A 72,089-nucleotide genomic window follows, 5' to 3' on the forward strand; every position below is an offset into this window, starting at 1 on the left:
AATACTTTATAATTCCTTCTTTTACTATTTTTCGCTATCCTCAACATTATTTCACAGAAATATAAGCTTATTAGAGATGAGCATTAATTATCTTCATTTACTTGAAATTTTTCTGTCAATGAATATCTATGTTTGTTGATTAGTTCTTTACTATATTTAGTAAATGATTTTGATATCCGATTGGTCTTATAATTATTTATTTTTATTGTCATTAACAATCAGTGACATAAAATTTCTTGGCAAACGCTACAGTAAACAATAAACGTCATTATTAAAGTTGTGGCATATCGTTTAGTGCGGTGTTTATCGTTTATTGCTGGCTGCATCTATCTTGCTAATTGATTATATTAGAAGAGTATATTAATGATTTACGATAGAAATAAGGTAAGATGATAGATTGGGGCATTAATCATATACGAAATGGAATAGGCATCAACAAAATTATGTTAACATGATTTGTTGCAGTAGGCATTAACTTGTATGTTTGTCTTCCAACCCATTTCTTTGAATCATGATTGATTTTTTATTATTTTACCATTAACTTCGAAAAATATATAGAGCCTAAATTTAATTGTTAAATGCAATTAAAGAAAACAAAAACGTAATAATAGGAGAGAGAACACACACGAACAAGAAAAAGAAATCTAAAACGTACTCGCAACCAAGAGAAAGCAATTTTGCAATGCAAGCCGAAAATCGTTGTGATCGTCAAGAAAGAGCCGTTGGTGCTTCTCCAAGCAAATATGCCGAATTTTTTAGTGTTAGTCCTGGAGAGAGTGATAGTGATAATATCAATTACATTCCAACTACTCTTGGCAAAAATCGATGCTGGTTAAGAGATGATCCTGGTCACGACAGTAGCCGACGAATACAAATGTTTAAAATATGTATATTGATTTTGATACCATGTATTGGCCTTGCTGTTAGCACGATTATTACCTTACTTGCCGATGCCACTGAATATAGAAAGACTACCGAACTGAGTAATGAAATTATTGCTAGTATCAAATTAGGAAATTTAATTCACTACTTACAGATCGAACGTGGACAGACAGTACTTCTAGTTAGCTCAAAGTATGATAAAATAGTGTTTGTCAATGTCGTTAAACGCCGATTAGAAACGAACAACGCCATCAAAGAGGTCGATCCATGGCCGATAAATGACTCGACATCTAGCTATTTATCCAATAGTACTAGTTTACGTAATTATTTAGATGCTCATCGTGATTCAGTTGTTGATATGGCAAACACAACCATTGATAGTGAACTAAAATTTTATTCTGATGTCAACAGAGAAATTTTAAATTGGATATCTAGGCGATTACGCAATGCAAGGACAGAAATTTTATGGAATAATTTAGTCTCATATCAGTTGTTTTTAAGCGGTAAAGAAGAAACTGGGATTGAACGCGCTCTTGGTGGTGTCTATTTTTCACAATCACAACTAAGTCATTTACAAATTCTCCATTATTATTCTAGATTACAGCGTGGACAAATGAGTATTAACTCTTCACGTCAATATTCAACTTATCTCGATAATCTCTATAAGGTCTACGTATTAAATGCTAGTGTATATGATCAATTGCAAATGCTACGCAAAGATATTATTGCTAATACATATCATCAGCCATCAGTTACATATGCCTCTTACTGGTTTGAAAATATTACAATGTATATTGACCAACTCAAAACAATTCAAGATCTAACTGCATATTACATTCAAGCTGCATCGATAAGAATTGGCAATGCTGCTTACGTTAATTTTGTCATGTCTCTAATATTGTTGATTGTGGTTGCGATTGTATGCCCGCTTTTAATTTATTTTATATCAAAATTATTAAATCATATACAGTCATACGCCATTAATTTGGCTGATAAAACGCGCAAACTTGAACGAGAAAGACGAAAAACTGATAATTTACTATGTGAAATGTTACCAAGATCAGTTGCTGATCAATTAAAACGTGGTAACCACGTTATTGCAGAATCTTACGATAATGTTACACTCTACTTTAGTGATATAGTTGGCTTTACTAATATTTGCCATCATAGTACTGCTCTCGAGGTAGTCAATATGCTTAATTATATTTACATCAATTTTGATAGTCAAATTGAAAAATACAATGTCTATAAAGTGGAAACTATTGGCGATGATTATATGGTTGTATCAGGAGTACCCAGTCGCTTGTCAGGGAATCGACATGCTGCAGAGATTGCCAACATGGCTATCGATCTTTTAGATGTAATGAAAGACTTAAGAGCGCCACATAAACCCGAAATCAAGATACAGTTACGCTCTGGGATTCATTCTGGTACAGTAATTAATTTTATCATCCTTGTAAAGTAACCTATTGAATAGTATATTTAATTAAAAATATTTCAGTATTACCTAAATTGACTTATTGTTATGCTATATTAAATTTTGATAAGATTAAATCAACTGTCGTATTCAGTTTTGACATCATTTTCTAGTTGCGTAGTGTAGGTCAAGGGTCAAAAGCACATTAATTATTTGTAGTATATTCTTTTATAAGTCTAATTATTTAATCTGATGACATTTTTTCCAAATTTTGACATTATTCTACTAGTGGTATCAGGTTATAAGAAAATATAACATTAATTGTATGAAATTTTTATTATTTCGGAAAAGTTTCCTGTTTATAGTTAGGGATTCAATAGATACAATAACTGTTTATATTTAGTCAGGGAGCAATTCGATTAATGTAGTTATTATGAAATGGAATCGACGAATGATATTTTTAAATTGACATGATTGAATTTCTGTTGTCCGAATTACGCAGTGGCTGATCGATATTCTGGGAATTGATGGTAAATAGGGAAATCTTTATTCTTAACTGGTATTGCTTTTTGATATGATATAACAGAACAGATTTGATGTCATAGGAATATTCAAGTCATAGAATATTTAGCATGGTCTACTAGTAGATGAACGGAGCTAAGCCTACGCTGATACCGCCTTCCTTCTTTAATTTCTTCCTCATCTCAGGAGACATTTACTGACATTCCCTTATTTTACCCTTCGTAGTATCATAGGAATCATTTCAAGAAAGTTATAACTTTTAATAAATATCCTTATTTACATCAATCAAATTTCAACTTTGAATTCTTACTATCGTTGAGTTTAGACATCTTAATATCATAAATGTGATGTTTTTCACTTTACCTGTTTATAATTATTTTATTAACAATTGAGAGAATATAACAAGCTTTGTTTTAAACTCACTACATATAAAAACAGTTTAAAGGTATGTAGCGCTAAAGTGACTGATCAAACTTTTACTAAAAATTTTTAATCAATTCCCCATTTAGGAGAGTAGATTTGAACCTTTTATAGATTGCATATTAATTGATAATATAGAATTAGTTTTACGGTAAGAATATCATCGTTGGTTGTGATTATGTTTAAATATTAAAAGAATAAGCAGATGTCTATGTAAAGGTGGAAAAGTCTTGATCATTATAGATCTGATATGAATGTTCGATTCTTATTATATGGGAGAGATTTGTTAAAAGTGTGTTTACTACAATGCCTGATTTAGGAATAAGGTACTCCAGTTATTAGCTAGACTATAGATGGTAACAGAGTTTCTAACACCAAATGAGATCTAATTTAATTTAGCTTACTAATAACTTACACTGTGAACTGCAGATATAATAATAGGATAAGAAAGTGAGTAAAGTAATAAGACGCAATGTGATAGCAGATACATAATATGTATAATGTTTCTGTGACTTAAAACAAAATTATTACATGCTTTATTATTTACGATCATCTTTTTGATAACAGTCTAGAGATTAAATATCCTAAATGGTCATATTTTATTTGGTATAATTTGCCCTATTGATTTATTGTTAGACTGAATTTTGTAATCTTAGAATACACTAAGAAGGTGTTTTTAAAATATTAAATTAAGACATTTCCAAAATATTATTCGGTATTCACATCATATTTTTAAGTAACTACTGTCTATATTAGTTTATTGATAATCATTCGTAATATTGCATCTATTTCTTATTGATCTTAATGATCTATAGTATATTTTATATAATGTATTTTATCACAGGTAAAAATATATTGCAGTATGCATGCTTGTAACTCAGCTGATAATTAATAATTAGATAGATTATAAAGATATATTAAAAAGTTGTCTACAGGATAAAAAGCTGACTTGTACCGCTTAGAGTAGTACAGAAACTATTATTAGAAGAGTAATTCTACTTAATTTCAAATCATAATACTGATTTTCTGCATCAAAGAGGGAAAAGATTACCTATTTTATATTATCTCATATTGTCACAACCTAGGTTGAGAGAGTGCTATATGAGATTACTTATCTTTATCGTCGCATTTCAAGCTAGAATAGGCTTGGGCTATGTAATTTTCTATTTAGTATGCTGCTAGGAATGTAGTAGCATTATTACTATATAAGTATATAAATAGTATGCACAGTTTCGGTATGTGCCCTTCGTACATGTATTTAATTCTTCATATACTTTGCTGACTGTAACGACAGGCAATCATACGTGTACTTTTGATAGTATTGTTACTATCGCCTAAGTAATATATTTGATACTTAAATTATCATGTCTAATAAAAATACATACTGTAAATAATGTAATCAGCGCTGCTGTCAATTACACAATCAGATTGTTAGCTTATTTTATATCAAAAATTGCATTAAAAGTATTCAGCTACCTAAATCTATTTTTTTAAAATGTACTTTTAAATAGGTTCTGTAGCAGCTGGTGTAGTTGGTAGGAAAATGCCACGCTATTGCTTATTCGGAGATGCAGTCAATATTGCTTCTCGTATGGAATCATTAGGAGATGGTATAGTTACTACATATCGAAATTTTAACAAAGAAAAATTGTGGTTATTTACTTAAACTAAGATATTGTTATCAAATTCATTGTTTAGCTTCCAAAATTCACTGTAGTGAGAGCACGTATAACATCTTATCTAATCATGGCATTTATGATTTCCAACCGAGAGGAGAAATGAACGTAAAGGTTAGCGATCATAGATGTTACTTATTATAGGCGCCAATAGGTCAGATTAAGATCAGTAGATTTACTTAATTGGATGATTTTAAATTGCATAAACGTAAGATAGATTGTTTTACTCAGAAGAAGGGCTTGCTTTATACAATTGTAAATACTGCTGCTTGAGAATCGTTGTTTATATTCTATTCCGTTAATGACATAAATATTTCTCTACGTTATTATAGGGCCTAGGGGTCATGAGAACGTTTTGGCTTATTGGAAAAATAATTACTTTTAATACTGTGATAAGTTGAAATGCTGATAGATATAAAAGTTTCCCTAGTAGAAAGAGTTGAAAATTTTTCACATCGTGATTTAAATTCTGTGGGGTGCGATGTGTAAGCCAAACTATAATTAAAGAAGTAAGCGAAGCTATGCAGTGATCTATAATATTTATTACTCAGATAATGAGATAATTACAGATGATAATTATCGTGTCTTAAAACATTTCGAACATCTTATATTGAATATTTAAACAATTTAGACTCTACGGCTTTCATAATCATTTATACCATAAGTTAGTATCGTAACTTAAAATTTTGACACTGACTGAAATAATAACGCACTGCATGTGTTTTCAAATCTTTATTAACCCCAAATTTTCAGTTCTGATGGGATAATTTACAATATTAATAATAAGACAAAGGCTTTCTGATAGTTTAATCTACTGTAACTCGAAATTTATATTTAAGAAAGTACTACGAAGGATTGATGAGTCAGACATAGGTAGATTTGTCTCTCTAATTCAGAGCTAATATTATACTACATATTCTGCTATAAGTTGAATATGTATACTTAAATTTCAAGGGTCATATTTATCCTATGTATATCTTGCTGAAATTAAAATTTGGATTATGATTGTTTAAAGATAAGGCTTTTGTGACTATCAACGTTCCCGATGTTATAAATAATATCGATTATGTATTATTGCAATTGTGTTAATTATAGGTTACTTTTGAATATGTTGCCAATCTATGATATCAGCTATTAAGTAAAAGGATAAGTGCAACAATAAAATTTAAAAATTTCATGTTATCGATCAATATGCGATCTTTTATGAATATTTATCTTCCTAATTTCACCACTATTACTATTTAGGACCATAGTTAAATTGTAAATCTGGCGTAACTGTAGTTAGTTATGCCTACTTTCAGCATTTATGAACGAGCTTGTAAGTTGATAGTTGCAACAACATGGAATTTTAAGATGAAAATATTGAGGTAATTTGTTAAATTAGATAACGTCTATGGTGATGCTGAAATGAATCAAAAGTAATGCTGTAATGATTAGTTATTATAGTGTACATCATGAAAATACAGAAATAACTATTAGTATACATTTTCACTGCGAAGTACTTGCTATCGCACGCAATGAAATAGTAAATACATATGTTCGGTTTATTAGCTTATCAGACCATAGTCTTCTAAATCATCAAAAGATTGATATATGAAGAACAAGAGTTCTATTATAATTAAAAAAGCATAATGTGTCATGGTCAATATCGCACCTTGCAATTGAAGAAATTATACAGTATGTATGCACTACGGATCAAAATAGAAGATAATAAAGTTATCAGTGGCTCTCAGGTTACGTTCATATGTAGCGCAGGTTCCACATATTTAGGATCAGTTTACAAAATTCGAAATGAAAAAGATTCATGTCGCTAAAATTATTATTTATATAGAATCTAATGATATTTTAAGTACTATAGTTCAGCAGAATAAACACTAGATTCTCCTCGTAAATGAATTTAGATAGTCAGCTTTTAATAATGTAGATTACTGTAAGTAATTAAATTTGCACATGTCATCCACTATCCTGTTGTATATAATGCATATGAAGTTAAATTATCGCTAGCGCTAGTTGGATTTGGCCAATGTCTATTACCAAACGCATTATAACAGTATTACATGGAAGCGCAGATAGAAGAAGTAGCTGCAATTTTTATTTGGTTTTCAAATGGGAATTCTGTTAAATAAAATTTAAATACCGCACTACGGCATCTTTTGAAAGATAACGTCACTGTGTCACAAAGTGTTATATTTACAGTTTCGATTTCAAATATTTTTTACCTTTCCATTGCTATCGCCCAAAATGACGCATTAGCGCAAAGGCGCTTAAATGTAATTTTTCAACAAATAACATGTTCACGAAAACTTGTATGGGAAACGGAAGGATTAAATTATAAGATACAGAAGTGAATTGTATAACCTCACACGGTATTATCTTTCTTATACCGTATCCATTCATTACAGTATGGAGGTCTACATTGATATTATTAGTAGCTAATGATATTTAAATTTTTCTTTTTCATTAACCTTACAATATTTTTTGCAATGAACGTTATCTTTAGGATAATGCAAATTATTGCTTGATCTAGCTATATGTAGACTATTCGTCCGAGCTAGAGCTTGAAGTTGCAAGATCGCTTAGCAAGCTAGCTCCAGCTTCTGCTTTCTCATCAGTTTCTGATTCTTCATCTGATTCTTCATCAACTACAACATTCTCCAATTGCGACAATTTTACTTGCTATATAAAATAGCCAATGCGATAGTTAATTTAATGTCACAACCAACATATAACACTTACACACCAATTTTTACCGACCTGGTTCGCCAATTCTTCCTCGTTAAAATCACGATATTCAACAGTAAGCCGGTTATTCACATTATCACCTTTAACATTTGCTCTCTGTTTGCTCAATTTTACCCTTTCAAACAATTTATTAAAATGACAGACTTAATCCCTAGAGAGTATTACATCAATTACATACATGTGTTAATTGTATTACCTCCAATCTACTTCGTTATAAAATACCTTCCCATCTCTTTTTTCGAAAATATAAGTGTCCTACACATGAAAACGCATCAACGGTTGACTTTATGAGGGGCAAATATTTTTGGGTAATAATACATCTGTTGTTAATAGTGTACAAGAATATTCAAACATTATTACATTACTTACATCGCGGCCGCTATCGCGCGATTTTACCACCCAGTTATACTCTCTCGCAAGATTGTAGTCCCTACAGTTTCTACGGACACAATACGATTTATTTTAGTGTCGAATAATATAATAAGACGATATAATGACTCTTACTAAATTACCTAGATGTCTCACTATCTTGGTTTTCAGATACTTTCCTTTTTTTTGCATCAGTGGCTATGGGTGTATAATATCCTACAAATTGATTACCAGTATCTACTTGCATACCTCTGAGTTATATCAGTTGAAAAGTAAAAATTTAGAAATATCTACGGTATTTATACTACAGTATAATTGCTTTTACGAAATAGCCAAAGGTTATCGTAATATATCGTACTTAATGACAGAATTAGACATTTGCTGTTCAGTTAATTTTGATCCATCAGTTAATTTAGAGGGGTCAGAATCAAAGGTGACAAGCGCAAGCGAGTACTTCCACATCTATTCAATTTTAAAAACGGACAATAAATTAATTACGTATCAGAATCATTTATAAGAAGTGTATATTTAGCATAAGTTGAGTGAACATCATAGGAATTGAAGCACTGCATAAAATTCCGTTTGGCTATTGCAAGGAAATATTACCTCGAAGTCGGGAAATAGAGGGTAGGATCGCTTCGCAGTAACGCCAGGTTTAGTAGGATGATCTATAATCTGCGTTAAATATAAAATTTAATCACTCCGTGGTATGCACAACGAAAGCTAAGAAATAGAGAGCTGACGGTCTCAGATATCTTACAGGCTTTTTGGTGGCTTCAAAAGTTTTCTCAATAGCTTTGATTTGACTTTCTTTATCCTGTATCAAAGCCATCAATATTTCATTACGAGACGGCAGACAGTAAAACAGAATTTTTGGGATCGCTGTAACTTTTACAGAAACATTGAACACAATCTACGCTATTCTGTTTGTTATACAAATCTGCATAAATAGATCTTTTGTAAGAGTTACAAAAAAAATCCATATAGTCACATTGTACTATTCTTTGACCGTAACGACTAGTGTATTAGGGTCTATGCCACATGCATTCTTTTTTGTTTTAATATTTAATTATGTTTGCTATGTAGTTTCTAATCTTATAAAGTAATCCATGCTACCTTATACTTTTCCAAATTCTTAGCATATTTTCTGACGCTATAACCGACTCTGTTAAAGAAGTATACATTTTATAACAGCAATCAGTAATTATAATAATAAAATTAATATGGTTGAAAATATTTATTACTTTGTTTCTGGTTTATCGGGATTCTGTGCCATTCGTACTCCTTCGTTGGATAAGTACTCATTTCGACGCATCCACGATACTGTCCTCGAATGCCTAGTCCTGGTGCGATTATAACAATATAAGTAATAAAAGTCAAATTCTCCACATAATAAAAAAACTCAGCGCTACTGATCGTTAAAGTGCGATTACCACTTTGGTATACATCGCCAAGTAAACTAAAGTAAACAAATAGTAAATCGAAAGTTAAAATCTAATAAATCGTACCCCTTGCGATCCATGGAAGCTGATCCTTCTATCCCTAACAAGGCTTTGTCGGCATCGTCTAACTCCGCTATTATTGGCCCAAAGAAAATAAATTGGGCACATTAACAACAGTTTACCGCGGAGGTTTTATACTTCATTAATGGGATTATGGTTATAAATTTATCCGTGTTACAGTTATCCAAACGAACCGTCTTCATCGATTATGTAAGCGTCAGGATCAATTAAACCATTCTTAACGCCGGCATCTGTGTCAGTCAACAACTCATGCTTGTGTTCTCTTTCAAGTGAGGTAGTATTATAATCTGTAAAGCTATGAAATGTAGAATATTCTGGTTAAGTAATTTCTATCAATAGCATAAGGTATAGTTTATTGATGTCACAACGATAGGGATGAATGGTAGTAGTGTAAATTGGGTATGTTATCGCTAGGATAATAAGCAAGATGTTATTAACTTTTCATAGTGTAGGATTACTTTTAACCAATCTATTCAACATTTATGACATACAATTATTATAATTGTCGTCGTATAACAGTATTGCCTTTTCTTTTACAGTAAATCAGCGATTTACGTTAAGATAATTTTATTACATACATATGATGCATAAAAGAATGTACTATACATACGTAGACGGTCCATCAGCAGAGAGATTTTAAATAGAACTTACCGATTATTTTCAAACGGATAGCGTAGAAATTTGGGATCAAATGGAATATCAGGGAGTGTATTTCGGTATTTGATACGGCAGAGAAGGTCAGATCTATAGGAGATTGGAAGTTACATTATTAAAATTTATAGATATTATCAAATAATTTTCAACTAGAGTACCGTATTCTAGACGCTGTAATCGAACTTAAATTTGCTTAGTGTAGAATTATTCATAACTGATTTTGATAATCATGATACGTGCTGACATTTGTCTACTGTCATTAGGATTAGAAAGATAAAGAAAATATATGTCGCAGAGATATTACAGCTAAGATGAATATATCAAATTGATTTACTCGTATCGCGTTTATTACAGTACAAGCAGTTGCTTTAGTGCAATGAGATATACAGTATAATGTGCCTGCACAGTAGATTACCGACACAGAATATTGCCATTGCCAAGTAAAGCAATGAATCTAGGTTAGCTGTCACAATTATGATGATATTTTCAAGATAAGCATTACTGCTATAGAAGCTCGAGCAAAATACAGTCATTTTGCTGGTGTGTTAGCCGAGGACTTACTTCGATTGCCGTGATGAAGACCTGTCAATACAAATTAATAATAAATGAAAAGGATATTTCGTTAAAGTAAGTACACGAAGCAATTATTCACTTTTTATTAAGATTATTCAATATCGGAATAATTGTAAAATAAATTGAGAATATTGGATATTCGATTACGGTACAAAACAACGTTGCCATGTTTTTACATCGACTAAAGTGAGATCCAGCAAGTTTAAAACAAGATTTATTAAGACGCTATTTACCTTACAGAATGAGAGCTGTCTCGATTTCCTGTTGGCATTTTCTAGTTTATTAAAATGGATGGTTAATATAATCACTTTAAGTATTGAGATGTCATCATCATCAACAAGTTTGGTTTAGATCAATGACGAAAATGAAACGGACTCTTTGTCCAATACTTGAATTTAGTATTGGTTATGCATCGATCTTACAGCAGAATTGCACTGGTGCAGTGGTCCTACCTGATCCTGATTGATTGATGTTGTATTCAGTGATGCTGGTAGTAAGAAATTGAAGCACTAGATCGATTGCACAATGCGTTTTAGGAAAGCATTTAATGGCGGAGCTCCTTTGCCGAGTGTAGCAGAACAGTGCTCTGCCAAGAGGACTGGTCCAGTACGGTACTGGACTGTCTTGGCTCGAGCTGTATCGTACTGATTGCATCTCCGTCTTTACCCTACCGTACTGTACAGTACACTGTACAGTACAGTACAGTGCGCTTTCTCGTCCGCTTTTTACTGTACTGTACACTGTACGTACACTACTGTACCATATACAGTACTGTAGCCAATCGCCGAAAATCAATAGGTCTGTATCGTATCTTCAAGGTCTGTATGCGTATCAGTATAGTATCTTCTAGTGGGGTTACAATACACTAGTGTACTGTACAGTACGAAAATGGAAAAGTCCATGACAATACAGTACTGTTGAGAATTTTTACAGATTTTACTTAAAAATTAGAACAAATCTATAGAAATGAAAGCCAGATTGACATTCCCGAGTTATTGGGCTACATCAATATATAAGATGTAGCCTACTTTGGGCTTACTTTAGTCTACACGGCTTATTTTCCAGTCCCATGTTAACCCCGCTGTGTACAGTGTACAGTACAATAGTGTACTGTACTTCAGACAGATGGACTATTGGTACTCAATGAGGCTGTCAAGCGAAAAATGACTACTGTACTGTACTTAGTATGGATCTTCCATGTCTATTTTCGAAATCACCAGCATTCATTTCGATCGCGTCTACGATCTTATATTACTTTTTTCAAGTAGAAATTTTGAATAGATAATAAGATTCAATGTAATATTACTTCATTTAGAAAACATGAGTCCATTTAAAATCGACTATCTGCATACTAAAGTACTGCCTTTTGGACGAGATGAGGCCGAAAATATCTGTCCGTCCAATGATCTTTTTCTTCTAGTAGTCCATCAGTCAGTCCATGATACACCGAGTAAAACAGATTCATGTGGTACTGTACTGTACACTGTATAGTGTACTGTACAGTACAGTACAGTACAGTACAGGTTACACAACAATCTCTACAGTACTTTATTCTTATACTGTACTGTACACTGTACAGGCTCTATAAATGCTCTGTAAAATGGAAAGACTTACAGTACCGTACAGTACCGCACGGTACTGTGGTTAGAGGACTTGCACGGAGACAACGCCATTGGACTCTACTGTATGGGCATTGGGCAGTTGTTGAGTAGTTCTTGTCAGTATACGGTAGGACGGATGGACGGATAGTTTCTAAAGCGTCAATAATATTGCATTGATTGTTGCTTCTCCGAGCCAATATTGTGTTACTAGTAGCCATATTGCAGACCGTTGTTAGGGAACGAAGTCATTGCCGCTAACTCACTGTAAAATACAATCTACGGTGTACAGATTTTCATAACAATCTGTGGTTTAGCCACAATTATTTCTTCCATTAATTACATTATAATAGTTAGTTATGATTCATACTTGTACAGTAGGTAGCCATACTTGCAATGTCGATACTGCACTCTCGTATGCATACAATTCTCTGTCATGCCATGCCCTCACTGAACTATAACGAATCATGCTGTGCAGGATGGATACTGTCCATAGAATCCAATGGCGTTGCCCCGATGACGTATTATCTGTTATCTCTAAGGACGTCATACCACGTGACCCGTTGTCATTGCTACGGATTTGATTGCACTAAGAATGCAATCCAAACTAAAATGTTATGACTATATATTGGTAGTATTGGAAAAAGCAACAATCCATCGTCTATCGACATAAATACCTATACAATGAATATCTGATCAAGGCATATATCTATTACACTATAGCAGTAAGCTGTCAACAAGCAAGCGTCTAACTTACGTGCCTTTGATGTTGTTGCTTTAGCATGCAACTTGCAATCAAGTTGCAAGCGCTTTAAAAGATTGAATTAGCATAGCTATGGCAACTAAATTATATGATCATGGCTTAAATTTAGACATGACTTCAGATATTGCAAGTAATACGCTACATGGATTGGGAGAGGTAGGAAATCACTGCATAAGAATACGTACACTCTTGTTGGTGTAGCACTTCACCTAGACGTCGATGCAATTGCCGTGATTCAATCGCTACTCTTATATCTGTATATCTTGCTATTTTATAATTTGCATAACATCTCAATCTGATATTATACAGGATACAATTGATTTTAAGCCACTTCCTAAGACCAGTATACTCAAGAAATCAATTTTGAAGGTAAGCTGATAAGGATAGAAACTGCAGATCGTCGATCGTAACTTTAATTAACTACTACTTACCAACAAGTCAAGGCAAGTTCTTCATAGAGGAAGCGATTAAATCACAATTTATTCTCAGCAAAACCATAAATTAACACTAATTTTGCCTACCTATAAATGACTAAGATAATTCACTTCATACTATGTCCGTTTATACGACAGATTCTACATCATATTTATTACCATTATAAATAAGCGTAAACAATGTCTAAACTTGATTGTTGTCCGATACAAGAAGACCGTTGTACAGACATGATTTGCAATGTAATTTTTATACAACTCTCTTGCTTTCTATTTCTTTTAAATATAATTATGACATTATAACAATAAATCGTCGTAATAATGACGAACCTCGACTGCAGTATTACGTATAATATAATCTAAAATAGGCAAATAAAACTTATTGATGACACCATGACGTCCAGCAACGCCGAACCTCCGATAAGAAGTTGACGAATAGCAATATTTAAATACATTGCTTGCTTGGAATAAAGCCGTTACTAAACATATCGAGTTGAAGCTAAAATATCCCGATAATTATTAGCGTTAAAAAAATCACCAGAAAAACATGGAAACGGTTAATCGCAACAATGTTATTACTATTTCCTTGCATAAGTGATAGATTTGAAATCAAGCTATTTGTCCTAATGCTATACGTTACAGAATTTCTGAATATTCAGTGGCCTACAGTTAAATTAGTTAATATCCAAATCATCTCATAATACCATAACGTTTAGGAATTTACAAATCTTGCTCATAGGAATTCGTTATTATCAGTTATTATTCTGCAGCGTATTTGTCTTAAATTTTCTAGTGTTGATCTTGAGTTGCAACATTACTTATTGATATCAAATATGACCTACATAACCTATTTGGCATATAACACAAAGAACTTGCAATCTGTATATCGTAGGCAATAAAAATTTTTTGATTTATTTGGTTAACTTTTTCAACTTAACTCATCTACTTTGTTAATATATTCAAATGACCAAATTTTAAACGAGACAGTATTTATCAGTTAGTTTACATTGGCCTCTAATCCGCTACTCGGTAATGAATAGTCAACTTTTAAGAAAGATATGTTATTAGTAATTTCCTTAATAATTTTAAATGAAATTGATTGTAGTGCTTCTCCTTTATAAAAATGTCAATTAATAACTTGGCTATATTGAATTATAAAACCCCACGCTAGTTGAAATAATAGATTACAATGTCGTCGAACTCGCAGATTTTATCAAGGCCTTATTGTTTTTGTATCACACAATAGTTACATTTATAAAGCTTATATATAGTAGAAATCCAAAGGATCGATTTCCTTGAATACTAAAAGGTTATATATAGATTTTATATCGTTATATTACTCTGCTCTGCATAGCTGTATGGTATAGAAGAATTATAAGCTTTTTTTTAACTGTCACATAATATTTAGAATATCAGTCATAGAGATTAGTAATGCATTAGTGCTACTTACAGTGAAAGCATTTGTACCCGTTTATACATAAATATTCGATCTTGGAAGTGTGCGAGAAGTCTACTATTGTTTTAGGTTATATTTAAGTTATGAAGTTAACTTAAACGCAGCATAATTGAAAAGACAAACGCTGTTAAGCAATTTTACTTTTTATGTTTGCTAATGGAAATTCCTGTTTGCTTGTAATAGAAATTTGGAAACGATACTGATGTTTCTAGCACCAATTTAAATATGAAATCGAAGAAACGTGTCTACTTTGATGTCACACATATTGAAGAACATGAAATCCACAATGAAGATTATATATATGAAGAGAATGGAGATATAACTAACGAGGAAAACAGTTTCAATCAAGATGGCATTCAACAGGAGGAGTATGATGATGCCTTTCAACAGAACGGTGATATTGGAGATGTTCAGACATTAGAAATAGAAGAAGATAAATTCAATGAGGTAGATAAACATCTATATAAATCATCAATCATATAAGCAATCGAAGTCGTGATATTCACATACAGTAATCTACAGTACATCAACTTCTATAATTTTAGCTGTAACATGTAAACTATGTGTTTATATCCTAATTATTAGGCTATCAAAGATAGGAATACACCACTTTCTACTTTTAAAGCTATGATAGCAGAAGAAAAGGAAAAGCTTAAAAAACAATTAGAGATATTTCAAGAAAAGTGCCAAAGAGAGGTGAGTTTTCTTAACATGCTCAATAAACTCTACCTTTTCTTTCTACAAAATTTTCTTGATAAAAAGTTTATATAAGATTAATATTTATAATGTAAATAGCTTAGAGCAATGAAACAAGAATTAGATGATAGAAGAGAACTATTTTTACTGGAATCTGAAGAACTTGACGCTTTAGCTTATGAACAAAGGTAAATCATTATAGGCTGTATAGGGTTATTATGGAGTAATTTTTGCGCAGCTGTCGTAACATGGATTCCATAAGACAATTTATCTAGAAACGTATTTACACACCGTTATCTATGACGTTTTACATATTATAATAGATAAATATATATTTTATAGTATTATCTATAAAGTGATAAAGTGATAATTAATGTTTATATCGATGCACTATAAATTGACTGACTTTTCAAGAAAATTTGGGTTCAGTTATGTTTAAGAGAGACTAGCGTTGTGTTGCTGTTCCTCCTGACCATAGGAGATCGTCAGTATTTAGAGTCTTAGTGTAGGTTAAAGTCAAGGAGGACAAACCTGACAGTAGACTCATAGTGTGTAATTTCTGCAATAGTTTAACTCTTTCCTCATTACAAATTTCGATTTATGAAAAGGGTATATAAAATGTTTTACTGGCTTTATTGCATTTTATTTAGGCAACAAATAGAGTCTGAACTTGCTGAGCTACAAGCTGAATTGAATTTAAATAAAAAACGTCAAAGTTACCAAGCAAAGGAAGATAGATTAAAATTGCTAGAGGGTGATTTGGAACGACGAGCCCAGAATTCAAAAGACTATGAACAAGAGGTAATTTAATATGTTATCGGCCCTTCACAGTAAATTTCAGTATTGATTCGTAGCAAATTATATAGGATTACATTATTAGTTTCTAATTATTGCACTTTAATAACTTATTAAAACTTAAAATTGATATAATCTGACTCTATTATATCGACAATTAATATTTCATGTCATGTTATCATCATAGTATAACTTCAATCTAAGCTTAAGGAAGACTAATTTAGTCTGTTTACATTCGCAATTTTTAAAGATTATTGAGATGGAAGAATATCTTAACAGGCGGCATCAAATGTGGCATGATAAAACTATAGAGTTAAAAGAAAGAGACAAGGTTTATTTATTGTGTAAATTTAATGTAAATCTATCGCAGCATTGTTGAAGAGAGAGTAATTTAGTTTTTATATCAAATTAAACAGATTTATGACTCATATATTATGCATAGGAATTAAGTGAATACGAAAGGGAAATTTCTTCTAGAAAGGAAAAGTTAAAAGAATCTGGTATTGATCTCGATAAAAACGAGTAAGTTATGCTAATATTCTGAATTTTTATGTGATTATAATCAATCCAAATTACAAAAGATCAGTTCGACTAAATTTACTACGATTGCTTTTCAATAATATTTTATCATATCATTGTTGCCAGGATATAACATTTGAAATTTCCATTATATAGGATATATCGATCCTAAGATCATTCATTTTCTTCCTTAATAATAATATCACTCTTTAGGCGATCGGACGATAATGAATTACAGAAGAAAATTTATGAACTGACAAATTCTCTTCAAAACTCCAAGCAAAATCTATATAAGATTGAATCTGAATCAAAGGAGAAAGATCTAATGATATCATCGATGAAATCTAAGGTTTTTTTGCCATCAAGATTAACCTACAATTATTAGAAACAGAGTGTATTTAAAATTTTTGACAAGCATTATAAAGATTCTGACTTATTATAATATTAATGTTTTTTTGATAGTTGGATGGATTTACAAATGAAAATCGCGGCCTTCAGCAGAAAATGAGACATTTAGAATCACAGTTATCTATTACAATGGAAGAAGTTAAACAAATGAAAAAAAAACCTGATAATCGAACTAATAATGTGGCAGCAAGGCATGGTAAAATATTTAGAAGATCAAAATCTTTAGACAATGAAACACTAAGAGGTAGACGGAAAAGTACCATAAGTGTTGCTTGTACAGTTATGTAATAGACATAGGCTGTTAAACTAATGTATGATGTACATATAAAGATGAAATAATTATTTCTATGCACCTACAATTCTAGTATTCAGCGATACGGGTATAAAATTTTATCCCATTTGAAGCAATTATTTTTTTGTACAGCATCTATTTATTAATTTTATGCAATGCTAATATGAAAATACTATGCTAAGCTTATTTATATATTATGTCTATCAATGTATCTTAATCGGTATTCCTAAATTATTCGTTTCTTAAGTCGTTTTCGTTCTTTGTAACGATTCAGATATGATATCTATTCTTTCGATAAAATAATATTATTTTCCTACCATTCGATCATCTAAGTAAATGCCATTTTCATGTCTCCGTAAATTATTTTATAGTAGTTAAAATGGCCTACATGCGCAACAGATATAAAGTCATACTTCTCGTCACATTTCTGAAATTTTAAAACTATCCGTTTTATAACAGCTAGAAATGGGGATGATTTATATATCATTTCTATATGCTTATTTAACTCCCATTCTTTTAAAGCCGTATTTGACAATCTGGATCAATGATGTAGCATAATCTTTATTCTGTATCATAACCAAAGCCAATATGAATTTCTATTTTGATGGCTGTTCTAATCGGAAAAAGCAGTATAATTTTAACATTTACAGTATTTTAATAAATTGAATTGTTATCTGCTTTATGGTTAAATGAAAACATGTCAAAATGTAATATAAATTGCTAAATTATGATTTGTTGTCAGTACCCGTAGTAACTTTGTTAAAATGCTACATGTACTGAAAGATTTGTATTTGTTGATAATTTTGTAAATTTTTTTACTTCTAACTTTAATATTATAGCTGCAAAGTACGCTTTTCATCTCGTATTATGTTGATAGGCAGGTTGATCAAGGCGATAATAATACTATTTAGTCTTCCATTTATATTTTTATATTACTAAAATGGATAAAAACGCTAATTTTTATATCTTGGGTAACTTTTTTATAATGGTAGCGCAACGTAATGTAGCCAATTAATTGTTGTAAAGGAAATATGATTTGTTAGGCTTGCAAGTTATATTTCAAGCTAATTTCGAAGATAACTTGGATCGATTCAAAATCTCTAGATTTTACTACAAATACGGCGACAGTAATACGTATATATATATTCTCGTATATCAATAAATTAAAAGTCAACTATTCCTCATTATAAGAATGAAAACTTTGAGCCAATTTTTGGTAGCATTATGCTGTATTTATCATTACTTTATCAAACTTATTTCCTTATTAGCATGAAGTGCATTAAGAACTATTCGCAGCATAGTAAGACTTTTGAAGTATGATCTATTCAGGTGGTTATTACGCAATAGGCGTAAAGCGTGAACCAAACTGAACGTTTATTAATCCTACAAAATAATTAGCGGTTATATATATTTTAATTTGGTATTCAGTAGAATCATAAAATTTAAAAATAAAAACCATAATGTTTGGCCAATATTCATATATTACTTTTCAAGTACTATAGTTCAAGTCGAATAATTAAATTTAAATTAGAAAAAAATATAACCGATAACAATTTCGGTAAACACTTATTACAATAAAAGACTATAATTAATACTAATAGCTGATTGAGTTTAAAGATGTAACTTTGTAAATTTTGACCAAAGATTCACCTATTACTTTCTAAGTATTACTGTATGAGGAAATTATTAAAATCTATGCTAAGCCAGTCAAATATTGCTAATTCATATTATATTATATAGTTGATATAGTTTTGATTGCAAATAGAGCTGATCTTTTCCGTAGTAGCATGTCAAAAGCTAATATTTAATTATTTCCCTATCTATGTACGTTTAATTAAAATGCTTGATAGTAGCAGGAAAATATCAAAAATCTGTAATGCCACTGTGCTACAAAGTGTAAACTAAGTACGTTAAATGACTACCGATTGATTATGTAATATAATAACTCGTTTGACATTTATTAGCATACCGTAGTATAATAGCCGTAATATGTATACTCGTATACGACAGTGTACAGATCCAGACAGGATGTAAATGAAAACCTGTAGCGTTTGATTTAGCAGAAAAAATTGTTTTTATTATTATCAAGTAAGTTATAGGTTTTTAGCTGTTATGGCCATGAATATTACGCTATATTTCATCAGCGTTACTATTTATACAGTAGCTTAGCAGTTTTTCTAATGCTGCTGGTCCATAACTAGCTGCATCGGCTTGAACATCGTCTTCTTCAAGGTGTTGTCCGTATAAACTATAGCTTGAATGCGGTGAATATACACGCCATTCGTTACCGGAATAACAAAATATACTAATATTTAAAAGCAATGCCGCCGTTGCTGGTAAATATCGAAGTCTATTATTGCGTATGTCCAGTTCTTGAAGAGCAGTTAGTAAGCCAATTTGGGATGGTAATCGAGAGATTAAATTATTAGCAAGCTTAAGGACCATCAGCGAATTTTTCCAAGCTTGGCAAATAGCGTCAGTAGATATAGAATCGATTAAATTGGAAGACATATCCAGATGCTGTAAATGCTTTAGATATCCTAATTCTGCTGGCATTTCTAAAAATTTATTAAAGCTTAAATTCAATTTTTTCAACTTTTGCAAATATTTCAGACTTTTAGGAAATGCCACAAAATCATTGCGGCTAAGGTCGACCGTTCTTAATTGGCGTAGATTTTCAAATATAGGCGATGGAACAACATTTAATTTATTATCGGATAGATCAAGAGTTTGCAAATTGGACATATTAACTAACTGGTGTGGAACACTACCAGTTAATGAGCACCCAACGATATATAGATGTCTTAAATTGGTCAATTTTTCGAGAATTCCTGGCGATATTTTCATTAATATTACTTGTGAAAGCAATAATTGACGAGTCACACGTGCTTCTCTTGCTTTGCTATTTAGAATGGCTTTAAGTTTAGGATTGGCGTCCATATCCATCATGAGTAGTAGAGTCGTTCTATATCATCATACACAATCCAATATTTGCCATTAAGGCTATTTTGACTTCAATAAGAAGTAGAATTTCACATGACATGTCAAATATAACATTGATGAAGGCCTTGACTTTTACCCTATAACGGAATCGTTTGACAATTGACAGTTAATAATATTGACTAATATCGTGCGAAATCGGCTTGAACTAGTTTGTAAATAAGCATTCTGTACGATTATTTCACGAAGAATGTTGAATTTGCGCCATTGGATGACGAATGGTCTAATTATTATTTAATAATTACTATATAATTGTTATAACCATTATTAAGTACAGATTTGATTAAACCCTTGCTCTATGTTACTATGGAAACGGAACGCCCAGGATCAACCATGTACTAGTGCAGTATTAGAAAACAGCAGCGCAAAGCGCTTCGAATAACGTAATCAATATTGGTACGCATTCAGTAGTGCTAATTTTCTTATTTACTATGGAATGATATTAAAATCTTTAAAAGTGGACAAACTGTAAACCTGAATTTGCTATTAATATTTTTGGCTTTGAATCTGTCTTTTTCGTTTATTTCTAAACGTATTAGCAATAATTGTGAAGTTCAAGTATACATTAGTATAGGATTATTGCTTTAGTTTCTGTCGAGCCCTCTGATAAATCTGCAAATAAGCAAGAAAACGATCGACCATGAAGGAAGCACACGGACGCGAGGACGGACAGACAGCAGACTTATTAAGTAAGGGGTATCATACTGATATATTGACCCATACTGTAGACTGTAAATGACACCGTGAACTAGTCTTCACTAGGGTATAGTAACCCATCATTTAGTTGCTGGGACAAAGTCTGTTCGTTTTTTGCTCAGCTGCAATTTCATAACCTCCATCGTCAGTTGAGAAGAAGAAATTAACACCGAATAACTCATTAAATATTGATAAATATTCGATTTTGGCGAGGCTTATAGAGAATAACATTATTCAATACTAGCAAGTGTTCATGAATGGGCTCGTATGAGATTTGGCACTGCTGAAATAGCCTTAAAATTATATTTTATACCTGTGATTGTTTGCATTCCTGAGAATGTAGAAATATGAGCAAACGTATACCTTGATCTCGTTGTTTTCGATGTCAAAGTAAGATTTAGATTAATTAGGCTAAGTTGTTTAGGAATACATGATATACGAACAATAATGCATATGCGATTTTAGATGGGTAATGAAGATTTCTATCAACGCCACATTACGAGGTTAGGGCAAGACCTAATCACACCTAATGTCGGCTCTTTTTGCTCAGGTAATGCCCATTAATAGTACCTTAGTATATCAAGTATCTCGTTGTATTTATTATTTTGTTAATGCTATACCTTGATGATTTTTGTATTAGTTATCGTCACGGGGAAGCTCGTATCGAACAACACAATTATCGATTCTCGTTATGATAAAGAGGTAGAGTGGAAAATTGGTCAAGGTAAATAGGTTATGATATATAAATGATACTTATTATCTTTTTAGGATAGAAGTAATTCTATTACTAAGATATTTGATCCTATGCTACCTTAACTTACTTTGCCTGCTTTATTTATATATTATATGCTTTTAATGATGGTACTTGCTCTTACTGCATATGTGACTAATGAGACCGTAATTTAAATAAAGTTAGTTTAGCTTCTAATAATGTTGTGATAATACTTCTATTTATGAAAAATTTGATAGGCGATACTGAACTATGTGAAGTGATTGATGACTGTTTACAATCCATGCACGCCGGCGACATTTGCAATTTTACTCTAAAGCCAGATGAAGCCTACTATATTCTCAAAGAAGAGGATATTCATATAGATCAAGATATCGAAGTTGTATATGAAGTTCAATTGAAGAAATTTATTAAGGTAAACTACGTTCGTCTTGGTTATACGTAGACTCCTCCTATCATCTATTATTACTCCCTTACATTATATGGGTCTTTATTTATAATAATAATACAGGCAAAGGAGACTTGGTATTCTACTGTAGAGGAGCTGTTTAATGAAGCAATAAGTAATAAAGCAAGGGGTGTAAATCTATACAAGGTCAAACTTTTAGTGATATCAGTACTTATGATACATTGAATGTCTATCACGGCTATATCTAAATACATTTATACATACTTTTCATGGATACTTGTTTAATATTATTGAAAAATTTCTATATTAGAGCGGAAAGGTTATTGCTGCAGCTCGCAGATTCAGTATTGCCTTGAAATGTTTAATTATTATGGAATCTGATCGCCTAGCAAGCCGAAATGATGAACATTGTATGCAAGATATGCGTATAGTATACTATGTATATAATAGAATACGGTTACAATTTGTAGGGCGCAGTATGTTACTTAACTGGAGCTGTTAGCAGTTTACTCCATTTAATCTTAATCAATTAATATCTTCCAGCTAATCTCAGAAAAAATTGCTATCTCAATCTTGCTACCTGTCAAGCAAAGCATAACATGCATCCATCAGTAATTGTCAACTGTTCGAAGGTTTTGAAATATTGTAAATATCACCATTGGCTTTAAGGTAGCTGTTGTTAATAGTGTTTACATTATACTTACTCCGTAGGTTTTACAGATGGAACCAAATAATCTAAAAGCTCTATTTAAGCGCGGTGTTGCGTACACCGCTGTCAATGATTTTGATAATGCTAAAGCTGATTTAGAATCGGTTGGTTAAATGTTTACAACAATAATTTCTGTTACACGACAAATTACAAACGAACTATATAATTTTAACTAGGATCAATTATTTTATTAGGCAAAATTACAAGATCCGAGCAATAAGGCTGTCATAATGGCGATACAGAACTTATTTACAAAAACACTAAAGCAAAATAAATTCTATCAGCAAGCTTTGGCTGGCATGTTTCAGAGTAAAAGCAAGTAAAGTAGAACTTACTGTACAGTGTTGTTTACTTTGGCTACATTACTTTATATGTACTAATTATAAATAATAGACGATACACTTTTTATATTGCCATTGTGAAGATAAATCTTATGGTACATTTAAATTATCATGCAAGATGGTGTTAGTCACCATATTATGAATATTATTGTTCCTCATTTTAAATATTCTATATACATGTACGCCAATTTAGACGCTTTATAGATAGATAGTAATAAAGGAAGAGTGTAGAAAATTTTGTCTTTGAACTTGAATACGATTACGAAGGATGACTTAGCATCTGGTTAAATATGATCTGTGCTGTGCATATATAACGGAGATATCTTAGATCCAAGGCTTTGTGATAGCAACGCCACCAATAAGTAATAGTATTAACATCATCATGAAGCCTAAAGCACGGTCACGAGCCAGTCTATCGAAGTTGGTTAAAGAGAATGGGTATAATATATCGGAACAGCATTTCTTACTCATTTCCCTATCTCGCTCCGCTGACCTAAATTGAAAATTGAAAAAATTATCATACAGCAATGGCCTAATAACACCTACCTTATATAAAGAATGAAGATGACTTCAGCACTTCTAGTTTATACATACAATATATTAATATTGACTTACAGTGGCTCATTGGTTTGCTGGATAGCAGGAACCTCAATAAACGTTGTGAATACTTTAACAATAAAAGGTTTAAAACGTGAACTGAAAGTTAATGTGGCAGAGGTAGAGTTGGAAGTTGGTGAGGTGGTATCGTTAACTTGTGAAGAACAACCATAAGCTCCACCAGTTCCACAAATAAAATCCCAGTCTTCCAGATTATATCTTGAATAAAATATATAGAATAGTCATTAATATTTGCAGTATTTCTAAGCCTGATACAATCATAACTAGAATAACATACAGTACCTTATCTGAGCACCAACGATTTCCCATTCTAATTTGCCAATGGGCGCTGTTCTGACTTGAGCAGTGAGAAATGTCACATTTAAAGCCGCTGGTATCTCACTACATGAGCCACTAATGACGCTAGGATTACTTGTGAGGTTGTTGGTATAGACGGGATCTTCCCTAAGATAGGTAATTGAGAACAGATAGTATGCGTACGTTACAATGGTTAATAAATAAAGCTTCAAAATGATACGCTATCGGAACCCGCAATAAAAACTATCAAAATACGAGTCTAAATTAAGTTCTACATAATATTGAAGATCACATGGAAGCCAAGATCTAGGTATAACTTTATTACTCTACGGATATACTTACTTGATAATCGACAGCCAATCATTGTTTAGAGTATCACTGGAATTGCCTCTTTTGCCTACATAATCAGCCGATATTGACCCATCTAATAATATTTTAACACGATCCCTTAACGCTGCACAATCTTGAAAATCGGCAATTGATAACGACAGGGTACATCCACTAATTTCATCATTGCCAAATGTGACATCGACTCTACTGGAGCTATCGCATAAACCATTACTACTAGGTGACCATCGCCGCAAGTAAGCGCCAGTTGATACAATACTATTGCTAGAACCGCCGCCTATTTGATTTATAGCAAATAGGACGGGGTATTTCTTAAGATAGCCCGGATTACCAGAGTAACTAACCATTGGTAAAACGGTGGTATTGTGAATAAATTGTACGCTAAATTGCTGCGTGAGAGTACTTTTCCTTCTACTAGTTGAACTAGAGGTTAAAGGAACTGAGCCCATAATTACATCCGCGATAATTCTATCAATTTCAGGTCCATTCCAGTAAATTTTATAATCTACCTTGGTAACAACATTATTGCATAGACTAGACGTAGAATCGAGAAGTGGTGTGGGAGGTCGTGTTCTACCGTCGTCGAAGTTACACCTTCTTAGATTGGCAGGATTGTTATTTGTAGCTGATTGCCCATTAGTGATATATGGTGATATATCGTTAAGACAATAATAATTTACGGTTGCAGAAGCTACTATTGCACCAGTGAAAAGCTTTTTTACCGCATCAGAGATTGGACATGGAGGAAAGGATAGCGATCGTGACATTAAGTATTGTACTGCACTCCACGTTGATGTTGGCGTACACAAGGAATTGCTTATCAACTGAGTACAATGTGAATTTGAATTTATGAGATATCTAACTAAACCTCTTTTGGTGCAGCCGCCTATGATTTGGCTAGGCAGAGCTAAATATCCAGAAAGACCGCCAGAAATATCTAAGACGATAGGAATTCCATATTGATATGACACTGTATTTGTAACTTGACCAGAAAAGGATTGCAATTCTGACTCGCGATAACTGTAAATTGCACGACTAGCGGTAACTAAGGTATTAAAACTGGATACGCTAGTAACAGCTGATCGAATAGAATAAAAAAAGCCAAGTAAAGGATTATTATCAACAGCCACGCACATTAGTGCTTCATAATCTTGTTTATCTGGCCATATTGCTCGACAATCATGCTCTAATGGTCTAACAACAAACGGCCGTAAGCACGTTGTAAACGTAGCAATATCCGAAGCGGTACAATCCTAGCACGGCATATCAATAAATGGTTAGATTGATTAATGAAAAGCCTTTTTTAATTCAAAATTTAATTCTGTGTCTATGGGCACAAACTCAGGTTATACTTACCGAATCACAACAGCAATTAGGATCGCAAAAATTTACTTGTAAATTACAAGGACATGGAGCAATATCTGTAAATGCTGGATTCACGTTAGTTAGGATGCTTCCTGTATAATAATACGAAAAAATTACCGTCTTTATTAATGAATTAATATACTATAATTAAATTATAAAAACGTATTTTTATAGTATTACCTGTTGTGATATTTTCAGGTACTATTGGGCTAAGATCTAAATTGATATAGGCCGTAGCATTTAGTCCTGCATATCTAGGATTAGTAGTGCTACTTCCCGATGAACAGGTTATCGAAAACAACTGTTTCCAAGTTTGATCAATTGCTGGCGATGTAATCACATTAAGTGTCTTAAAGTATTCTCCAGACTAAAGTTGTAAAAAGTAACACAAATGAGCATATCACATTTGTCAATTACCTTATCAAAGATTTTAGTACAGAATGAATCAAATTTCTACCTGAAAGGCAATAGTTGATTGTGATAGCGATACGGTTGCCAGTGTTCCGTTTGCTTGTACGATTGAGGAGGCAATTTGATTAGTACAGCTTGCAAGGTCTTGATTTCCTGTTTCACTGTAGTTACTAATACAGCATGTAAAAATAGCTGCGAATTCAGCACTTGGGATGGGTATATTGACGGTTAAATATAGTGTAAGGTTACTTCGGTACATGTTATTATACGTTGGGATAAGACTTAACGCCGCAAGTTGTATGCGAAAAGTTGCATTTCGACCTATTAAGGCGAATACATCATTTAAATTGTATACAAAATATCGTTGTTTTCAAAGGGATGAAATTTAAATTTCAGATTATGCTAAACTTACTTGCTGAGGTTGCAGTAAGAAATTGTGTACCGGCGTTCGATGACTGTGCGGTACAGATCACATATGCATCTCCTAAGTCTTGACTTGAAACAGTATAGCTTATCTAATGGTAACAATGACAGAGTAATTGAAATAAGTATTATATAAATGGCTTTCATTATAAATTTGGGACGAATGTTAATTGAAGATAGTTTAACATACGCTAGCTATTCGAATTCCTATAGCAACATTCTGCTGGACAAAGGTAACTTGCGCAGTATTACTACTAACAGTGTTGCATGTGATAACGACAGGATTATCAGCCACACTTTCACTGTAATATGAGAAAAATTGAATAATTAGCCTTTCTCTTTCTATCGGGAGCCGAGATATGTTTATGAGAATTTCAGGATACCTCAACTCAATCCTTGCAGTGCCAGCTCCAGTTACCGGTACGACCACAACATCTGAGCAAAAATCAGCTCTGGCAGCTTTTACCACGCGTATTGATCTGATGTACCGACAAAGTAGAAGAAAATTTAAGAATTGAAGTACTAATTATTCTCAATACAAGGTTGGTTTACCCAGTCAATCCCACAGAAGTGTTGCTTAGGAACTGGGTTCCTCCAATCGATTGAGCTGAGCAAGTGATGGTTGCTGCTTGACCAGGCGATGATATACTGTATGGTAAAACAAGATTTGTGATAAAATTAAAATAGGACTTATAGATCACCATTAAAGATTTTAATTTAAATCTCTCATCGATTGCATTTATATTTATTGACATATAGTAAGTAACTAAATCAATGAGGTATTACACAAAACTTAATAAATATTATAATTATATACCACATTACATTTATAAAATTATATGATTACGTGTTTAATTAATACTTGTCATTCTTGGTATACTTCAGTAGTATAATCGTAATTTCGATTATGTGATAATTCAACATTAATTAAGTATATCACATTACAAGATTACCATCGTTACACGTTAAACTATACCCAAAATAATCCTTACTGATTATTTGTACGGTAATAGATGTATTATTTCTACGATACGTGGTTTTATCCAAAATATGCTAACTTACGTTGTATAAATATGGATCTAACTACACATATTCGTTTATAATATAATTTATAATCATTTTATATCATAATCCGAAATATAGTTAGTGTCCATTATAATGGTAAACAGCTCATGTACACATAACGAGTCGTTTTTTAATCCATAGAGAAGTAAGAACCGAAGTATTCAATTTCTATATGCAGTAGTTTTGTATTTTTACATCAACTTTGGCTACGTGTACAATTTTCTGCCTTCAATGCTAGTTAAGAGTAGTGCAAACCTTCAGTGCAGTGCTAGTATTAGCTTAACAGTTAAACCTAACAGATATTAAAATGGTAACATTGCAACATTTAAAGTAACATTACCTGTAGGAAAGACTGCCAGAGTTACTACCTGGTGGGATCAGGATCGTACCGAATACTAAATTTGTTATATCAGAAGCTGCATTTGAAACTCTACACGTTACGGATACCTACAGTAGATAAAGTTAACCTTAAGTTCTTAATAGCAGGCATATAAATTAACAGCCACATAATATAAAGCATTTAAATTTCTGTGTTAGACTAGCTGAGAACGATAATACCGGCTAACAGCGTATTTAACCGAAATTGAATTGCTGACATGAATTTCGTTGCATCTCACGTTCAGTTGTTTATAATACACTGAAGTCATTACACTTTAAATATGATCTGAAACGATGACTTACATTGTTCGCTATCACATTTTCACTTAATTGAACTGCAACGTTACCAGTTCTCTGATTTTCCTGCTGTGTTATAGTGGCTCTGTTAACGATATTCACTACGGCTTGATCTATTGAGATATATCAATGGATTTCGTGACATATAATAAAATTATTCTTTTCAAGTAGATAATAAAGTTAGAGATGGGTAAAACAAATTATTAAACGAAAGAGCCGTAGGGAATACGGAATAGTAAAGTTTTTTGGTCTATAACATAGTGTTTATACATATACGCTCGCATACATATAATAAATTACGACAGCAAGTAATTTTTGCTTTGTTTGCGGTATATTATTGATTGATAAAGTCAAGTGCATAAGCTATCATAAGTAGATTAAATCTTCTAAGTAAGTATTATAGAATGAATATAGACCTTTTTATTTTAATACTTACTTTTTTGGCACATATAGCTCGCCAATTGCGTACAACTTTCATCGAACCATGACCATTGAGGGTCGGCAGTAACGCAACGTTGATTAGTATTACTTGGCTGTCCGCTGGCCCAATTAGTATAACTAGTTAATGATGTCCCATCAGTCCAGCGATAATCAGCTAAATTATTGGCACCATTTTGATCACGGAGACCAATCCAAAAACTAGTAGTAATATTGACGAAAGTATCTTGTAATATATTGACAACAGTGCCACTTGTAATAACTATTAGATCGCCATTCAATTGTCTGCAACTTGTTCTTGCTGCTTCCCAGCTAAGTTGTTGATCAAAATGACGATAACATTTATTTTCAACATCGGCCCAACCATTGTTCGTATCGCAGCTATCCACTAGAGATGATTGGATACAATAATGATAGGATGTAAGGGTATTCATATTTAGGAATATTATCATCAGCATCATGACTTTATGGAATAAATAAATTCATTCACATACTTCTAGAAAACGATTTGACTCTTACATGATTGCGTCAATTCTGTTGTTAGTCAATATAAAGTAAACTACTATACCTTCACGATCAATCTAATGCATTGCAATCATTGCTGGGGTACGTGTAAGAAAATGCTCTACTACTACTATACAGTCCTTAAATCATAAAGCAAAAGCAATCAGAAGTAGGTTTTGATGGACTGTGCTCTATGTTTATTTATTTACTTTTTATTGAGATGGCATACGTAAGTAGAAATTGATGTATACGCGTACATCCTATACAGTTTTGATAATGCGCTAGGTGGTAGTATTTTAGCGGATCAATTGGCAATAGAACTTAGTATTCCATTTAAAAAAAATCACTTTTCCAACTTTGATTCATTATTATGATAACGGTACATATATGTAGTCTTATTGAGTAATATGTAGTTATTTTCGAAATGTATTGCAAATCAACTACAAGCTTGCATCCAGCCAAGGTAGGATGCAATACGGGCGCAAAAAGGAGTGAAATGATAAAAATTCACATTGCTACTCGTATTTCAGTAAGGCTATACTCGATGATGGTGGACTACTAGCCCTTGCAATGACTGCTTTAACTCCTTATCTAAGTAAAGTTTACCCTCGATAGTACTATTCCATTGGATGATTATTAACGACTTTAGTACAGAACATGAAAATTCCAGATCGATGAAGGACTAATTGTTAAGGTATTCCGCTAGAGTAGAGTATACTGCATTAACAATGCTATCTTTACCTTGATGAATATTAGAAATGAAGAGTAATACACCAACGAAACTGCACAATAATTTGCTTTTACTGGACATGACTTGCTAGGCAAACAGTCGTTTGGATGTTTGATTTCTAATAGCGCCACATTGGCTCCCTGTCAGCTTGAGCGAGTTGATGAATTAATTAATCAATTTTGATGGATTTGGAGCTCTGGGCGTCATGGAGATGAGAGATAATAGCTTCCTCCTCATGCTACAGTACATTGTACCGTGGTCATCGAGTACAGTACTGTAACATGGAGTGGTGTCATGGCCGACTAAGATTTGGTAGTCCACTACAGTACAGTAATATTATTCACGGTCAATATGGTTAACAGTATCCCCAAATCATCGACCATAAAACTATGTTACATGAAGTAAATACGAATATGTTGATGTATTTTCTGATCAAAACTTCTAAAAACTGTCTACGCAAGAATAGTGAAGGCATACAACAACGCAGATCATACGATTTTTTCCCGGTGTTAGACGACTTAATTGCATTCTGCAACTTCACGGACATATTTACTAAAGTTTACCCCAACTGTCTATGCAAGAATAGTGAAGGCATACAACAAGAATTTCTATATACTTGGCCATCTAAAAATCTGAAGAATAGTAAACATAGCGTACAACAACAAGTGATACTGTCAGCAAGGATTGACTATAACAGTACTAGTACACTGGTAGAAAAGGCTTTTTGGAAAAATCAATACAAGATTTTATACTGAAGCTGCTAATATAATGTTCCAATAGAAAAATTCTCTTGCAAAAAGCTCAACATAAGCCATGAATTATAACTATAATTACTGGTCATAACCTAGCCTGAAGGTTTACTGTAAATTACTGTACTGTCTGTATGTCTCTACCAAGGCTCCAAGCCATCATATTGTTGATGGAATGCATGGATTACTAGAAATTTTTACCCTCAAATTTCTGATCAACTGGGAGAATCCATGGAGATTTTTCTATACTGCATCTGTATGATGAGGCTACAGTATGTATTGTACAGTACTGTACTGTAGTACTGTAGAGTTTGAACTGTAGCTCTTGTTCTACCGTACTGTACTGGTCTAGGGTGCAAACGGATACGCATGCGTCCTAATTTGAACCATGGCGACCGGGCAAATTGAAAATATTGAGGTAGCAAGCAGAAGAATAATTAGAAATAATATCGGTTATGTCTTAATATTACATAGATATCATTGCATAACTGACGTACAAAGTTGTCTTCGATCGGATCATTGTAATTATATTATAGCTAACATTGTTGAACTATCGAAGAAAATTAGCATTATTGAAGAAGGTTGTAAAGAAACGTCAGAATTAGATCCACGTTTCTCTTGATCGTAGCATTTTGAGCAGTTGTTATATTGCAGTGGGTTAGCATTCCATTCAACATCGATTTGACTTAGTAGAAAGTTTTGCATCAATTTAGTGCTGATAGTAAGCTGTCTGAAGGGAGATCGACGCTGTAATCGATCAGTACAGTACAGTAGTTTTATTCGTTCTTTATCAATGTTTCTACGCGTATAGTGCAGTTTATAGCGATCTCTATTTGCAAGTGCTGCAATCATTGATTCAGCTGGAGAACGATATGGTAACGTATCTATCATCTCTATTTACATATCCACATTAATGGAATGGTAGTTTGAAAAAACATCAAAACATTATATTTTTTCCATCATTTCTGCACATTGTAAAGGATAGGCCACAAAAATCGAATCACGATATAAGATATACAGTAGTAAGCAGATGATAGTAGTTCTGCTATAAACTTGGACACATATTATAAGCATAATTTACAGTGTAATATTTATGTTCTTGTTGTGCATGTGCTGTCATAATTAGTAGAAAGTTTTGCATCAATTTAGCACTGATAGTAGGCTTTCTGAAGCAAGATTGACGCTGTAATCGATCAGTACAGTATAGTAGTTGTATTCGTTCTGTATCAATGTCTCTATGCGTATAGTGCAGTGTATAGCGATCTATTTGCAAGTGCTGCAATCATTGATTCAGCTGGAGAACGATATGGTAACGTATCTATCATCTCTAGTTACCTGTCGACATTAATGAAATGGTAGTTTGAAGAAACATGAAGCAATATATTTTTTCCATCATTTCTGCACATTGTAAAGGATAGGCCCCAAAAATCGAATCACGATATAAGATATTCAGTAGTAAGCAGATGATGGTGGCTCTGCTATAAACTTGGACACATATTATAAGACATAATTTACAGTGTATTATTTATGTTCTTGTTGTGCATGTGCTGTCATAATTTACTGTAAAGTTAAAGCAACTGCATGCCATTATTCTAATAATAATTTAGACTGTGCTAATTGAGAGACTAAGTTCGGTATTTTACTTCGCCTGTAAACTAAGTAGTCACCCTTCATTACTTTTTCTTCAAATCTTGAAATGCTCCACGTCTAAAATTATAAACGAAAAAGATTGTATTGAATATATTTAGTATAGTTATGTGATAAGAAATTGTACGTAAGACTGATTCAAAGATGTTTTTTGTAGATAACATGATCGATGTAAATAGTATGCAACAATTTAACCTCATTCATTGACCAATATTAATATGGCTGTGATTGCGAAGAATAGATGCAATTATAGAAAATCTTTCATTCTAAATATTCATTCAAGCAGTGCCTTATTTCTATTCATTTTTTGGTAGGTACGCTACAGCTCTATATGTCAGAAACCATTACGAGAAAGATGCCAGGAATTGACGACTTTAACAACAGAATATCATATTAGAGTATGTATTCGAGATCATTTCTCACTGTAAATGAGATTATACTTATTGGAAGTAGTAAATCGGACGTAAGAAATGACTTTATGGTGGTCATTACCGTAGGCCGATACTGTAGATGCTTAATACAGTCTACACTTGTATAGAAAAATTTAACCCCTTTCTACGTTTCGCATGTGCTCCACAGCTAGATACTTTAAGTTGTTAAAAATTATGTAATAACTTTGAGAGAATTCTTTTCGCTGTTTTCAAGCTACATTGCTTTATTATTTCATTTAGGAATTACAACATATCTTTCCACAATTGGTACGGGATATCTTCGGCTGTGGAAAAAATCATGATTGGGGTATTTTTTCTTCTCATCGTGTACACGATCGATGGGATACCGATACATTAGAAAACTTTCTGTCCCCTTACGATGGTGGCATTTTTGGTATGATTAACAAATTAGAAAGAGAAGAAATACGATTTGATTATCCTCTAAAGAACATACCTGTAAGTTATAAAATATCGATAAAGATTTTATTTTGCAATATTGTATTTATTATACCATCATTCACTTATAACACTATACCCAATGAATACATAGATGGTGTCCCGAAATCAGCTACAGCAAGGAATTAAATCAATGTTTTACGCTAAACGAGTCAAGATACAAACTTATCATAACAATTGTGAAATGATTATAGGTCTTTCCTTATGTATCCTATTTTTTTGCTATTCGTACAATCTTATAGTAGGTATTCATTTATAGTAATAAGCTTGCAACAAATTAGAGTGTCTCTTGTAATGTCTTTAATACCTAAAACCTTGATTTAAAATTAATAATTGAGGAGTCTACAGACTATGTATATTCAAAAGATTTTCCTGCAACATCTTTCTCTGATTCATTCCTTAACGGATCTTATAATTAGCTGCTTTCGACTACTATTTCTTTCATTTTGCATCTTCATTGCTAACGGCTCCAGAACTAATGTCAGGGGTAAATTAAACTGTCTTAATATCTTTTCAAGAAATATCTGTTTAATAATCTTGCGGTAACTGAAGTAAAACCTTACGTCAAAATGCATTATACTCAATAGATCATCTTAATTCATTTTATATAGCTAGCACTAACTACGAATATGAACGAATCAGACGATTTGTATTGTAAATTAGTAGAGAAGTATTTAAATTACTTTTTGCCCGCCGATGGATCACCAATTAAGTCGACTGCCTTGGGTATGAACAAGTCTATCGCTACATCTCCAACCAAAATTATCACGAATAGGTATCTACGCTTATTATATTATGAAAGTACTACGAAATACAGTACTCGTAACTCAATTGTTCTCAGGCGGTGTCAGTAGGAAGTGCGATTTGAATACTAATTAACTACACTAGGTTTCATGGTAGTCGCTTACTCAAGCCTACTATGACAGTAATGGAAGAATCATTTACCGGCTGTAGCAATTCAATGAAAGACGCAGTAGAAAGATCTGATGCCTTAGTTCAGGTATTTTATTGTCTTTATTTATTAAATATCCTTGCACTGTTGCTACTTTGTTAAGTGTAATACTTCTGTAGTGATTCTGCTGCATTGTTATGATAATTAATGGTATCTAAAATCTGTTATCCATCACGTAATAGATATTTGCTGAAATTTGGCTAAATTGCAATAATGAACAGGAAATTACCCAACAGAATTCTTCTAATATTTCCTCTTCATTTCGAGTAATTTACCTAGAATAAAATATTATATTTTTAATGCTGTAAATCTAATAGAACTACTTACATCTTCGACGGTGTTCTTTAGTAAGTCACACATCTAATCCAGTCTATAATTAATTATTAAAATAGATGCAGCAAAATGTCAGCACTGTGCCGTCCTACGATCATGTACGAATTGTTCGGCGCTTTATAAAACATATGCATTACTTTTGCAACTGCAGTAAAGGAAAGGTAGCCAGTGATGTCATCAATTATTCTCTTAATAGTACATTTTCTGCTACTGAGAGTTTAAGAAGGTACGTGTACTTTGGCTGGACATTTATAAAATCGTCTACAAATGAATCCACATAATTAGGATATACTGCTAAACGAATTACGTTATGTTTTTGTTGACTAGAATTGCAATCCCTGAGTATATAGCGAAGAAGCTGTTTGGATTTCTTCAGTTTTCATTTGACCACTGGCCAATGGATTCTAGTTTTCGTGTGGTTAGCTTTACGTTCAGATCTTTACTAACCTACGTAAATTGATTGGGCATCGTTTAAATTTAATTCGACTTATTTTTTAAAAGGTTTTGGAGACATGGTTAAGCTATTTACAGCCATGGAGATATCTTGATATTAATGAAAAGCCACTGCCAAGTAGTATGAGTGATGCAGCAGATATTAGAAAATGGTATAACAGTTCTGAAATATAGTTATTATACGTCGGATAGTAAACAATGTCCTTAGCTAAAGATTGCTTTATATTTTAGGAAAGAGTTCGTTTTCAACAACATAGGCGTATATTCCATTTTATTTCATAAATATCTCCTTCGGGCTCTAAGATCTGATTTAACAAGTACAAGGGAAGCACATCTGTTGATGAGAGTGTCCAAAGTCATGAACCAACCTGGATTAATGAATATTATGGACGAAGGTTAAACTATAACATATTTATATTTCATACATATTGAATTATATTATTAACGGATGAAGCAAAAATAATCTCTGTAGGTGAAGCACTTCTGTTATCTGATAATGGTAGAATGATGGAATCTTACACTAACAATGAACAGCAGGCATTGACAAATATGCAAAAACATCTTGATAGTCTATCTATAATTTACCAGCCGATTTTAGAACCAAATATGAGAGACATGGTATAGTGCAACGAATATATTGATTTAAAGTACCAATTTTAGTCTACTGCACCATAGCTAGTAGATCACAAGCGGGAAGAAATAGAGAATTCGATTATTGATGAATGCCTTCTTTCTATGCTATTAGATCAAAAAGCTGTTAAAGATCATTATTGAAGCGACTCGAAAACTTAAAATGACTTCTGAAAAAGCTCAAAAGACTGGTTTTATAAATTCCGTAGTTTCCTATTTTAGCGCAGAATTTGAAACAGAACAGGAGAAAGATGCTACTAAGACCATACAATATCTTGAACAGGCCCGATATTGTATTACAGAAATGTATCAAGTGAGTTTATTTTAGATTTTATAGTAGTAATAGTTTTATAATAGCTATATGGCTAAGAGTATTATAATTTTTGTTTCATATTATTAGATATCCCAATCCGAGGAAAATACAATATTAGCAAATGTTGAGAGCCAAATGCCTGGTAATACTCGTACTAATTTACCTGACCATACTATCACCGGGTCTGGACTCACCTTAACGCCCTTAGGCAGATATCAAGTACGTCTAATTTCCTTTAAATTGAAAAAGTAACCGTCTTAATTACGAGCTGGGATATCAAATTTTAGGTTATGAATGGACTTAGAAAGTTTGACCGCTTGCCTGCTCGAGTTAGCCTTGCTAACAGACCTATACGACGTTCCTCTGAAAACGCATTCCTAGCCCGCTTTTTTTACAATTTAGCAGTCTACATTAATATCTACGTAAGCTTGTATGGCTGTAAATATCTCATTTGTCTTACTATGTATTTACTTGACTAGTTTATAATATCTAATTTTGATAAAACTATTTACTATCCTAAACCGTAGGTAATGGGCAAAGCTCCTACTGACGATCCTGGCATGATTGCAGTGTTCTTACGATATTTTGCCTCTTACAGTTTTATCTGCTTGACGTCTTTAATATGCATATTTATGTTTTGTTCATCGATATTTCGTATATCTGTTATAATTGCTGCGGTCGAAAGTGTAACTAGTAACTTCATAATAATATTTTTTTTGATTCTATCACTATGGACATTTAAAAGTTTAGCTATAGTAGGATATCAACAATTTCATGGTAATAACAGAAGGAAAAGAACCAGCGTAAGATAGCAATATAGTTTTAAACTTAGCAGTGTAATGCTGTATCACATCAGTAATGTAGTATAAATAATCCCTATACGTAACTTATTGATATCACTAAAATCGATGATGGAATTGTTGCTATTTTATGAAACGTTTTTGTTAAATTCAGTTAACATTAATTATGAACATAGCCAGGTGATGGAGTTCATGCAAGGCTCAAATTGATAACTACACCAGGCAATATACCATTAAGATCAAGCTGTTACATGATATCTACTGCATGTTAACCAATTCATATAGTTCGATTTTACTGGTATATTGCCAAATCAAATATTATAAGTATCAATGGGCTACGCTAAAATGTGATAAAAATGTGCGTATATACTTTAAATTTATTGAGATTAAAATACATTTAACAGACTGCGTATAATAAATTGCTTTTGCAAGTTGGACTTCGAGAAAGGGAATTTACGGGTAGAACTAGTCGCACGATCTAATCTATGCCTAGATGTTGATAGGACATGCTTCTAACATTCTAAAGCTATTCAATGTCATAGTATACAATGGACTACATAAATTAATTTTACATTACTATTTCGTTAACATTTTACGAAAGTCATCATTGCTCAGTTTGCTGCTAGAATTATTACTGGATTCAGAAGTAGTACTATCATTCTTTTTTACTGATCTTGGGACCATAAAAGACAGGCCAGTTCGACCACGTCCACGACTACGTAACAAAACAATTTACATTTATATTATTCTATAGCAAATCATCCAGGATGATGAGTAATAAAAAGCAACTATGCAATGTAATTATCAGTATATTTACCTAGTAACTGTAGGCACGTCCGAAGTCGATCGATTTTTGCTCTCGTTACGTTCTCTAATTTCAGGCTTGCGATTCTTCTCAAATTCTGATGTTTCCTTAGCATCAGGATTTGATATTGCTACCGATATCGTTACACCATCAATTTCAGTGTTATCTAACGTCTTGACTGCGTTAGCTGCTGAAGCCTATGCAATATCAATTTGCAGGTATCTATCACTTGCTTATCTAAAATATGTTTAGCTTCGCTGTATGTACCGAGTATTCAGCCAACTATACAGAATTAAATATTAACGTCTAGATGTTTCGCTACCTCATTGGAAAATTCGATATAAGCGAAACCTCTTGACCTTCCCGATTTTCTAGCAACACATCTAATGTCTCGTAAACCTTCAAACTGGAATATTAAAATTATACAGTTAAATAAATGATTGTGATTAACTTGTTACTGTATCAACTTTTCAGCGAAGAGTTCGTAAAAACGCCCAATGACTCACCTGATTGAATACCTCTCGAAGTCTATCAGATGAGATATCTTTAGTATTTTTAACAAATAGTGTACATCGATCCATTCCAGATCCAAACTGTTAAGGAAGCGTGGTAAGATTGCCGTTAAAAATTCGCAACGTATTCTTGAAAATATATAGATTTAGGCATGTTGATGTAAAAGAATCCCTGTCGTACCTTAAATTCAGTAGGGTGCTTCGATTTGTCTACATTTTCAGAAACATACACAGGTCGGCCAGCTATAGTATTCCTATCAAGTTTCAAAGCTTCTTGTGTCACCAACTGAAGGAAATACATCACACAGAATTAGTTAAATATGAAATCTATTACTGCAATAAGATAACAATCAAGATTTAAAAGTGATTAGGATATGATTTCTAAATCGGCTATACCTCATCTTCAAACTCTACGTAACCGTAACCTTTAAATTTTCCGTTAGGTGCTCGTACTAGGCGAACATCTTTCACGTTGCCACACTACAGATAGTAGATACGAAATTCAGATGTCATAAGTATTTAACTATATAACATTTCGTAACTTTAATACCAAGTAAGATCTACCGTTGAAAAAAAACTTCTAATGTCGTCTTCCACTGCACTGAAGGGAACATTACTAATAAATACAGAGGTTTTCTCGTTGTACCTATGATAAAACAAGTTAGCATTATACTATTACGACTATACGACATATTTTTAAATAATAATATTAAATAACATTGCTCGTACTAATTAATAAAATAGTACCTTTCCCTTTCTCTACTCGGGTTATTTAGACTGCCATCAGCTAGTTCAAAAATAAGATAGTTATACCGTAAGTGATCTAAACTAATGTGTTAAGGGAATTCAATAGAGTTTACAGCTGTTGCATACTTCTACTTTTTTTCGTAATTCCTGATTCCTTACGACTATCGAAATCAAATTTTCGTTTCTCTCTAGAGGGAGCCTATATAACATAAAATTATTATCTATATAGTAACAATACTTTAACGTTGTAGCTACGTGAAGAAAACAAAGACATCCGTAATCACATCTGCATCTATTTGATTTCTTTCTGCAACCGTCTGAGCCAACTTTCGATTGATTCGATCTTGCATTTTAGACCTTTCTTTTTCTTCCTTTCTTTTCTTCTTTTCTTCTGCCTCCTTTTCGACAGCCTTTGATTCATTTAATAATTAGTTGGACATGACGATATATAGACCGATTATTATTACCTTAACTATTACCTTAGCTCGCTTTTGAGATATTACTTGAAGTTGATCTTGGCACTTTGCATTCGCAATGTCCCAATCTGACAATTGTCCTAATATAAAAACGGTTCAGATGATCTATCAATTTAAGAAACAGCGAAGCACATTTGCCAAGAAATCATAAACAAATTACCTTCTTCTCTTTCAAAATCAAGCCAAGCTTGGCATATTCCTTCAGGGTCGTCATTAACTGCTCGGATTGCACGGGAGAATAATTTTTGACAGTTTTGAATATCACCGTATGCCCTATTATATTATATTTACAAGGAAGCTACTATTAGTTAGACGAATAATTTAGCAAAAGTAAACCTATAATAACATCAGTTATGCATTTCAACCTTTCGAGTTCAATGTATTCAATCCAGTATGACGCTTGTCTTTTATGACCAATATTTAATAATTCTTCACGTAATTGACGACATTTTTCAATATTATTGAAATGTCGAGCCTGTTCAACGAAAAGTTGTACTACTTTTTAAGTTCTTGCGTCAATATAATTACTCGAAGTGCAAGTTTATTTTAACAGCAAGCTAACCTCAATTTTAGCCCAATATTTTTGTAAATAATCAATAGACTCTACAGTTTCGTATCTATTATCTGTGTGGGTTAGACATACGTATGTTGTTAGCTAGTTGCATAAATTCAGCGTAACCGTCAGTGAATAATATGAAAAGGTAACTTACATATATGGTTCAATGCAGCCTGAAAAGTATCTCTTAAAAGCGTTATTTCCTCACTGTCTTCTAAAATACGTATAATTATTGTAAGATAATGATCAGAGACAAATAAAAATTTTACGTCCTAAATAAAACTGAGTATTATTAGTTACCTCCACCAGGTTTGATATTTCTTCGCAAACGATCAATATATATAAGCCATAACGATAAATCATTTTCCATACTACCGAGATTGCAGTTAAGAGCTGTGGTTACCGTATCTAAATAATTCATATAAGGAAATACCAATGATAAATAGTTAACAAATATTTACTGGAAAGTTACTATTAACGTTAAATATATTAACAAGTCTACTAGAATTGTAACCTCGCATTTTTTCGATAGGTCCACCTGCACGCTCCTATAATACAGTGACAATAATAAGAAAGCAGAAATTGAACAATCTAATCCATAAGATAAGTATATGATAGCAAAAACGATGCAATAACGACATCAATAAGACAATTGTACTGTGATTGTAACAGTACTTGTGCTCTCAGGTATCCATGCCATAAAGCTGCTACCCATGGGCAATTTCTGATAGCTCTTTCGTAGACTTGTACCGCAATACTCCACACTTTCAACTTCGTATCCTACAGTAGAAAAATTGAAAGAAATGAATAGTTTACTAAGAGAACAAATAATGCTTTTAATAACTTCAGCTATGCATAATGTGAACAAATTTTACGTTCTTACGAAACTGTTAAATGTCCAGGCATAATTTAATAATATAAATTAGAACATGCAATCATATCAAAGTTGAATAAAATCTACCAAATATTGCGTGTAGCTCTGCCACAGTTCTGGAGAAAGGCAATGATTTCGTAAGCTTCTTTCGTAGAGACATTGAATTCTAGCAGGCTCGTTGGTTGTTTTTTCAAATTCTATGTAATTTTTATATCCGTCTAATGTTGATTCAACCGATAGCTGTAGCATAGAATTATAGTAATGATATTTTTAATAAGAGAAAGTCAAATAAATACACCTGAAATAATATGAATATAGTTTAAATCTAATTTCTTACCAAAGAATCTTCATATTGCATTCGTTGGTCAAGTTTCTCTACAGCTTGCTCATATAATTGTTTGGTATATTCATCTATGGAGTCTTTGCCCATCCAACTTTCGAAATCCCGCCAAGTACCCTGCATACCTATTAAATATAATCATTTTATTTTATTCTGTTCTTATTACAGTATTAATTAAGGACACCCATTTTTTATCTGCAGATGGTATACTTAAGTGTTACCTAATAGAGGAACTGCTAATTGTCTTTTGTACAGGGTAGTAATCCTATCTTTCTGATCAAGTCTATTAAATAGCAATGAGAAATGTAACGCTTCGAAAGATACAGGAATGTAAGTATGATATATATATATATCATGGTTATTATTTCTAAAAAGGTAGTAACATGTCTACTACGATATGCAATGGCCTTTTCAAAATTAATACACATATAAAAATTTCACGTTAATACAATATTCAATTACATTTAGAGGGGCAAGTATAACTGTGCTTTAATTCAATACAATACTAGCGTACGATATTAATAAGTTAATCCGTTTAAAAATAACGAACATACGATTCTTTCGCAATAGAGGTCAAGTCATCAGTTTCCTAGCAAATTATTCAACACAAGGTAGTACTTTGATCAAAATGCAGTATCTTAATTAAGAAAGAAGCATAACATGCTATCATCAATCGCTGCAGTTCTTACAGTCATCGAATTTAAGATATTAATTTCATATTCTCGGTAATCATCCCAAATATAACAACCCTATGATTAATTCAGTGAAAAAAATTGGAGTGGCAACGTCATACCAGATTTCTTATCATTTAAAGATTGTCATCTATCATACTATGGGCTTTTATAGAATTTGATCGTGATTGTACCTTAGTTAAGTGGAGTCCAACGGAAGTAAGAGCTCGTTCATAAATATTTCTGATATCATTATGATTGCCTACTTTTTCCGTTATACAATATGACGCGTACTTTTGCCACAATCCAACAGCTATAAAATGCAAAAGCAAGAAAGGAGAGTGATTCAATTTTCTTCTTAACTATTCGTATGCATTGATTGATTATGCATACCATACGGTGATAGCATAATAGTAAATAATAGAAAAAGCTGGTATTTATTACTATATTACAGAAAAAAGTGACAAAAATTCTTTTGTAAGATACGAACAGAGGTAATCAATTATAGATTTGTCAAGTAATTCGACAAGACCGGCTTTTTCTTCTTCTGTTTGCGCGATATTTGCTTCATCGGAGACCCATTGCATCCATAAATCTGCAAATATATATTTAAATTATCTAAATTTGTTTTAAACTATTTTCAAGTTATCAATGAATAAGGCAAGAGTGAAATCAATTGTCTGCCTAAATAGACATGTGAAGTAAATGATAAAATAGAATTTAAAATTATAAGATTTGAATTTTCAATATGACTACTCAATTTATTCAATATACTGTATAATCAGTAGTTAGTGAAAAGGGCCACATTTCCACTAGCCAAAAAATCCTATAAGGGTAACACTACTGTAGATGTCAGGAAGGTATGCAGCATTTCATACTGCAACATTTCTACCAATCGAGAACTTGTGCGGTATACGTGTGTAAGTGATGGATGCATATTTGAGTTGCGAATTTGGTTATATCAGTTCTACCACTAAAGATTCCTCTAGTATTCATTTTGCATAGGGATAAAATTACGAATTGTACCGTACTGCTAGATCTAATATCTATTCATTCGATCGTAATACTTTATGTACCAAGGAAGCACATTGTTTATAGATTGGCAAATAGCACTTTCTATATACTGTAACGGTTGCATTTGGCACGAAATGCCCTTCACTGATTATTGTTGATCGTATTACCTTCAGTAAGTGGAAATAGTTGATTCATTTTCTTGCGGATTGATCGTAATCGTACAAGATCACCTTGCTGTCTTAATAAATTGATGAGTTCAACGTAGGAATCGTAATGGAATTCATTCTTGTGGAGCTATAGCATGTATAAGAGAAAGAAAATTGAACAGTAGAACAAGGTGAAATTGTTGTTGCTAAGGCTACAACAGCAACGATGAAATGATCGTCTTTGCCGATATTGGCAGTCTATGCGTAGTATCAACCTAATTCATAACTGCCACTATTGCAATAGTAGCAGTCATCATTTCGATTGCATACAAGATGGAATCATTTTTATCGTCTATTGCTATCGACATACATAACTTAGTAAATGATCCACACGTTGAGCTAAAGCTCCTTCTTCTTCATCATCCGTATCACTACTACTACTACCGTAGCTATCGGAGGTATCCTCCTCTTGATCTATGTTGGTATCGTCATCATCGCCATGTTGAACCACTTCGTCATGACTATCCATGCCTACTTTCTATAGTGTGTAATGATAGTCAAGAGCTACAGCAAGAATAAGTCTCAAAATTGATCTTCAAACAGTCTCCAATTACTACTGTACCAGTAATCAACTTGTTTAAACTGCGCTGAAATAGAGTTGATAATATTGATGGCGTTCTTCCTTGCAGAATGGGATGCAAGATTGAAGAAGGAAAGTAGTCTAGACCAGTTGCGCTTGCCAATGAAGCAGTCTTTTGCTACTGTAGCTGATACATCCGCTTAACGGCATACTGTAGTCTTGCTCACCGATCAGCTGATGGATTTGTACTCAAATTATTCACCATGACGTACAGTGTACACTACTGTAGTATACAGTGCGCCGTACTGTAATTCTACAGTACAGTGTACTGTAGAGGATCTCAACAAATCAGTCAATGACTATGAAATGAAATCATGGATCCTATCCTAGACAGGGATTATGAAATGAAATCATGGATCCTAGACAGGGATTGATGTGAACTCCATTTTGAATCCTATACTGTATGATTTAGAGGCACGCAACAGCGACTTGTGAGACAGAGTCGCTGCTACCAACGTCCACTTTAGTGTTGCAAGCAAGCATGGACTGCCAAAGGCGCATTACGCAACCCAACCTGGCAGCGAATGAAATAGGATGTGTGCAGAAAGCTCGACCATTTTGAACTCGTATAGATGGATAACCCTAGAGGTACAGAACGATCTGGAGGCGAAATGATGCCACCCCTCATCTCATAATCCTTCAGGTTGGTATTATGGTGACAAATATTTTGCACCATACTGTCCTAGTGTACTGTATACCAAACAAGATGTTGACGGAAGGACGAGACATAAGGATAACATTCCCCATTGACCACAAGAAATAGTGGACTGTGTGGACTGGACACTGTCCTCGGATAGACGGACTTTGTATACCAGTTGTAGCCGAAAATGTGGAAAAGGAGTAACTCAGTAGAGATCTTCCGTATCTGTTTTCGAAATCAGTCGTCTTAATTTAAATAACCTTGATGATCTACAGCTACTGCTTCCAAGTAGAGCTTAGTAACAGGCAATAGAATACAATGGACAGTAATATTACTTAATTTAGAAAAAATCATTCAGACTGTCTGCGTACTAAAGTAATGTACACTGTACTGTACTGTCATAATGAAGTGTTGGACACCATTTGTTGACCAAAATTGGCCCAATGTCTGTCCGTCCAAAGGAGTGTCCAGTTCAGTCCCAGGTCTGCAGCTATTTGGCCAGAACGGTTCTGTCAATGACAGCTATGGGTCTTTTAAAACGTAGCCGTAAGCCCGAAAAGGGTAAAACTAACTCAAAAGCCATTCAATAATCAACAATAGGATTGTATGGAGCATTGGATATACTTGTAGATACCGCGACAGGTCCATCGCCATATATAGTAAATCTATCTCCATTTAGTCCTCGACTATTATTCTGGGCCATGCCGGTGCGCGCGGTGTATTGTTCGAGTACAGTGTACAGTGTAGGTAGTACAGTGCACAGTACTGTAGCACCACCATCACTGAACTGTACACTCTGTAAAACTTCGACGCTAACAAATGGCATAACTCTATCGTACAGTACTATGAGTCTGTATGGCAAGTAACTGGTGATAGAGACTCAATAGCAGATATAGTCTTCATTATTCAAAGCCATTTCTTGGGTCCAAAAGTGCCCAACCGTTCTGAACCGTAACGGAGGATGAGTCCAATTTGAAGGTTATCCATGGAAACCCTAGTGTCGACGATGGCTATAATAGTTGCAAATATCATGTCCACGAAAGGCATTGGTTGGGTGTTTTCTTATTAAAGCATCGATCGATCTGGACGGTAGATCGAGGCCTATATACGCCGCAAAATATCTTGTTGATAACCGTTGTTGCCTTGGTCATTTTACTTTTCCTTCTTTTTATTCACCATTGCACTAGATATACACTCATTACAATACAAAACATTGATTAACACTTTAGGCCATCTTTCATCGTATGAAGAAGGATGATGAACATTCGATATCCCTAATCCTGACAATGGGCTATGGCTGGTGGTGTGGTATATCCACGGTTGGCATTGATATGACTTAACTAAGTACTTTATGCCCAATACTTCACTCTATTACGTTGACTTTACGGCTAGAAATAGCCTACAATTAATTGCTACAGTAATTATAATTGTCATTGGTTTTGGCCAACCTATTTGGTTACGATTGATGTAAGTTCAATAATAATTTAACAACATAATTATCGCCATCATTATCCATGGACGGGGGATATTCAATTTGTAAAGATTATCATGAGTCCTCAGTATGGAGTAGCACGATAAAGGGAGACCCACGTAGACGTATATATGCGTTTCTACAAGTAGCCCATGGCAGATACGATCACTGCATTTCAATCCAATACTACTGAATTTTTAGAAATCAATTGATTGAAAAATTTGTCTTTTTTGTTCTATCTCTCACTCTTTCTTCATCTTTCTCTCCTGACAGTAACGATCTCATTCAAATTACCAGAGGATGGCTTCTTTGACAAATTGTAACTGTACTTTGCGCCGAATTGCTTATTTAGTCATTGCCTCACTCATTGTTGGACAAGTTCTAATGATTTATCATGTCATTGTTAAAAAAGATGCTCATAAGTATAAAGTACACCAAATTAATGTATCATTCCATAAGAATTATTCTTCCGATCAAGATAATGATGAATTTATTGATATAACCAGCAATTTCTCCAGTGTTGTCATTGACAAATTAAAATCAGAAGCTACTCTAAATAATGTATCTTTCCTGGCGCCTATGATAGCATCGCCGACGGCATGTGAATCAAAGAATTATCTATTATTAGTTATCAATTCCAAAGTGGAACATGCTGGACGCCGCTTAGCGATACGACAATCGTGGGGAGATGCCAAAAATATTGACCATTTCAATGAAAAGGCAAAAACAACCAAAGCTGCTCCACCACTAAAATGGAAATTAGTCTTTATCGTTGGTCGTTCCAACACCGCTGATATCAATAAGAAGACAGAAGCAGAAGCCAAGCAATATGGTGATTTAATTATTGGAGATTTTACCGATTCAATGAAATCGTTAACTTTGAAAACAGTCATGGCGATGCAATGGGCTAAACATTTTTGCTCTCCTGCAATTTATTATAAAGGTGACGATGATGTCTTTGTCAATCCTTATTTACTTTATCAGATCGCTGAAGGTTATGTTCGCAATAACATTAAGAAAGAATGGATATGCCGTGCTCATATCCATCCTATAAGCCGTAGGCCTGTACGTAATAAAAGGCATCGCTATTACGTACCTTATAGTAAATATCGTCAAAAGTTATTTCCTTATTTTTGCTCTGGTTTTGCCTATGTTATGACGGGTGATGCTTTAAGCAGCATGGTCAGTGTTGTCAAGACGACTCCAATCATCGATTCAGTAGACGATGCTTTTGTTGGCATATTAGCTGATAAAGTTAAAATAAAACCAAAGCACGATAAAAGATTTAAAGTATATGATCGCTACGATCGTCGCCCCAATAGATTTAATAGGCCTAATGTTGAAATTGAACTAATGCGGAAGACACTCGCTGAGCATGGTATTTACTATCTAAAAATGAAAACCTATATGGCCAACACTAACAAGGCTATGCTGGTAAAATGAAAGTCACGTCGACTACACAAGTCCCTACCTAAAATGATTTTTTTACACCGTAGCAAGCTCCACACAATAATATTGACCAACAACAGCCATGTTCATGTACAAGGTAGTCTTTCTGAACTGATTCTACGCATCGAAGGAATGACCGTATTAATCATGCTCATATCGAACTCTGAACATTTCACTAGTTAATTACGATTTCATATTGTGATGAAGAATAGGATGGGAAATAACTTAATATTGTTGTTTTATAGCATAATTTATATTTATTAGTAAAAAAATTTTCATTGCAATATGATTACTTATTGGATTCAAGAATTAATTGAAAGTTGTCAATATTGATAATAACTGTTGCTTGCTCATAATAGCACTTTTTGACTTATATATATATATTAAGAAGACAACAGGGAGACATCATATAGATTTCAGTAAAGTCAACTCTCAGTAGCTTATATATTTTTAAAAACTTTTATTTCCATGATATACTTATTATTCTATTCGTTATAGTATCCTCGTTAAATGATTACTTTATATTTAATCAAGTATAAACGATTGCCTATTATATAATTATAATTTATAATAAGTATGGATACATTAATAGTAGCTCCGGCTACAGCATGTATATATAATTTTTCTCTTTGTGATCTAATGTACAGATCAAATAATAAAAAAACTGCGTTAACTTCTTTTTACAACTTGCTATTATGTAAATTATAGAACATTATTGCCATTGTCATTCCTTGTACCCTTTAAGTACTGTAGGAGAATAGTGGTCGTAATGCACATCGTAGGTATTTTACCAGGGACTTCTCTCTTAGAAGACCCTGGTATTGCACTAACCTGATAAAATACCAACAGGTAATCGGATTCTTAAACATCAACATAATTAAATTCTAATTACACTTATAGGCTTATAGCTAGTAAAGTTAGTGAAAACCCTCAATACCAATATCCGTGTCTTAGTTCATCACATGCAATAATTTGGCATTGAGTGATAACAATCAACGTAATTAATGTTTCACTGATTTGATAGATTTACTGATGTAATAAGTGGTGAATGATCGATTAGTTCTCTCATTTATAGTAAATGTCGCTGTATGTCACAAGTTACTGTTGCAGATCCTTCTGCTACTCTACTGCTGTATAAAATATTAAATAATTATCTAGTTCTTAATCTCGAAATTACCCATCAATTAATTATTATTAATTAATGCTTACAGAATAACACTAAGTTAAATACAATGAACATTTAGAGCTTTAGTTAGACATAGAGTCAGGCTGATCAAAAGTTCTTTGAAGCCATCATGGTTCTTAAAGCAAGAATTACATCAGAAAGCATTCAACTATAGTATAAAAATATACTGCATACTTAATTGGTGTATTCGGCTAGTTATCAGGGGCAATACTGCAATATGTACAACAAAAGTTTTGATATTACAATGCTTTAGTATGATGATTTCATATAGTAATTCATTTAGTTTACTTCATCAACTGGAATACGCGTATTAGCAATTTTAAAAAATACTATTACCAATTAAAGGCATATCAATGTCGTCATAACAATAGTCTTTCCTATCGTGAAATGAGTAATATTATTTTTTAAAACAATTCTACCAAATGTTGAGCTGTACAAATTTAAATCTATTAGTAGATGTTAGGCACTCGATCTGTTTATAAATATACAACTTTACCAATTTCATCATATGAGTTAAGTTAAATATTCTTTTTGATGGCACATTACAAAATAGATTTTATCAAAAAACTACTAATTACATATATGAACTTTCCTTTATCCGCTAATAATTGCAGTTTCAGCTTCATAGGGTTTCACTATCAATACTTTCATCCTGCTTTCTACCAGCGTAGCCACTCTTATGGATAAATGCTAGTAGATCATTGGAACTAGGTTGACTAGCTGACTGTGCATACCTCAGCAATCCTTGCCACATTAAACCTGCATTTTATTATGTTGACGTAGTAATTGATCATAAAAATAGTAACATCACATTTATCGATTCTTCAAAGTTATGCGATTAACAAAAAATAAAATTCCTGGACTTACCCACTGTAATTCGGTTATTACGGAGAAATCGATTTAGTTTTACAATTTTCTCCATCAATTCCTATAGAATAAACAGATAATTGTGCTTCTGTAAATTAGCTAGTTCTTATATTTTTCCATATTTTCAGTTCAACAAATTTGACCTTATCACCGAAGGTATAGTAACAAACAGGTCTCCCAGCTTCTGCCGCTGCCATCATTTGGATTAAGCCTATATGAGGTAGTTAATTACTGTACTTAGAACTTTTATCAAACGATAGTTACAATTTCAGATATGGAAAATTATTTAATGTGAAAAAATAGAGTTAAATTGACAATTGATACAAGCCTTTCAGTAATTTGTCACCCCCAAAAGCACCACATCCCCAATTGCCAGTAGCAATGGCGTATTTAGGGCCACTATAGGACCTTGGTAAATTAAATCCACAATATGCCTGTGGATTTTAAACATGCATCTTGTAATTATCGACTCTCTTAAATTGCAAATATTTTGTATTATTCACCTTCATAAATTCACGGCGCAGAGAAGCTTGCTTAAGTTGAGCTCGAAAGCTTGAAAATACCAAAGCATCAATTGCTACAACTTCAGAGTACAATTTTCCTTCGCTATCTCTACAAAAATATAACAGTAAAATTGAGAACTAAAAAAATTATTAAATTTAAGTCAAACAGTAAATTATATAGGACCGATTACCTAGGTGTCTTATCAACATAATTTCCAGTCCATCTGAAAGAATTAGAATATCCAGAATAATGGCTAAAGCGTTCTGATCCTGTAAAAGAAATTGTCAATGATATCATCTGCCATGAGATACCACCTATTGTGAGTATAATCTCTACCGCAAAAATGTTACATCATCATCTACGTTAACATTAATATTGATAATAACCTCTAACCTCTAATTATTAAACATTCATTATCATCTAAAACTTGAGTTATCAGTAACGATACGATTAATTCTGGACTTATTAGAAATAGTATTTCCTCTTGAACACATCCCTACAAAAAGAATATTGTCTTCAATATGCATAATACATAGAAATTTATATACCAGCATCTAAAATTATCACTTTTAAATTACTAACAGATCTAAGTACTCCACCACCAATTCTTTTATTAGCAAAATCAATCTAAAGAAAAAATTTTATAGTCGTTACCTGATCGAAAATTACTCAGAGCACAAAAGCAATATCGACATTTTATGACTTAGCTACCTGGGACATTCCCGTTGCATCTTCAATTAGCCCAGAACTATCAACGCAAATTTTACAAAACTGACTTCTTGAGCTGTAAGGAAAGTTATAATTTAGTGATATATCATAACAAAGGTCTACGAAACTTATAAAGCAACATATTCTAGCCGTTAACCTTTCAATCGCCTTGTCAATATCATAGACTTGTCGCCGTTCATAGGTGATGATTCCTCTCGGCACTAAAAGCAATTTTATTATCCGTTTAACATCTTCAATGTACAATATTCAACCGGAACTTGGCTTTAGCTTACTTGTTTTAGTTACACGTCCAAAATAGTGAACAAGACATTGCAGTTTTTGTAAGACTCTATTGGATTTGATCTCGAATAGGCTACATAACCAAAATAAATCAAGGTTATGCTGATTAGATATTGATTACTATACCAATTAAATAAAATTCAGAATCTGTACTTGTAAGTGGTAAATTTATGCAATAAAACTAAGATGATATCTTTTTTTAGTATACCTATTGAAGTTGAAAGCAGGGTAACCAAAGTCGTGCGAACCTTTGGTGAACGAGCCACTTCTTTCAGGAAAAGTACAAAAGAATGCGTTAGCCAAGATGCATGCTGCTTGTTCTTGACTCATGGTAACACTGCCTCTATAGCCCTGACGCAGTAAAGGGATAGACTGTAGAAAAATAAAAAACTAATTATAGTGCAAATTTGCCTCATGTAATTTAAGCTTACAATAATAGAAAACCTTAGTTATTAATTTCGGTAGTCTAAGTGCAAGATCAATCATCTTCGGTAAAGTTTGGTAAAAGAAGTCATATGATTCCGAAGGACCGATCTATCCGAGAGTAACAGTTACAGTGTTATTTGTGTATGTTATAGATCCGGTAAGATTTAAATAAGATTTAAATTGCAATATTTTAGCTTAAACAATGCAATAAATTAGGTACCGCTTGAAAGTATGCGTGCAATCCATCAAAAGACCAATAATCGCGATACTGTTCATTGTAGGATAAAATTGCCTCCTTTAACACACGAGTATGCAGCACATTAAAAAGTTTAATGGACAAGTTTTATGACATACCATGTTAAACATGTATCAGAATCTTTAAAAATGTAGACCTTTTAATTATTAGCAATCAAAAACATAAAAATGTAGTTACAGAAAATTGACAAAATACGTCAGCACTCAAAGTTGTTAAATTTATCTACTTAAAAAGAATATAAGTCATTCCGGAATTCGTTCTATTATTATTGATTTACATATCACATCTAAAATATTCCATTTGTAGCCGGACATCACCAATATTCAGTTACATAGGTAAAAGCTTCATTACCTGTAATTCATAAGAATCTCTTATCTGGCAGCTCCGTAGCGATTTTTCAATTAAATCCCATAAATTAGTTGCCTAGCCGTGAATCGGTATCACTGTTAGTTTTATATTTCAGATAAATGATAATAAATTAGTCAGTAAATTAAAAGCCAGAGTTTTTTTACATCTAACCAATTTATCCTTAGCCTTGGTGTCACAATTGAGGTAGTAAGAGTACGGCATTTTTACATCAAATTTCGCATACCTGCAGCCATATATTCGTTTCAATTTTAAATAATTAAATTAATTAAAGAAGTTTTTAAACATCCTTGCTATAGTTAAACTTTACAGGTATATTATCTTACAGTAGAGCTAAAAGGATCTAACCTTTTATTTAAATTGGGAGGATATGGAATAAATCTCTTACTACGCTGAAACTCTCGCGTCTATACATGACGAAGACAGCATTGTTAATCAATCAATGATATAACTCTTATAATACTATAGTATAATTAAAGTTAAAACTCACATTAAATAAGTAACAGTGGCTTTTACCACTTAATGTGTAGCTACCATCGATTATGAGCGGAAACTGTTCCTTGTCATCTCCCTGTAATTAAGAAATAAAGTAGGATCAGTTTATATCTTTTAATCATTTCATTAGAGATCATTGTTCTATCATAGTAGTATATCATCATAATAAAGTAAAACCTACAAAAACAGCTTGCGAAATATCACAAGCGAGGGTTCGACTAGTTTTAAATTATAATAGAAAAGATTGCAATATATCCATTGCATATACGTAGCAATCCAACTTTACCAATTGATGACATTCTTCGTCAATATTAACGCTTTCATTTCCGTCGTATGATAAAGTGCTGCATGCATTGTCGTTCAAATCTTCCCCATAACTAGCATTGCTAGCGCCGCTTGAATAGCTATCTCTGTCATAATGTTTTAGTAAAATGATGTAGTGTATAGCAAACTCATGCATTATAAATAAGAACAGTATACACATAGAATGTTCTTAAATGCAAGAAGTTTAAGAAGATTTGCAATTTAATTTAACGCATCTACGATAAACGTAGCACACTTACCCTTCATGTGAATAAGATTTCCGATCTTCTTGATTCGAGCTTGTTTTGTTATAATAAATTTAGTATAGAAATAACAGTTTAATCTTTTATGCTCTCACGTATGATAAGTTGGAGTATCGTTATTAGTAACGCTTAATCAATTAACAGCTATCATTTTATATTAAAAACCTGAACAGAAGATTAAAATATTAGTGTTATTCTTAAAGTCACACGGTAGTAGGTTAAAATAAACTACATCCGACAGCGGATTGACATACCCTGAAGCAGATTTACGATCATTTACTGGAAAATATTGAGTAATTGGTGGTGTGCCAGATTTCAGTGATCGGTTTCCACTTTATGTAAAGGTAGATAGCATTAAAAAATGACTACGGGCGTATAACAATAATGTCAATGATAAAAAATCACCAAATACTTATCATTATTATATGCAATCCTAAAGTATGTCAGACTACAGTCACGTAGGAAGCGACTAATCCAACGTTAAGTTATTGAAGTAAATTCGTAAGTTTATCTATTAACTATGCGTGATATAACTTGTATTAACTATCTGCAACGTATCATTTTGTATGCTAGCAATACTCTCCAAATTAAACACTTACTAAGCTTATATACAGTAGTCTTTGCTTATCTCTAAGTAAGGTGCATTTTATAGCGAGTTACGATAGCATTGTGCTATAACTCATGAAGTAGAGATCTATCTGATATTCTAGCAACAAACTATACATAACAGCGCGGTCTAATAAACAGTAATTTTACCTATGTATCGTTGTTCTGAAATAGAGATATCAAACTGTAAAACTTCCTGCATATCGTGATAGTAAGGAAACAACAAGATATGCTTTGGTTAATAAAGTAAAGTGTACAGAAAAGTATGACAACATAGCTTACGGTCATGATCGTATTTGTTGAGAACTTAGCGTTAATATAGACTATAGATTGATATGTGTTAACAGCCACTAAAACATGTCTACTTAAATTACGAAACAAGTAAAACTTGTCGATTTTAAAACTGAGTGCGATTAAAAATATCAATCTTACCCCGAATTTGAAAAACTCATTGCCGTTGTACGCTTATTTCTAGAGGTATCTACCAGTAAATATAAAGCATTAATATACGAGAATATACCATATACAGCATTAAATTACTGTACTGTACTAAACGGTTATGGCACAATCATCTATGACGTCGATTTATTCACAGAGTGCAGCTGCTATTAATAAAGGATGATGATACGTGTATACCACAATTCTATACTACTAACAAACCAAGATTTGGTTTTTGGTACTCGTACAGTATTTAACCATCATTGCAAACTCATCAATCGTAAATTCGATACTATTCTACTCAACGGTCATGTGCTATTAAGTAACTGCATGATACAGGTTTATTTACAGAGTGCAGCTGCTATTAATAAATGGTGGTACAACGGGCGAGATAGCTTGCATTGATCAAATAGGCAATAGACCACACTTCTATGCTACTAGTATGCGATAACTTGATTTTGGGTACTTGTACAGTATTTAGCCATCATGACAAACATGAAACTATTTGAGTCAACAGTTATGTGGTTATCATGTATGATATCGATATCATTCACTGCGTAGCTGCTATTAATTAAAGGCGATGATGTAGGTGGGATGGTTTGCATGGAAATACCCTCACTGGTAAATAGGCGAGACTTCTATGCTGCTAACATGCCCAAGATTTCGATTCTTGTTACTTGGAAGTATTAATGCATTATTGCAATCTCGTCACTAGCAACTATGAGACTATTCTACGAAGCAGTCATGCTACTACCATATATGGCGTTGATTTCATTCACAGAGCGCAGCTACCATTTATAAAAGGTGATGATATGGGTGAGATTGTTTGCATGGAAATACCCGAATCAAATAGGCAAGGTGTCTTTTCTGTTAACATACTCAAGACTTTATTTGTTGTTACTGTACTTGTATTAAGACATTATTGCAAACTCATCAGTGATCAATATGAAATCATCTATGAAACTATTCTACTCAATAATCATGTTGCTAGCACGTATAACGTCCACTCTATCGACAGAGCGTGGCTGATCAAGATGATACGTGTATGAGTGAGATAGCTTGCACGGAGATATCCTATCTAGTAGGCAAGGCACATGCTAACAAACCCAAGATTTCGTTTCTTGTTTGTCACTTGTATCGTATGAAGACATGGTGGCAATCTCATCAGTAGTCCATAGGACGCTATTCTACTCAACGGTGATGTTGCTATCATGTAATATGATGTCGATTTCATTCACACAGCCCGGCTACTATTAGTAAAAGGTGATGAGATGGCTTGCATGGAAATACAGCACTGTGTACTGTGCAGTCTTTTAGCCATCATTGCAAACTCATCCGTAGCAAATACATGAGAAATTGCAATGATGACAGCCAAACAACATGCTGTAATCATGTCGATTTACGCATTATTATTATTGCATTATAACTTTGTTTGTGGTACTTCTATCGTATTCCTGACCAGCCTAGGATAAGGTCTAGAGACCATGTAAATCTCCATTTTATGAATAACTACATTATTGTCGTGTTCAATACTAAGGAGCGATTGGGATTCAAATGCAGCTTAGGAAGCCGACTATTGAAGAGGTACAGGACATTACTGCAGTCCAATCAATGTCAATTTCTATTTGCTAAAAGAACTACAACCTTGTCAGGTTCAACAAGAAGCAATTAGAATCCCAATGCAGCTTAGGAAGATCGCCATTCAAGAGGTCCATGCCTGCAGTTCAATCCTAGCAAGCATACGTGCTTTAGTAGGGAGTCATTTTTCACTACAAGTCAGCCATAGATCAAGTGATGCGCTGCAGTAGGTGAAGCACTAAAACAGTGACAGAAATGATAGTACATGCCTAGACATGAAACGACGTGACCTTTACCATCACGTACTGGTGTGAGTCGAATCAATGGCGATACGATAGTTGATTACCAAATGGCAAGTATCCATTTCGAGCTAAGCTTAGTGTTATATTGGTAGACAGTTTTGTCAAGATGATTACTCTGTTAATGACTTTGTATTATTATTATCAATTAGCGAATTGAGAGTACCGTTGGATGGCGGAATAGCGAGGATAGTATCTTATTGGATCGCCAAACAAGTTAAAAGCCAAAGAAGTGCTTGACGAAAATAACGACACAGTATCGCAGTGGGTTGATCCAGGGACCCGTGAGCAAGAGAGAGTGATGCCACTGGCTCTGTTATGACGATGATGTGAAGATGTGACAACCGATGGAACGTCAATCTCCTTGCGACGATGCAGTACAGTATACTGTACCCTACAGTTGTACAGTTATACTGTACTGTACTGTACTGTACTGTACAGTAGTGCAATCAAGGAATGGTAGTCTCAATATTGTTAATTCAACAATAAAGTAGGTAATGTACAGTACTGTCCTTAATGTCTGTCCGTACTATACAGTGTACATACAGTACACTGGTAGTCTGGTACAATAGTCTCAATATTGTTAAGTCAACAATAATAAAGTAGGTACTGTACTGTCCAGGATGTCTGTCCGTACTATACACTGTACACTGTACACTGTACAGTAGACCCAGCCATAATAACCCCGATTACTCAGATACTCAGCGTAAATAGCTTATACTGTACAGTGTACAGTACAGTAGTGTAATCAAGGTCTGGTAGTATGGTACAGTACTGTACAGTACAATAGTCTCAATATTGTTAAGTCAACAATAATAAAGTAGGTACTGTACTGTCCGTCATGTCTGTCTGTCGATGGTATTTCAACTATCTGTAGATGCGGTCATGTGACTCATGCCGCAGTCCGGTCCGGTTCGGTTCATGCGATGCGAGATGATCATGGTACGCGTACTAGAGTTCTTTTTTACTACTATAGTATCAACTGATCAACTCTGCATGTCGGCTAATACCTTCCATACTGTGGACAGTACTAAATAGCTCTTGGAAAAGAAGTCCACAACCATTTAACCGTTGCTAACTAGGTACCAATTATGGACTACTGAAAAAGAATCTTTTCAGTAGTCCCATGGCAGAGAAATGCAAAGCACACTGGCAGAAGCGGTGGAGATTGGACAGCTGCTAGTCGGTGTTGAGGCTAAAATTGTTATTATTATTAACTGTAAATTACAGTCAATTAACCATAATGAATTGCAACAGAGAGGTCGACGTCATGTTTATGATAGGGACGGTTGTAAACTTTTTTCCAAGCCTCGTCGTTTACTGTACTGTATAGTGTATAGTTGATCTGTTTTTTTCTCCTGTTGTAGTGGCGTCGACAGAAAAGAAAAGAGCCTCGGACATACTGGCAGTAACAGTTCGTTTTGCACACTTTTGGTGTAAGAGTGCAGTAGCATAGAGAGCGATTGGATTAGTAGAATTCAGAATGTACAGTAATAATTATAAATTTCATTGAAATCATTTGTCATGTCGACAGGACCTGGAGGAGATGAAGGATGATCGAGTGAAAATAGTATACTGTACTGTACTCTGCAATCGTAAGTAACAAATTACTGATGCAGTAGCTTAACCATGGCCAACTTGTCCTTTGATATAGAATAATATTGCTCTTGGCAGTAAGGCAATGAGGTCAAGGGGACGACAGCTCATTTTGCGCACTAGATGAGCAATACCAACCGAAAGTTACGGGCAAAATCAACTGCCAGTACCTCCTTTTCCTTTATCAGCAAGCAACATGATGGACTGGGGACTAGCTGCAACTTTGGTCTTTTCGACTTCAAATTTCGCATCGTAAAAATGAGGTCAATATTGGCAATGATTACATCATTGCAAGGCCATGGACTACTTCTCGAATTTCTTCCAGTAGTCCTTTGCAAAGCTAATATGCCGCACGCGTGCTCCTACTCAAATGCATCACAGGTGTGCAACCTTCTTAAGTAACTAAATAGATCTAAATAAATAGACCAAAATGGATGAAATTTTAACCAATCTATAGTAGAGCATAGTGGAGTAAGCGTAAAACACGCTAGACGGACCGATGGAAGAAACTTAACGTTGTATCCGTCCTCAATTATGTAATCAATTATATAATGATCTTTCGACCATGATGATGAATTATTAATAATAATATTGGTAGAAATATCAATTAGGATGCAATATGATTATTGGACTCCATGACGCAAACGCGTATCACTTCCATATAAGTGATCATTTGTAAATAAAGCACCTGTGCAATCTGTCTACTACAATCAATCATCGTTGTGGATCAGTCGTAAATGCATCTTGAGCAATACCTATTCTTCCTCGACTATTTTTATCATCAGCATGTTGAAAGTTAATTAATTGACAATAACAACACAATAGTTAGCGTGTAATAAAGGATAATGTATAAAAATGCCCAACATCTCCTTGCATTTCACACCAGAAAGATGGGAAAAATTGGGGATACGGCATAACTTTAACGCTGTACTAGTAAACACAAATTAATAATATGGAATAGTCGCAGTTGAATCATTTTTAATTCAATTCTCCAGTGACGTCTAGTACAGTAGAGTATTAATAATTTAAAATTGACTATTAGTTGGTCTAGATAGCCATTTGTGTCACCAAAAGAGACATCAATTCTCTTCCTACTTTTCATTTTTTACTTCCAATTGATAGCTGATATCGATAGCATAACAAGTCGAGACTTTACGATAAGATCAGTCGACCACAATACAAAACCCATATCAATGAAGAAGAACGCTTTGTAACTTCTTCCATCTTAATCTGTTGATCCAAATCACACTTTGAAAAGTTTATCTACCATCATTGCATCCTACCCATCGAGTATAGGACAAGGACAACCAAATGATTTAATGTTTTCCCACTATCGTCACTGCAATTAGAAAGACGAAGAATATCCTTTATTTATTTCTTGGTGCAAACGAAGAACCGCCATTGCTTTCAATCTATTGGTTCTGTGTCAATAAACCGACAATCAAAAGTTGCCAACTCTAGCGATGGATGGCTGTAAGTACTTCGCAACTCACCTAGTTTAATACGTAGAAAACTAAAATAGCAGAAACTTGAAGCCGTTAATAAAAGTAGCATGTTAAGAAGGATATCGTCCAATCTTGATACTGTGCGCGGTAATACAATAATTTGGATAAATAATTCGATAGATTGTTGCACACCAGGAACATTCGAACCATAACGATAAAGTTTGATCGTGCTATCCTTCTTGAAGTGGAATCTAGCATAGCAATTTGCAATGATAGATAAATCAATCAAATTGGCTCATTCGTTAGAATAAGTTCTACATAAGATACTCATTATCAATTTGCTACTGTTTTTATTATTGAGCGCAATAGCGACTAAAATGACTCAAGTTATTGACTAGACGTCGTATTTGAAATAATATTTTTGTTATTTGTTAAACATCCAGTATCAATGACAGAGACAACCAAAGAGTAGCTCTGATCCAATTTACAAATTCAGTTAACTTTGTCATGAAATTATAAACTATGACTAGGCTAGACAATGATCACCATTATTACCGAAGCATGCCCTACCATAATGTAATTTATAAATCCAATTGACATTTTCCAAATCATAAACACCCGGATGATTAGTGCAATGATATATCCTTTCGAAAAGATAACATGCAATCATGATTACATCTTTGCTTTACTTTGGCTTATTGTATAACTGGAGATGCTGAAACCTACAACTAAGATATAGGGGTTCCAATACCTGTGATATTATATTAATTGATGTGTTTTCCATGTGCAATCTGAATAGGTATTCATGAAAATAATTACATTTTCCACTGGCGATGTATCTTTCCTGTATTTTCATAATTACTCTCTCACCCTACAATAACATATCGAATAGAAGATACCGACTACACGGACATTTCATGATAGTCATGATCCGTAACATATTATCTCGGAGGACGTAAAATATTACGACCATCCATTGCGATCTTAATAATTTAATTTAGCCTTACCACGACTATTATTCCAAAGCTAAATAAAACAATTTGCTAAGAATATTTTTTATTACCGGTACTTTTAATTTTACAAGACAACATGTCATTTTATGAATCATAAACAGCTGCTCATTATACTGTATATGAGATAGTATGTAAGGCAATAATTCTCTTTCTCCTAGGCCACTGCTAAGAGGCAATCGCGAAATTATTAAATGGGTTAAAAGCTACTGACAGTGAAGTTGTATCAAATTGATCTTTTTCTTAATTTGAAAATCGGAAATGATATGATTTGTTAATACGATTGTACATTAAAAAAGTAGCTAGCAAATCTATTCATGTTCCTATTCAAAATCGTGCTATCCACTGGTAAAGATAAAATTGAACTCAATTTATGATCATAAAATGATGACTTTATCACTATCACAACATAAAATGTTTAGTTTGATCCTTCTCCAACTAAGCCTATCTCATTGCAAGATATTTCAATTACATTATCTATAAACTATAGCAAGATCATCATGGACACAATTCATCTTAGCTTAAAAATTATCACAATACGATTCTCTTTTAGGTTCAAATTGAAAGCAAACATTTAGTCAATAATCCTAATCGATTGAAAGTTCAAATGTCGATGACATCCTTATTTTTATTTTATCATGCTAAGGGAACATTAAAACTCTTAATATTTCTTTCAATAATATGACATTGCTATATTCATTTTCAATAGTAATGAATTACATGTTCTTAGCTTTGATACGAGATTTGTGTACATACACTATGGATACAACATAAACAATTAGATTTCCTAAAATGCGATACATAAAATTCTCACTTCTTCTATAGTAGTTTGAATAGAAATAGGGTACAATAAAGAAAAGGAATAAAAAATCTTACCAGCTATCAATGACAGATTATATTCACTGATTACGTCCAAACTACGTGTAATTGATGCTATTTTTAAAAATACAAACACAATCACGATCACATCATTGCCATCTCTATTTTATTAATTGTGCATAGTAAGAATTGAACAACATAATTGATTGCTTGAACTATTTTTAGTTATAAATGTAGAGGTAATTAAATTAAATTATTCATTTTAACATTTGTTCCATATGGTGTTATGCCAATTGTTTGTCATACTATTACTAAACATGATTAGTATAGGATATACGCCAGATCTTCTACCTACATGGAAGGTACTAAGGCATCATTGCGTGATAGAAGAGAGTTTATGAAACGACTAGTGCCAATAAGATAGACATGTCAATGCTTTCAGATATTCAACGATCTCGTAAATTGCGGTAGATCATCATTGTAGGAGATGCTATACTTATCTAAAATAAGGGCTATGTTTAGATGATTTTAAGTTGCATTGAACAGCTATTATTTCAGCCTTTTATTACACCATACAAGTTAATGGTTATATATTTACTAGAAGGATCTAATATTTTCTCTTTCATTCCGTAGCATAATCCAGCTGTCGATACGATGAGTGATCAAAATTAAACTAGATTAAGTTGAAATACATATTCGACTACTCAGATATCAAAAATGACGAATACAGGCTATTTTATAACAAACTAACGTTAATTCAGTGACTATCATTTGACTGCCATAAAATACAGATGGTATACGAGCACCAGTAAAAGAAAAATAGTCATTTTAGATATCACATTATGAGTACATATTCACTACGAAAATAGCTCTGTATTATATTGTTATTCATCTTCCTTGTTGCCATTTATTTTCATGGCAAATTAAAAATTAGAAAATGGATTATCCGAATATCTTCTTTAGTAATCCTATCGATGTTAAAAATTGAGCATAGTGTTTCTCTCACAATGATTGTCTAGCTAACCTAAGCGATAACTGAATTATTATAGTAGTAGAGTTAATAGCAATCAACTTATTACGTATATCCGTCCTGTTCCGAATAATCATCATTTCATTATTTACCGGCCCATAGATTTAGCTAAATTAAATAATAATTATAATACGGGCAACTACAGAATTGTAGATGTTAAGATTGATGCTAATCTAGCTTACTAGTAAAGTAAACGCTGTTTCAAGTTAGTCTTTAAAGATAATGACATGATATAACCTTCTTCACTGCTATTGATGAGTACGCTTTAGTTTCTGATAATTTATAGCTAGCCAATCACAATCTTAGAATCAAGAATGTAGCAACGAATAAATAGCAGTGGAAGCTAGTGAGGTATATTATGGTAAATATACTCATATCAAAGTTTCGTTTCTAATTAATAGCAATTTAGTTAGGCCTTTTATTTTATGGAAACGAAATAGTAATTTATTCACGTAAAGACGACTATTTATTGCTAACATCACTATCAATTTTTAACAATACTCCTTGATATTGATGGAATCTTGAGGTTACAATAATCGCGATAATGTTTCATGACTGGATTATCTTTCTATAAACCCGCTGTTATGGTGGATGACTTTAAAGTCTTTATAGTGTTTCTGACGCATTACAGTCATAGTTTATTTATATCCAAAAGCTCTACATTACTGTGTTTTATGCACTTAAGACGATAGAAAAATGCTAATACTCACATTCTGATCTAAATTATCAACACAAGGCTTAAAACAGATTTTAACTACGAATGATTAAGGCTTGAAGTCAACTTAAATTTGAGTATGATCAAAGTTTTTACATCATATAGGGAAAAAAGATAATTTAAAGCTTATACCTCAGACTGTGTTTATGTGCAGCGTGTATGTGCTCATAATTAATTTTACAAGTGAATAATGCAAGCTCTACTAGCATTTACTAGTATTCTGTAAAAAACTTGCGTCGATGAATGCGATCATTTGTTAATCAACAATATTTTTACTCCTATATAACTGGTATTAGCATAAATTGTAAATATATTCGTATGTATATCAGTACCGAACTACCTTCTACACGGATATAGATTAGTAGTATTTATCATCGCCAACAGCTGCTAAAATTTTTTCAAATTCGTTTTAGACTTCACTATTTAGTTATGTTTTATTATGAGACAGCATCATTCTTCATTCATAGAAGGTATTATTAGTACTATAATTCAGAGTGGGAAAGTGGCATGTGCTATCCTGAGATTAATTGTAGTTATCGATTTTGGGACAAAATGCAGCTGTAAGTATTAGCATCGGATTGAGTTTTAACCATTTTTATCAGCAATGTTAGTGAAATGAACAGTCTAATCTTGTTACTTAGCTATTTGATACTGTCTCTATTTTGATTCAAACTCGTTGATTCCATTGGATATTAGCAAAAATGAGATCCAGTTAATCCATAAAATGGATTCAAGATATCAAGTATTAGATTTAGTTTAAATTAATAATTGACGTAATAGATCAACTCAATTATGGAAAAAAATACAAAGTAAATAAAAACATGTGCATCTGTTACACATGATACATATTCATTTACGTATAAGGTGTTGAGCATAATTGAGAAAAGAAAATAACTCAAGATTTATTGTTACATAACTACCTATGTATACTTACATTGGAAAGATCATATTACGATAATAATGACGACTTTGGTGCCATTACGACATTGTAAAATTTTTAAAGCATTATGATGTATTCAACAATATAGGCGTAATTTGGAAAGACTGTCTATGCACTAGAACAACTTTAAATGTATATCCCCAAATTAAACCAATATATGAGTAACTTTTTAAAAATGTTAACATAGTTGATAGATATAAACTAAATAGTTTGAAAGACTGCTACCATAACAGTAGTAAACTTATATGGATGAAATTGAACGCACATGTGTATTACTGCTTAATACGATGCGAATAATCTAAAGCTGGTAGATTGGATGTTTTAAAAGATCATATTATGATGATGATGATGACGGTGGTAAGGACGCTGAAATTTTAAATACATCTGTATTCGATAGCATAATTTTGAAAAATACAGACACATATAATTATAGCTAAAGCAATACTCGTAGACATATTGTAAATACTGCGATATTTAATAAATACAAGTAAGCTGGAAAGTCTGCAGGATCAGCATAATAATGATGAGGTGATATTAAGAGTTTTCTAGTACGTAGCACATATGAGGTAGTTTAATTTTAAAGATTCTACAATGAATTATGCAAGTGCAAGAATAGAGCTAAATTTATACCATAAAATCCGGTTAATACATTGTTGTTCAAAATGATGTTTAATATATTGTTGAATATTACAAAAAGCAAAGGTAGTAGTTTTTCCTGTGATAGTTTGCTATAATTATACCTTTTCAGTCTTTGACAATATAGCTTACCTGTATATCAGGTAACTATATGACTTTATTAATAGAAATATTGTCTGAAATAGTTAAGTATGGTCGGAAACGGATGTTCCAATGTTATGGACAATATAATATCCAATTTATCTCTATTTACTGCCTCAACAACGGTTCCTGAAGCCAGGAGACATTTCCTCAAAGCGACTGCTACACACATTGATAATTGTTCTTCAGTATTCAAAATAAAATATACTGTACAATAATTCAAAGCAATCTATTTTTATATTTTTCCTATTTCTTCTAATGTATTCGTTGAATACGTTTATGAAGCTATGTGGTACAATTATCATACATTACTAAAAATCTCTCCTGGGTCAGTTTTGTTCCATATAATGATTAATTACTTTGTGTATAAAAATACAAAAAAAGATAGAATAGCAGAATGCCTGCTAAATGCTAGTAGCAAACTAAAAATAATCGTCGTTGCACCTAGTTTGATTTCAGCGACGATAGCTCTAGATAATTCTGAAATTAATCTATTTTGGCCCAACCTTCATCGAGCTATGGCGCCTGTCTATTTAATTTATTGTAATCTATTGGGATTATTTATTCATATTTTCTGCCATCATTGTCCTTTAACCTCCATCTTATTACCATGGAATGCCGTCTATTAGTGCTTTAAGTGCATGCTAGCATAATTATTTGAGCAAAAGCTCATTCTTGAAGTAATCTTTCCAGCTATAGGAACTCTACATAGTAGACACAAAATAAGCTCTGGAAATAAGGTGGCAAGCATACATGTCAATTTTTTAAGAGGGGAGGGAAACAGCATAGAAAATACCCTTCTCTACATATTATTATTTTGTTCACTTCAGGTAGTACTTATCTTCAATCGTGAACTAGTCCTTTAAAAGTCTATCTGGTTTGTCTAGAGAAAATTCTATTACTACTATAGCATGCCAGTATATCATAACGGCTATCACGTCTTGGTTATTTTAAGAAATCAATCAAAATCTTTAGGCTATAAAAATGGACTAAATGGCATTTTTAGATAGGACAGTAAATAATATTTCTACATATAGTGACGCTATCGTCAATAAGATTCTCTTCGTACGGTATTATTTATCGAATCGTAATCTAGCTTTTGAATTTTTCAAGTTCATGTCAGATGAGGATTAAAGCTTATGCTTACTAATATATCATTTAAATAGTAGTATTCCGATTGGTGGTGCAGTTCAACGGCATCGGTTCAAACTATTCCCCCGATGTAAATTGAAAATATTAATGCGTTAGTAAGTATTATTAATTCTACCATATAATATCCTTGATACGTGACATCAATTGCTTCGTTCTTTTAATACAAAAAGGGACAATTTTATTAAAATTTAATATATTGACATGATCATCTTTCCCAGCAATTAAGCAAATCAGCGATGATGGTTAGAAGGTGGAAATGGGTCTACATTCAATTTTTTTAATGGTCACCGATAGTATAGTATAATGCTTAAATAGGGTGTCTTTGTTAATAATGTAATAGCTACTGAGTAGATGAATAATATAAAAGAATAATTGCTAGTTAGCTATAGTTAAACGATTAAAAGGAAATATCCTAAAAATGAATAATAAGAGTTTTACACATTAAATTAAAGATCAGGATGTGCGTAACTTTACTTTTATCAAGGTTTAAATAACTACCGGTGCCCGATTTGATGTTTGTATCTGTATTTCCTAAAAGCCAGAAGGGAGGGAGGAAAGTAGATAGTGATCACAGGGTATTTTTAATCAATATTATTGATTGAACTCCAAATGGATAAAATTGACGACATTGTATAAAATAGATTAATATTATGCTTCTGTTTTGTGACAACGTATTATGAGTCCGTTGGTAGTAATTTCATTCTATCCAATCTGCTGTCAGACAGAAAGAATGCAATAGACTCTCCTCCCATTCCAAATTAATTTTACTTTATGCTGTAGGTAATTCTTGTTTGCATAACAATCACTATGGAAATAGTAATCATATTAGAAAAGTTTTTGTATGATTATCATGCTAATTTGTGGCATCAGCTGCTGTTTTATTCCAGGGGAAGTAACAAAAAGTACATTAGAATCTCAAAGTAGATGAGAGTTTTATTTCGCAGAACTGAAAGACTGAAAATGAAAATAGAGGATGGAAAAACTTGATCTTGAGATTTTTGATTTTATGAATTTCATCATTAATATTGACTATATCTTGGGCCAATTTAACTGATGCTTAATAGAGAAAGAGAGTTAGAATAGCAGCTTAATATTTGTATTCAATCTTGTGTAATATAAGATTAAATCGAACAATAATATGAAAATGAAGTTATTTCTCCTTTGAATTTTATTCGTTGTTTGTGCATTAGTATTATTGAATTGAAATTTTCCATCTGGACTTCAACAAAGTTAGGGAAAAGGAATGAATCTCCGCACCAGACAAAATATCCTATGAATTGAAAGTATACTCTTTATTCGTAAAATGATCATCAATTACAAAAGTATAATAACGATTGTAAAGTCTAATATTGACTGGAGTAGAGTAACTGTATCCATCAGCTTTTCTTTCACAGGGATTGGTGCATGTAAGAATTGCCTATGAATATCTATGTGCATAAGTGAATCTCTTACAACTATAAATTTATTCTCCATTATAATTATTAACCATACATGAGAAAGGATGTCAAAGAATAAATGAAGCTAGCGAGCAAAAATGGAAATAGAGATTAGAAAGAGATCGTTTATTTTCTGTTGCTATATTATCAATTTTATTACATCATCAAAATGGAAATATTTCCTTACAACATTGAATATGGTATAGCAACTGACAAATAATTAATATGAAACATTTGTATATATTGCCAAGGTAAATACAATTAGCATTACGGATATCTAGTGTTAGAACTTATCGTGATGCTAGTTGACGTATTAGGAAAGACTAATATAAATAATTTAATATCAACTATCTAGATTATAAAGAAAAGTCAGGAGAGGGAAAGAGATAGATAATAAAACCATGATTTTAACTTGTATTAATCTCCTTTTTTCTTAAATTAAATATAACCTGTAGTAGGATAATGAAGGGGAACTCCATAATATAATTATAATCCTACCATCAGGACTCTATACGTCAAATAAATGAAATATTAATAGACAGCAAAGTCAAGTGGATCATCGTTTACCTTGAAAATTAAATCAAGTCTTTGACAGTAGTCATGATTGACGTAGTTTTTATAATTAAATGTAGTTTACTATTCTCAATTTTGATCTAGCTGGCTAGAACAATTAACCACATCATTCTACTGCCAATTTCTAGTCCTATCGACATCATGCCATTAAATCTGAGCAACTATTAACGTCATCACAACCGAAAATGGTGTACGAATAATAAAATGAATCGTCGAAATATCTATCTGACTAATACTTATAACTGATTGAATTTGATGGCAGAATTTGTACAAATAAACAACAACAAAATAGATCTTGATCATCACCTGCACTCTAATGTCATCCAGTTTTTGACTATAATCATTCAACTGAACGAACTAATTAACTATCCTAGATAATAAGTTAACACTAAGACAGAAAATTGCATAGACTGACTATTATTTTTTTGAACTCCTTTTATCATAGTTAAAGTCTATAATCCTAAAAATAAAATAATTTCAACACTCCATCCTTTCTGATGGATTTATGTTTCATGATGGAAAGAATAGTAACCAATTGAGAAGTCAAAAAAGGAAGTCATTATTATAGCATCGATCCTTCTACTGTAGCCATGTAAAATATTTCGTAGCCGACCCATTTATTGCATATATTGTGTGCAAAAGGATTAATGAAATAGATCACCAGATTTTTATTTTTATACAAAAATAAAGAACAGAATAGCCTAGAAGAAAGCTTAGCATAACAAATAATTAATCTGGCCATGTATGTAGTCTTTGCTTTATTGAGCTATTTATTGGTTAATAGCAATAGACAAACCACCAGAAAAGACAGTAACTGTATTAGACAATATCAACGAACGGATAATTAACTGGGCTGCATGTATTATTTGCTTAAAATTTTGATCAACTATTATCACTTGGTGTTGATCTAGAAAATAATTTGACTATAGCTTTGATAATCAGACACATATTTTCGACCTGGAATTTGAAAACTATGTATTGTTATTTCTCCAGTATCCTATGAATAGAAATTGAATTTGAATAGCTATCAACAGTTAATGTAGAATAGATTGGTGGTATCAATGTACGGGGTTATGGAGAAAGAATAAGATCAGTATGAGGAATTTGATTTTATATGCAGCAAAATGAAAGTAAATAGCTTTTTACTAGGAATAATGAATTAAATCGGTGAAAAAAAAGCGATAAAATGGAAAAATAATTAAGGCTGCTTTATAAACAGTATTGAAAATGAAAATTATGCTTTTTCTATGCCGATTGAAATTGGCTGTAGATAGAGTTGAGCTCGATTTGAAACCGTTGTTCAAGGGAAAAAGTCTTAAAGTTCTCTCTAATTCATCGCAGCATTGTGTTCTCCCTATTCTAACCACATAAATTCTATCAACTAACAGAAGCTTATCAATAAGAATAATTTTATGTTGCTAACGACGATGGTGGATAACGCTTGCAAATGATAGTTGTCTCCTCCATTTCAAACTGATCGATGATATGGCCAACAGCACTTACTCAAGATAGTTCATTTTAATGGTTGCTATTTTAATGTTATTATTAATGGCAGCAACTGCGAGGAGTTTGATCAAGATTGATTAATTATTTTGAACAATCATTAAAGCCGTAACCAGTAGCACATTGAATCATCATTTATCTCACATCCAAAAAGAAAAAAATAATAAATAGCAGAAAAATATAATATAAGCAAGACAACATGAAGAAAGGAAAACGTTAGTTATTTTATTTTAATAATCTACAGGGCCCATTTGATGACTTATTTTTTTCTCTCTCCTTCCTTAATTGTATTTGTCTTGTGTTGAAGATAATTTTTAAATGGATTGCCTTTTTTATTCTTTTCATTCTACTCTTGCCAAGTGATTTTTTGTTGTTCAATATGATAACAATCAAGATGGAATTTTTACGTAGGGATTGCCACCTTGTGCCCATGTGACGCAAATCTATCATGACAGTCGATTAGAGAAATTGTTGACAATGTATTAATGTTTAATTATATTAGTCAAGTTTTATTTCCACCTTGTACTCTAATAATACCCAAGTACACCTCAGCTATTCTTCAATAACCTTGAAACAATTTGATTGACTGTAGAAAACTATCAAGCATGACAAGAATAGTGATAGAGAGCCTGTTCAAATCTCGTACCCTTCTACACTATTCATTCACAAAAATTCTATATGACTGCTTTTGTTCAACAACAATATTACTATCCAATCTATATATATATATATATATATATATATATATAACTAGTAGACATGACGATACGTATCCGTCAATTTTTTTTTAGTCTTGGTATTCAACTGTTCTATCGCTCCATCCACTTAGCCTAGATGCACGCATATACTGTACGCGTATATATAGGCGTGTATTCTTCATTATAACCCAATTGAATCTTGATGATCATTTGAACGTAGAAGTAATACAGGATAGACTTTGCTAGAGTTCAATTTTTTTGTTGTCCTCATCTATTTCATTAATCATCGTGGACCAATCGGATATTCATCAAAGCCCAATACATTGCATTAGATTAGTCTATAAGTAATCTACGCAGATCTAGTACAAAAATAGAGTATATCTAGACTGATTTTTAAAGCAATACTATTGCCGGATTACAGGTAAATACTGGCCTATTAGTTTTCTTTGATGAGTTTATAATTAATGATACTTGAGATTGCAATAGAAAAGTCATCATTATTTTATTCTCTGCCTCAGTTCCAGCTGATATTTCAACAACTATCGTTATCATTAAGATATCTACTGTATATCTTGCAGTTATGCTTGTATTAAATTGATCATTCCGTCTACTTCTTGCCCCTGACTTAAATCTGCAGTTTTTTTTCTCTCTTTTTAGTCTCCATTGGTATTGCAGTGACTATTGCAGTCTTATCAGGCATAGTAGTGGTTTTGGTCTTTTATTTAATCATTCGCATCATGTTTCGACTTCTTCACAAAAAACAAGAGCAATTTTACGATCCGGTGGCGGCTTGCATTGAGCCAAATGAGGTCAAATCTGTTTCACCAAATAATTTTCATAGTTGCCCAGTGCAACCATCCATAGCAAGTTCTTTGGATAATTTACCGACACCGCCATTAACCAAAGTTTCTCGACCTCAACCTGCTAATATTATGGGCTACGATCGATCACGTCGAAGAGGTAGTAGTGAAAGTAGCGCAAGCCATGACTCATTTGGATACAAACAGTTGAGTTATCCTAACTCTCCCAGTTTGTCGGTACATAGTGGTCAAATTATCATGCCGTTATCACCAAATACTGCTAAAAAAGAAAATTATGGCAAGCTAATGCCTGAATTATATCAGTAAGTCATTCTTTTAATACAATACGTATGTACATTTCCAATACATTTTTTTGTTTCTTTCTAATTTTAATAGAAATCGTAACACATAAACAGTAGTTTGATGAGCTAATAGTTGCGATATCGAGTTGAATTCAACGTTTTTGTTTGTTACGATAGTTTTTAAACGTTCAAAGATTAAAAATGACATAGCAGGGAAGAAATAGAGAACGTTTCGATCGAAAATACTAGTGATTTTATGTAACTACAATGGATGACAGATGGGTTGATAGCTTACATTTCTATGTAAAAAACAAGAATTGATGATAGGAAAATAGAATATAAGCAACAGAATACTGACTGTTGTAGGCTGGAGGATAAAAATTGTTAAAATCAACAATATACCTTCCTAGTATTTAACATGGAAATTAAAGAAAACTTTTAGGCAATATGCTGAATTATCATTTTTCTTGCTTTAGGATAAAATAGAATATAGATTATGAGTTGAATCGGTATAAACAACTTAAATCGATATCTTCACGTCATCCTTTGCTATGCAAATAGAAATGAATCTCAATTTTTCTGTACAATAACTTCATAGTTGGATTGATAGTTGGATCGAATTATAGAGTGTAATTTATCATACACTTTATAAATTAAATACGGTCCATCAGAAGCAAAATGAAAGCACTGGAGCTAGTATATGTATTTATCGATTTATCAATCAATTTGTCACCAAAATTATACTCAATTCTACATGTATATTAAAATAATCACATCGCTACAACTGATATTTAAACAGTAGCTGCTAATAAGTGATGAAAATTTACGTTATACGATAGTATAGAAGCAAATTGTAAGTAAACTTCATGGAATTACATTACTGTACTCTATTATAGATTGCTTTAGCAAATAATTCTTGAAGTTGAAAACTTTGAACATAAAAACAACGACTACCCTTTCAGGAAGTTACCCAACTCATCGTTTCCTTTATTTTTAGTGAGTTGCGTTACTGAATAAAGGATTTATTGCCATATTCTTTATTTTTTATGACTGTATTAACTACATCGAAATTTGAATAAGGTCTCAATAGTAACTACT

General features: G+C 32.8%; 11 protein-coding genes across 11 annotated transcripts; 6 read left to right on the plus strand and 5 right to left on the minus strand.

Moving 5' to 3' along the window:
- Positions 1 to 682: 682 nt before the first annotated feature.
- Positions 683 to 5,318, plus strand: TRIADDRAFT_33908 (uncharacterized protein; the record flags this gene model as incomplete). Its single annotated transcript, XM_002118240.1, has 4 exons — positions 683 to 2,312; positions 4,753 to 4,851; positions 4,940 to 5,031; positions 5,250 to 5,318. The coding sequence occupies 4 exons, from the start codon at positions 683 to 685 to the stop codon at positions 5,316 to 5,318; spliced, it is 1,890 nt and encodes a 629-aa protein (XP_002118276.1).
- Positions 5,319 to 7,629: 2,311 nt separating this feature from the next.
- Positions 7,630 to 10,297, minus strand: TRIADDRAFT_33941 (uncharacterized protein; the record flags this gene model as incomplete). Its single annotated transcript, XM_002118254.1, has 11 exons — positions 7,630 to 7,802; positions 7,998 to 8,098; positions 8,172 to 8,279; positions 8,387 to 8,490; positions 8,635 to 8,703; positions 8,789 to 8,845; positions 9,145 to 9,193; positions 9,273 to 9,371; positions 9,537 to 9,603; positions 9,725 to 9,846; positions 10,203 to 10,297. Coding segments are annotated over 11 exons (1,044 nt in total), but the record flags the coding sequence as incomplete, so codon positions are not given.
- A 2,914-nt stretch (positions 10,298 to 13,211) lies between these two features.
- Positions 13,212 to 18,284, plus strand: TRIADDRAFT_62315 (uncharacterized protein; the record flags this gene model as incomplete). The annotated part of the gene is made up of 11 exons (XM_002118241.1): positions 13,212 to 13,295; positions 13,449 to 13,508; positions 15,210 to 15,473; positions 15,612 to 15,722; positions 15,822 to 15,910; positions 16,373 to 16,523; positions 16,768 to 16,848; positions 16,960 to 17,039; positions 17,250 to 17,385; positions 17,499 to 17,688; positions 18,196 to 18,284. 11 exons carry the CDS (start codon positions 13,212 to 13,214, stop codon positions 18,282 to 18,284), a joined length of 1,335 nt encoding a protein of 444 aa, XP_002118277.1.
- Positions 18,285 to 19,866: 1,582 nt separating this feature from the next.
- Positions 19,867 to 20,682, minus strand: TRIADDRAFT_62316 (uncharacterized protein; the record flags this gene model as incomplete). The annotated part of the gene is made up of 1 exon (XM_002118255.1): positions 19,867 to 20,682. The coding sequence occupies one exon, from the start codon at positions 20,680 to 20,682 to the stop codon at positions 19,867 to 19,869; it is 816 nt and encodes a 271-aa protein (XP_002118291.1).
- A 694-nt stretch (positions 20,683 to 21,376) lies between these two features.
- Positions 21,377 to 23,603, plus strand: TRIADDRAFT_62317 (uncharacterized protein; the record flags this gene model as incomplete). Its single annotated transcript, XM_002118242.1, has 8 exons — positions 21,377 to 21,425; positions 22,073 to 22,156; positions 22,402 to 22,577; positions 22,674 to 22,757; positions 22,882 to 23,047; positions 23,115 to 23,203; positions 23,283 to 23,384; positions 23,475 to 23,603. The coding sequence occupies 8 exons, from the start codon at positions 21,377 to 21,379 to the stop codon at positions 23,601 to 23,603; spliced, it is 879 nt and encodes a 292-aa protein (XP_002118278.1).
- Positions 23,604 to 29,248: 5,645 nt separating this feature from the next.
- TRIADDRAFT_33913 (uncharacterized protein) lies at positions 29,249 to 29,695 on the minus strand (the record flags this gene model as incomplete). The annotated part of the gene is made up of 1 exon (XM_002118256.1): positions 29,249 to 29,695. The coding sequence occupies one exon, from the start codon at positions 29,693 to 29,695 to the stop codon at positions 29,249 to 29,251; it is 447 nt and encodes a 148-aa protein (XP_002118292.1).
- A 1,937-nt stretch (positions 29,696 to 31,632) lies between these two features.
- Positions 31,633 to 37,271, plus strand: TRIADDRAFT_62319 (uncharacterized protein; the record flags this gene model as incomplete). Its single annotated transcript, XM_002118243.1, has 14 exons — positions 31,633 to 31,662; positions 33,206 to 33,289; positions 33,563 to 33,778; positions 34,390 to 34,553; positions 34,667 to 34,778; positions 35,123 to 35,289; positions 35,391 to 35,481; positions 35,565 to 35,668; positions 35,748 to 35,911; positions 35,989 to 36,134; positions 36,262 to 36,459; positions 36,547 to 36,678; positions 36,747 to 36,881; positions 36,987 to 37,271. 14 exons carry the CDS (start codon positions 31,633 to 31,635, stop codon positions 37,269 to 37,271), a joined length of 2,028 nt encoding a protein of 675 aa, XP_002118279.1.
- Positions 37,272 to 37,835: 564 nt separating this feature from the next.
- TRIADDRAFT_62320 (uncharacterized protein) lies at positions 37,836 to 44,716 on the minus strand (the record flags this gene model as incomplete). Its single annotated transcript, XM_002118257.1, has 28 exons — positions 37,836 to 37,974; positions 38,077 to 38,261; positions 38,387 to 38,470; positions 38,571 to 38,657; positions 38,758 to 38,862; positions 38,973 to 39,056; positions 39,141 to 39,222; positions 39,324 to 39,363; positions 39,450 to 39,522; positions 39,608 to 39,733; positions 39,803 to 39,879; positions 39,960 to 40,072; positions 40,165 to 40,274; positions 40,362 to 40,423; positions 40,510 to 40,569; positions 40,656 to 40,763; positions 40,870 to 40,903; positions 41,031 to 41,135; positions 41,317 to 41,469; positions 41,567 to 41,694; positions 41,791 to 41,852; positions 42,124 to 42,158; positions 42,259 to 42,318; positions 42,435 to 42,553; positions 42,731 to 42,835; positions 43,422 to 43,548; positions 43,771 to 43,938; positions 44,555 to 44,716. The coding sequence occupies 28 exons, from the start codon at positions 44,714 to 44,716 to the stop codon at positions 37,836 to 37,838; spliced, it is 2,793 nt and encodes a 930-aa protein (XP_002118293.1).
- Positions 44,717 to 45,123: 407 nt separating this feature from the next.
- Positions 45,124 to 46,020, plus strand: TRIADDRAFT_62321 (uncharacterized protein; the record flags this gene model as incomplete). The annotated part of the gene is made up of 3 exons (XM_002118244.1): positions 45,124 to 45,241; positions 45,281 to 45,387; positions 45,910 to 46,020. The coding sequence occupies 3 exons, from the start codon at positions 45,124 to 45,126 to the stop codon at positions 46,018 to 46,020; spliced, it is 336 nt and encodes a 111-aa protein (XP_002118280.1).
- Positions 46,021 to 46,730: 710 nt separating this feature from the next.
- On the plus strand, positions 46,731 to 47,594 carry TRIADDRAFT_33938 (uncharacterized protein; the record flags this gene model as incomplete). The annotated part of the gene is made up of 1 exon (XM_002118245.1): positions 46,731 to 47,594. The coding sequence occupies one exon, from the start codon at positions 46,731 to 46,733 to the stop codon at positions 47,592 to 47,594; it is 864 nt and encodes a 287-aa protein (XP_002118281.1).
- A 2,154-nt stretch (positions 47,595 to 49,748) lies between these two features.
- Positions 49,749 to 51,919, minus strand: TRIADDRAFT_33951 (uncharacterized protein; the record flags this gene model as incomplete). The annotated part of the gene is made up of 12 exons (XM_002118258.1): positions 49,749 to 49,864; positions 50,000 to 50,087; positions 50,157 to 50,265; positions 50,348 to 50,426; positions 50,551 to 50,653; positions 50,740 to 50,784; positions 50,869 to 50,941; positions 51,023 to 51,086; positions 51,144 to 51,238; positions 51,374 to 51,537; positions 51,610 to 51,699; positions 51,812 to 51,919. Coding segments are annotated over 12 exons (1,134 nt in total), but the record flags the coding sequence as incomplete, so codon positions are not given.
- Positions 51,920 to 72,089: the final 20,170 nt, after the last annotated feature.

The sequence above is a fragment of the Trichoplax adhaerens genome, genomic scaffold, assembly GCF_000150275.1.
Source record: "Trichoplax adhaerens TRIADscaffold_41 genomic scaffold, whole genome shotgun sequence".
In the NCBI taxonomy this organism is placed as follows: domain Eukaryota; kingdom Metazoa; phylum Placozoa; class Uniplacotomia; order Trichoplacea; family Trichoplacidae; genus Trichoplax; species Trichoplax adhaerens.